We start from the raw sequence: 72,089 nt of genomic DNA, 5'->3' as shown, positions 1-72,089 counted from the left end.
AAAGCTTAAGAGAGAGCCTCCCATACACAGTTCCAAGCTTTCACTCAAGAGAAAGGGACCGTACCTACACTTGCTTCCAAGCCTAAAGAAGAGGAGGAGTACGAACAAGGAGAAGAAACAAGTTTGGAAAAGAAAGATCCTTCCATACCTTTTTCCAAGTAAGTCCTTTTGAAGTTGTTCTTGCTTGTTCTTTCCAGTTTTGTACTTTCTCGCATCCACGAAACGCAAGATCTAGGTATGAGCGACACATTCTTTTGTCGGGTGCAACGTCCTTTTCGACTTTTTAGTATTCTCGCCTGTCGGAGCCCATCTATAGGCGCGTCTGAGGGCACATCTACAGGCGCATCTATCCGTGCATCTGGCTTGTTACAGACACACACATATGCGTCTGTAGACGCTCACACAGATGCCTTGTTAAACAGACTTTTAAACGCACTGTTAGATGCGCTTTTAAATGCACTGTTAGATGGATTGTTAGACGGACTATTAGATGGACTGTTAGACACGCTTTTAAACGCACTGTTAGATGGACTGTTAGACGCGCTTTTACTTGAATTGTTAAACGCTCTGTTAGACGTGTCTATAGACGCACAGATCAGATGGGTCTATAGACGCGCTCAGACAGGGCCTCTTTTTTTTTCCCTTTCTTCTCAGCTCCCAAAGTAATAGATTTGTTTCCTATTTTCCAGTTCAACATGTGGCCAGGAAGTGCTTCTAGCTCACTTGATCCGCGGGAATCGATTTGGAAGGATTTATATAATCTTTTAGGGCACCCTCCTAGTCCTGCGGAGTTATACGGGTATATGACGGGTACCCTTAACACTCCCTAGGAGTCGGCACTACAGACTTCGAGCCACCCCACACCGCCTGAGATCACCCCAGTGGAGTCCGCACAGCCGTCTTATGCCCCTTCTTATGCCCCTTCCCCCGTACCATCTTATGCCCCTTCCCCCATGCCGTCTTATGTCCCTTCTGCCATCCAGTCTTATGCCCCTTCCCCCATGCCGTCAGGAGGTCCTTCTATCTCGGCGAGCCGTCGACATACTCCCCAGCTGTCAAGACTCGGTTCTCTAGCTACGAGTGGTCAGCGTAGTCCCGTGCAGTCCCCAGCTACGAGTGGCCAGCTTACGAGCTCGACACGACAGGGTAGCAGGCGTAGTAGCAGGGAGAGCGGTGGCGGATGCATGGCACAGTGCTTTGGGCCATGTGGGGTGAGGAGGAGGATGATTCAGATGATTTAGACGTGCCTCTGGGTGATGGTACGATTTATTATGACATCACTCAGACAGGAGGCATCTTGATGGATGCGCGGGGGAAGGACATCATGGCCTTCATGCACTCTGTAATTGCTAACAATTACAAAGATTGCTTTATCCACTATAAAGACCACCCAAAGAGGTTGGCTGATGAGACCCTCGCTATTGTTCGCTCCAGGTATCCTAACCCCCCTAATCGCCAGTTCACAGATAAATGGGGGAAGTCAAAGATTGTTACGATACTTAGCAATAAAAGATCTTCCCTTAAGAGGCAGGCACTAGCGGAGCTTGCTAGGCTTGAGGCAGGTCAACCTCCAAGGGGCCCGCCCCACACTGCTCACAAGCGTGAGTGGAAGAAGGCAATGAAGTCAGCGAGGGAGGAGCCCAGTCTGCAGCACATGGAGGCACGGAGGATCCAGATGGAGGAATATGGAAGCTTGCATTTTGGAGGAGGGGGTGTTGAATCATGGGAGGCCCAATTTATAAGTATCGATCTCAAATTATATTGCTTATGTAGTTTATTAGGAGGTTGGTTGTTTCTTTGTACTAATCCCTCCACAAAGTGTATCGCGGTCATGCAGCTTGAGATCATGGGCAGATACCCTACTCCAGTGGAGATAGCCTACCACCGCCACCATTGCAGAGGAGATACATGGAGACACTTCTATGATGACGGGTTGATTACTGAGGAGCAGTATACCCGAGCTACTGGACAGGCCCCCTAGGTATTTGAAAGTAATTAAATAATGCCAAAATTATAAGTAAAGATTTGATTTTTCATACATTGATATATGTTGTCCCTTGTTTACAGGTGCATGCACAAGACGACGAGGAAGACGAGGAAGGAGGTGCAAAAGGGAGCGCAGAAGGGAGCGTAGAAGGCAGCGAGGATTAGTCGTAGAAGTAGTGCTACTATTATTTTTTGTACTTAAAGCCACTGGCTTGGCTTCGTGCCTCTTGTATATAAACTCCTCTTATTTTTTGTACTTGAAGCCACATGACATGGCTTAGCTTCCTTATTTTTTGTACTTGAAGCCACATGACGTGGCTTAGCTTCGTGCTATATGTATATACAAGCACTTTTTGAGCTTTCAATTTTATTGCATTTTGGAGTTGTAATATTTTATTTGGAATTGTAATTAAAATGCAGTTGGCTGTAAGAGTTGAATGACAGAATGTGGATATGGGATTCTTGTAACTATATAGCATACACAACATACACACTATTCTGTAAAATTAAAAAAAAAAAAAAGGGCGCGTCTATCAGTGCGTATAAAAATGCGTTTATATTCGCGTCTGTCTGTTCGACTTGTGTCTATACGTGTGTTTATAAAAGCGTTTATAAGCGCGTCTATTTATGCGTCTTTGTGCGTGTTTATATGCGCATAAGTCTGATATATAGACACGCAATTAGACGCGGGTCTCTAGATGCGCAAATAGACGCGCCCGTAAGTTTTTTATTTAGTTCATGAAACGCGTCTGTGTGCACGTCTATGGGTGCTTTGTCTTGTTGTGTTGTCTCTCAATCTTGAATCTACAAGTACAGTATGGGTGGGGGGGGTGGGGGTGGTCGGATACAAGTGTCTCGGCCTTAATGAGGTTAGCCCTTGCATTAATTTGACTCATTATTTGGATATTGTTTGTTTTGAGAATCATCATTTGGATAGTGTCTTTGTCATAGGTTGCTCCAGAAGATGTTGCCTGCACCAAATACCATGCCCCCATCAAGAGATGAAGCGAAAAAGATGCTAACAATGGTGGGTATGGATTATGATACCATCCATGCTTGCCGTAATGATTGTATTCTCTTTCGTCGTGCACATGGAGATTTGACTAGTTGTCCAAAGTGTGGGGAACAATGATATAGAGATGACTTTCAGGGTGAGCAGATATCGGTAAAGGTCTTAAGACACTTTCCCATCATTGCAAGAATACAACACATGTTTCAATGCAAATCCATAACGGAGTTGATGACATGGCATGCATCTCATCGGTCCATTGATCACACATTGAGGATTCCCGCAGATTGTGCAGCTTGGAAGCACATAGATAATTAGTGGCCGGACTTTGCAAGGGAGCCACGCAACTTACATCTTGGGCTAGCCATGGACGGCGTGAATCCTTTCGAGTTACGCTCGACATCTTGGTCGACATGGCCCATAGTCGTGGTGAATTACAATATCCCACCATGGCTAACAATAAAAAAGGGACACCTCATGCTTGCACTACTTGTGCCAGGAAAGTACAAGGCCAAAAACATGGACATGTACATGGCACCTTTGATAGAGGAGTTACAGATATTATGGAGAGGAGTGCAGGTCTTTGATATTTCCAGAGCTCCTAGACATACCAATGATATTTTGGTCAAGGGTATCTTGATGTGGACCATGCATGACTACCCAGGATATGGAGAGTGCATAGGTACGTGGTTATGTCTTTACATGTACAATGAGGGATTATGCTTTTTTTACTCTCTTTTGCACGCATGTCTTGTACTAACATATTCATGCACGTGTGCAGGACTTGTTACAAGTGGGTACCATGCTTGTCCTGTTTGTGGACCGGCTCTGAAATTGCTTGCATGCTACTCCAAACATATGAGGAAAAATGTTTATGAAGGTCATGCTCGATACCTTCTGCTCAACCATCTCGCACGTGGAGGTCAGCTTGATCCACCACCATCATATTTGAAGGCAAGTGATTGGATTCAAGCTTGGAGCGCGAATGGAGAGGAACCTCCTCTTGGTATGAAGAGGCTATCGATCTTTCACGAGCTTCCTTATTGGGGTTAGTTACAAATCAATCATCTCTTGGATCCCATGCATATCTTCAAGAATGTGGGGGCTACTATTTGGGCACACTTGGTTGGTTCCAAGGACTCGAGAGGAGTGCGAGAAGACTTGCGTGCTATGAATAGGATGTCTCGTTTGTGGCCCCAAGTGCATGCTTCAAAAAAAGTTGTCCTCCCGAAAGCAACGCGGATCCTCTCTACGAGGGAGGAGGTAGCGGTCAAGGCAGACATTGCCTCTTTTCAAACACCGATAGGGTACATGCGTTGCTTGAAAGGAGCATTTTCAAAGGACAATGAGCTTAGTGGCCTCAAGTCCCATGATTGGCACAAGGTCTTACAGGTATTCTAAGTAGAATTAGTGTACCGATAATAGTGATGCATTTGTGTAATTATTATTATGTTATATTGTTGACATGACTTCATTGTTGCTTTAATAGTTCATCCTCCCAATTACAATAAAAGGGTGCTTACAAGAAGATGTTAGAAATGCTATATTCAAGATCTGTGGTATTGTGAGGTATGCTTACTATCAAATCGCATTATGTATTTTCTTAATGGACATGTGAAATAGGTGGATATCTCAAATATCTTACATATGCATGGACATGTGAAATAGGTGGATATCTCAAAAAGAGATCTCTATATCGAGCATCGAGAAGGCTAGGGTGGAATCCATCGAAGCTGTATGCTTGCTTGAGAAGCACTTTCCCTCAAGCATTATGACAACTCAAGTCCACTTGCTTGTGCACATAGTTGATGAGGTGGCTATAGCAGGTACCGTTCATAATCGATGGATGTTTTTTCTCGAGCGGTTTATGAAAACTTTAAAGGGGTTTGTGTGGGGGTTAAAGGTCAATGTGCCTTTACCCCGGTTATGTACAATACTCAAACACATATATAAATGAATGAAAAAGAAGATTAGGGTGGTTCTGCACCCACCAAAACTTGTGTGGCTCTCTGTCTCTCTCTCTCCTTCTTCCATTCTTGCTTCCATTGAGAGCACTCTCAACTGGTATCAGAGCCCGGGTGATCTAGCTGAGCGTGCGTGAATGCTTGGAAGCTCAGCAGCTCTGTGGGAGGAAGGAGAAGCTCTGTGGGAATCTTTGTAGGCGACTTTACTTGCATCTGAGTGTGCAGAGACCTTGGAGGAACCTTTGGAAAAGTCACTTTGGCTTTGCGAAGTGGTTTTGAGAGCCTATTAAGAGCTTTCAAAGAAAAAGTCGTTTTTTGAGCTTTTCCCTATTCCGTTCGATGACAGAGACTCCGTATTGACTTGTAGAGGCAACTATTGCTTGCTTTTGGTGTCCACATTACTTCAGGAGCTTGGAAACACCTTCATTCTTGAATCTGGGATCATTTCATTGGATTTGTGACTCACTGTGTCAGTTCCTGCGTTTTTTGCCCGGGTGTTGGAACTTAAGTTTGGAGCAACCATTTGCAGATCTGTCAGTTCCGATGGACTCAGGAGGTCCTAAAACTTCTATGTTGCTCATCATTCGCACTCCGGTGGAGTTTACAAATAGCTCTGTTTCCAAAAACGTTTTTCAGTCCGTGTGTTGGACCTAGTGATTGAGACCATGGTTTCCAAAACCGTCTATCCCATTGCGTTTCGGACGCCTAAAAACCCCTACCTATCAGTTCTTGTGCGATTCGGTGAAGGATTTTCAGAGTTATAAATCTCTGTGTATTCGATTTCGTCTCTCTGTTATGCATTTTTCATTCTAAGGTTTTGAAACCTTAGATTTATGCCACATGGCAGTGGATAAGTATTGACTCCCGTTTGTCACTCATCGGTTGGGATTTTGGAGTTCTGGCAGAAGAGAGATATTTGCATATTTTCTTGCTGAGTCCGATTATGCAATGGCGCCCATGTTTTGAGGCATCTCAGGTTCTATTTTCAGTAGCGCTCATTACCGTGGGACTATGATTTCTTGAGCATACCTTATGCAGATCACTCTGGTTGCAGTTTGAGCAGTGTGCGCTCATTCGTGGTATGCATTGGGTTGCAATGGATGATCTATAGGCCATTTGGATGCATTGCGGTCCTTGTTGGATGCGCTGATAGGCCCAAATTGCCTTGTGGGATGCTATTTTTTATGGACGCTTTGCACATGGATGCTATTTTATGCTGAGGGACAGCTTTGACACATTGTTGGTGATGCACTGATAGTGCTATGCTCTCTTGGATGAGATATAATTGATACATATTCCAGTGGACGGTGTTTGTGCTTGAGTCATTTGGCACTTATTGGCATTTTCTTTTGGGCCAGATTTGCTCATATGGATGCATAGTATATGCACATGAGTCAGATGCTTTGAGCTTTGAGTTTTGGTGATATTTCACTCTATTGTGGCATACACATTTGGGTGCACCTGGTATTTGGTGTGATTCTCTCTTGTATGCACTAGCATTTGGGATTTTGTTTCATTTGCATCATGGCATCCTCTTCCATGTCTGAAAAGGAGTTTTTCAGCATTAAAAAGTTTGATGGGACAAACTTTTCTTTGTGGAAAGAACAAATAAGGGATGTGCTTATTCAAAAGAAGCAGATTAAACCCTTGGCAGGGATTGAAGCTAAGCCTGCGGATATGTCTGAGGATGATTGGAATGAGTTGGATGCATTAGCAAAGTCTACTATTAGACTTCATCTTGCAGAGTCAGTTTATTTCACAGTAGTAAATGAGCAGACTACGGAAGATTTGTGGAAGAAACTGTGTGCCACTTATGAGAAGGAAACTGCCTCTAATAAAGTTTACCTCATGAAGAGGTTGTTTGAGCTGCAGATGAAGGAAGGGGTCTCCATTGCTTCTCACTTGAATGAATTCAATATTATTTTCAGCCAGCTTCAAGCTCAGAAAATGAATTTTGATGCGGAAACTAAGGCAGTATTTCTCTTATGTTCATTGCCATCCTCATGGGATACCTTCCGTACAGCTGTCAGTAACTTTGCACCTGGTGGAGTACTGAAATTTGATGATGTTGTGGGTAGCTTGTTGGCCGAGGAGATTAGACGGAAGTCTATGGATGGCAACAAGCAGGATGCAGCCTTAAATGTGCAAAGGGGTAGATCACAGTTCAGGGGGAAGTCCCAAGAAAGAGGGAAGTCTCGTAGCAAATCCAGGGCACGAAACATTGAGTGTTACCATTGTGGCAAGAAGGGCCATATGAAAAAGGATTGCTACAAGCTGAAAAGAGAGCAAAAGGATAAGAAAAAGAATGCAAATTGGGGTGCAAATCAAAAGGAAGAGAGTCCAAGGGAGGACAAAGGAAAAGTGAAGATCGAGGAGATCAATGCAGTCACACATGATAGTGACAATGATGTTCTCTTCATGTCTACTTTATCTGCAGAGTTGCTTACCACTTCAGATGATGCATATTCCCAGGATTGGATTTTAGATTCTGGTGCTTCATTCCATGTTACTCCCCATAGGGAATGGTTCTCCACTTATGATAGTGGAAAGATAGGTTGTGTGCATCTTGGAAATGACTATGCATGTGACATAGTGGGAGCAGGTGACATAAAGTTTTCTTTTGCAAATGGGTCTGCATTTGTTTTGAAACATGTGAGACATGTGCCTAAGCTGACCAAGAGTCTTATTTCAGTGGGTCAGCTAGATGATGCTGGTTTTCACACCACTTTTGGCTTTCAGAGTTGGAAAATTCAAAAGGGCTCTATGCTTTTGGCCAGGGGTGCCAAGTGTGGGACTTTGTATCCCTTACATGTATCAGGGGTATTTGATCATGTTGTTGCAATAACCGAGCAGCCAAGCACTTCTTTGTGGCATTGCAGGTTGGGGCACATGAGCCAGAATGGAATGAAACTCTTATGCCGTTTGGGTTATGTACCGCATTTGAGTTTCTCTGATTTTGAATTTTGTGAGCATTGTCTCTATGGGAAGCAAACTAAATCAGCCCATAAAAGAAGGGGAAAGAAAGAGTTTGAAATGCTTGATTTGGTGCATTCAGACGTATGTGGTCCCATGCCTACACGATCATTAGGCGGGGCTGAATACTATGTGACATTCATTGATGATGCAACTAGGAAAGTGTGGGCTTATGCTATAGCTCGGAATAGTGATGTGTTCCAGGTATTTCAGAAATGGCTGGCCTTGGTTGAGAATCAGTCAGGTAGAACGCTTAAATGCCTACGGACTGACAATGGTGGAAAGTATCTCTCTCATGACTTTCAGTATTTTTGTGATACACGTGGGATGAAGAGGGAGCTCACATCCCCTCGTACTCCAGAGCAAAATCCAGTTGCAGAAAAGATGAACCGTACCATTCAAGAAAGGTTGCAATGCATGCTTTCCAATGCAAGTCTTTCTGGTGGTTTTTGGGCTGAGGCAATGAAGACTGCAGTGCATGTGATCAATAGATCACCTAGTAAGAGTTTGGATGGTGGTATTCCTGAAGAGGCATGGAGTGGAAAGAAGCCCTCTTACTCTCATTTGCGTATATTTGGGTGTGAGGCATATGCACATGTGCCAAAAGAGCTTCGAAAGAAGCTAGATCCTAAGTCTAGGAAATGCATCTTTCTGGGTTATGGTGAAAGTGGAGAGATGGGCTATCGTCTCTGGGATCCAGAAGCAAAGAAGATCATACGCAGCCATGATGTGGTCTTCAATGAAAAGAAGATCCATAAGGCACCCATGAGGGATGTGGAAATGAGGAGAATCACTTTCCAGGATGTGAATCCACCTACATATGTTGATAGACAGCAAGCTGTCCATGCACCAAATGTGCAAGAAATGGTGCCACCAAGTACTACTACAGGTATACAATCAAGGGTAGATGATGGATCATCTATTGGTGGAAATGATGACCCAAATGTGGCTGATATGCAAATTGGACAGCAAGTTGAAATGCCCTTGAGAAGATCATCTAGAGTGTCTAGACTGCCTGATAGGTTTGTTCCAGGGGTAGATTATGTGATGCTTACTGATTGCGGGGAGCCTTCTTGCTACAGAGAGGCTATGATGCGTGAGGATCAACGCAAGTGGGAGTATGCTATGCAATCAGAGATGAGTTCACTTATGAAGAATAAGACTTGGGACTTGGTTTCTTTGCCACATGGAAAGAAAGCATTGCCATGTAAATGGGTCTACAAAATGAAGGTCACAGGTGATGATGTGCCCAGGTATAAGGCCCGTTTGGTTGCTAAAGGGTTCAAGCAAGAGAAGGGTGTGGACTTTGATGAGATATTCTCTCCAGTTGTGAAGATGACCACACTTAGATGCATGCTTGGACTAGTGGCATCAGAGGATATGGAGCTTATGCAAATGGATGTCAAGACAGCTTTCCTGCATGGGGATTTGCATGAGGAAATTTACATGGTGCAGCCGGAAGGCTTTGAAGAAAAGGGCAAAGAGCATTTAGTTTGCAAACTGAAGAAGAGTCTCTATGGTCTTAAGCAAGCACCTAGAGAATGGTATCATAAGTTTGATGCTTTCATTCGGTCCCAGGGTTTTAGAAGGAGTGAAATTGATCACTGCCTCTACACTAAAAGGGCTAAGGATAGTAGCCTGATAATCCTGGCACTATATGTGGATGATATGCTATTGGCTAGCAAGAATACTTATGAGCTAGATGCATTTAAGGCCAAGTTGCATGAGGCCTTTGATATGAAGGATTTGGGATTTGCAGGTCATATTCTTGGTATGCGCATCACGCGTGATCGGAGTAGGAAACTCCTTTGGCTTTCACAAAAAGAGTATGTTACAAAAGTATTGCAACGTTTCAATATGGAGGGGGGGAAGGCAGTGAGTACTCCATTGCCTCCATATGTGAAACTGAGTCATACAGATAGTCCCAAATCAGATGAGGAAAAGGCCATGATGGCCAAGGTTCCTTATGCATTAGCAGTTGGGAGTCTTATGTATGCTATGATAGCTACTAGACCAGACATTGCATTTGCAATGGGAGTTGTTAGCCGGTATATGGCTAATCCAGGAAAGAGGCATTGGGAGGCAGTTAAGTGCATCATGAGGTACATGAAGGGTACCAAGGAGATGTGCATTTGCTTTGGTAAAGGAGACATGCATGTACTTGGGTACACAGATTCCGACTATGCAGGGCATGTGGATAGTAGGAGATCCACTTCTGGTTATGTGTTCACCTTTGCAGGTGGTGCAGTGTCGTGGATGTCTCGTGCACAGAAGTGCGTGGCTTTGTCTACCACAGAGGCTGAGTATGTTGCAGCCACAGAGGGTTGCAAGGAGGCTATATGGCTTGATCGGCTAGTGGGAGATTTGGGGATTCATACAGGTGTACCGACATTGCATAGTGATTCCATGAGTGCTATTCAACTAGCACGGAATCCGGTCTTTCATGCAAAGACCAAACACATTGAGGTCAGGTACCATTTCATCAGGGAGGTACTTGAGGACAAGCGCATAGATCTTGTCAAGGTTCATACAGATGATAACCCTGTAGATATGCTAACGAAGAGTCTACCTAGTCAGCGGTTTAAGTATTGTCGTGTATTGATGGGCATTGGATAGTATGCTCACTAGTTGTTCTCCCTTAAAGGCACATTGTCCTTTAAGTGGGAGGTTGTGGGGGTTAAAGGTCAATGTGCCTTTACCCCGGTTATGTACAATACTCAAACACATATATAAATGAATGAAAAAGAAGATTAGGGTGGTTCTGCACCCACCAAAACTTGTGTGGCTCTCTGTCTCTCTCTCTCCTTCTTCCATTCTTGCTTCCGTTGAGAGCACTCTCAGTTTGTAAGACAAAGAGCAAGACCGGAAGCAAGCATGGCAGAGGGATGGCTTGTGCAAGAGTCATTAGTATATATCACAGAGTTTCTTGCATCCACGGATCCTGATATGCCGCAAGCTTGGCACAACAAGGATGATGATCACATCATTGGCGAGGTTCCCCAAGGAAAAGGGATTGAAAGAAAGATGAGCGAAGAGCAAATGGAGAAATTCAATAAGTTTTGTATCCTCAATAGCCCTGAGATGCAGAAGTGGATTGAGAGATATGAAGTGGCCAAAGCAGAAAGAATAAATGCAAGGACGAGATTCAGAGTAATGTATAGGCGATCACAACCATATCCATGAGATCTGGCTCTTCTCCCTACTCACATGTCACTTGATTGGCTACAACTGGCTCTACGTAAAGCCGAACATGATGGAGAGACAATAAACGAGCGCGAGTAGGAGTTATCATCTGGATGTATGGTGCATGTAAGTTTCTTATCTCTTGACGTAATTAAGTAATTATTTGTGGCAATATATGCTATAAAATAGGTGCATCTTCATTGTTTTAATGATGCTCTTTTACAGTACAAAAAGTACAGTGCATTATGGTCATATGGATGACATTTTCGCGTGGAACGCATCGATTCAAAGAGAGTCACGTATGATTGTGGAGTCATGGCTAACTTCACACAAGATAGTCGAGCAAGTGCTTCGGATACCAATCTTCTCTCCTCACAGTTGGATTATTGTGGAACCATATGCGACATCTATGAAATTGATTTCAGATGATTTACTATTTTCATTCTTGATGTAAAATGGTTTAGAACTACTTACAACGGTCCCCATGCGACAGTGAGAAAAGATAGCAACGGTCTCTTTGCAATAGACTCCACCAAACATTGGACCGATGAAAGTGATACTTTTGTTCTTCCTGAGCATTGTGAGCAGGTGCATACTAATGATTTAATTAGTCGAAGCTTTCGTTTTTAAAGTCCATTGATATATATATAATTGATGACTTTTGGCACCCATCTTCAATATAGGTGGTTTTTCATCCGGATCGTTCTGATCCAAGATGGTGGTACGTGATCCAAGTTGCACCACGAAGTAAGCAAATTTTTGAAGATCGAGATGTGGATATGGAGATGCTACTACCAATGCCAGATCCAATTGATGAATCTAGTGAAGAAGATGTAGATCACCATATGATCCAAGAGGAAGATGCGCATAATGACATCGCACGGGAGGAGGATGGAGATCACGATATTGACGAAGAAGACAACAATCATCAAGATCAATCACCACACTTAAGCTTTATTGAAGAAGATGATCAAATACTTTTAGGTGAACGTACGATGCTAGAGTACGATGATGATATAGGAGATCAACTCGGTATAGAGTTGGAGATAGACTTGCTTGGCACCTTAGACTTGGCTCAAGATGAAACAGTTGATGTAAATGCTCATTTGATTTTTCTCATCTCAAACTTGGACATGAATATATGAGCTTCAAAGGCTTGATGCACATGCTCTCATTTTTTTATTCTCTATGAGCTCAAACATGTATGAAAATTTAAAAAAATTTGTCATTGGAAAAAACTAACTTTTAAGGCCTATTAAAAAAAAAAAACCTCTCTGTAAAAACGTCGCTATAATATTTTGTATCAGTGTCGCTATATAGCGACTTTTAGCAGCAGTCGCTATATAGCGACAATTTACGAAACCCGCTTTTCATACCGACGATTAACTCTAAGCGGGCGCTAAACATCGATACGTAAATGTCACAATAGGATCCGTGTATAGTAGTGGTGGTTACCCCATGCCAAAATCATTTCTCAAACCAGCACGGTGGTCAGTGTAACAAAAGATTGTGTTGCGCAGTGATAGATGGAGAAGCTACGTGATGACAGGTGGCAAGGCAAAAGTGTGTGATGTAGTCAGGCTAGAGACTACGTTGTGTGAAGGAGGGTAGACCAACAGTCTCTGTGCTCATGAGTAAATGCATGTAGTGCCATGTGTCGAGCTATGCATTGTTGACAATGATAAGATTGTGTCTCATTATTACGCCAGCGTGACAATGATGATGCATTGAGTCACGGACCAAAAAATAGTTCCGTGATTGGCTACACCCAAGCAAACGTTGACCCTTGTGCTTTGTTCAAATGGCATAGAATGTGTGGATAATGGTCATATCAAGATTCCTATGTTGGCACCACAAAGAAGATTTGCATTGCCATGCCAAGGGATCCAAAAGTACAAGTAAAATGTCAAAGAGAAGCTTGCCAAGAGATTCCCTCACACCTTCTAGCACTCTCATTGGTATACCTCAAATTACTCTCTAATCTCTTAAAATTAGGAAACACTAATTGGAGGCCCTTTTGAGACCCCAATTCTCCCCTAATGTGTAGCATGCTGATGATATAAAGATCATGTATACAAATTCTATAAGCATGCAAGGGTATCAATGTACATGGTATATACCGGGGTATATAAAAGATGGTACTAAAGCCTCTCTCACATCCTGTTAGCCCTTTTGAGGAGAGAGAGTTAACGTGGCTAGGAGGGAGTGGGAGTGGGACCTCACTCTACTCGGTTAGATTTTTAGGTTTTGGGCCACGTGTGAGTGGCCAACATTAAGGCCCATGGTTGAAAATCCAAAAGGAAAAAAACAAGATGAATAATATTCACTAGGCTTGCCCTAAAACGCTCTGATGGTAGGGACTGATGGATGACTCTTGGAACACTGTGCCAAGTCCTCATAGGCACTTCTGTCGACTGAAGCATGCCTACATAAGTGTGAGGCACCCATGAAGACGAATAGAGACCATCATGGCGATGGTTAGAATCAAGTATCTAAATATAAGATTAAATGTGGACGATTACCGCGAGTCCGATTAGGAGAGAGAAGCAAGTGCAAAAAGTAGAACGAATTGAAGATGTCCTTTTGTCATCTACTGTCGAGCCATCCAACTGATCTTCACCGAGCACGTACGTAGAAGAACGTAGACCCCTTGAACTGCGATCATAGATAGCTACGTCGAGAATATAATTTTTTTTGTGGGATTGGAACGTTGAACCAAGGCAAGCTAAGAACCACGAGGACTGACTTGGGCGCCTCACAAAGGCACTAAGACAATCGGTGCAACAGTCCTACAACCATGGAATGTGCTAGAGAACCCCGTGAAGCTAAAACCTGATAATGAAAATGCAAATTTTTAAAAGAGGAAGATGCGAATGGATTCTCACTGCACACAATGCCCATCACAAGCACCGCCATAGCACATATTTTGCTCCACCAAAAAAACTTCACGTGCTAATCACGTTCAACCAAGAAATTGAATAGTCATAATGCCAAAATGTTTAATTCCTCAAATCTCAGAATTTTCCCTTTCAAAAAAAATTTGATGTCCTCACTATAGCCTGTTCCCTAGGGACCCATGGGGCAGGCCAAAAAGGCATTTTCACCCATAGGGGACTGAACATTTAGGAAAGTTCCTCCTCTCTTAAATGTCACGTGAGCATAGTCCGTGTCACACTAATGTGCATCCCGTGGAATGCCCCACGATGTTCCTGAGGAAAGCATGCGTGACATGCTTAGACTATAACATTAAATCAAGTCCACAGAACTGCCTATGCGAAGCGCAAATGTTTCATCGATGGTTTAGATCGTACTTCCATGTAGCGAGACGATAGACTTTGCCATGTTACATCTTGAACTACAAATTCAAACTTATACAGACCCAGGAGCTCAGATATTAGAAATCACGTTAACATAACATCAGCGATTCGAGTCTTGATATGAAGAAGACAACTGATACATTGAGAGGACCGAGAGTCGAGTGCGAGAAAATAGAGGGATCGGAGCAACAGAAGATATATTCATAGCCAAACCTCAGACTGAAATTACCAAGTTGCTATGAGGCGGTAGCAAAGAATCTTCCACCTGAGGATTATAATTTTCCAGCAGTGGGATGCTTTGAGGGTGGCGAAACACATTGTTCGGATCCACACGGCTCTTAATTTCTGCCAAACGATAGAAGTTCTGAGAAAAATAGCTTTGGCCCCAAGTAGTCTGCGCCTGTGCAAAGCTAGAATTGGTGCCCAGGTCAAGATCCAAGTAGCCAGCATACACTTGCCTTGGATCATTGCGATACATATGTAGCCATGTAGTTGTATAATCTTTTCGTCCAAGGGAGGAGGAACTGTTCTGGCGATCCCGTATCGTTTGTCCAATCTGCATGATATTGTATGACGAACAAGTTCCCAGCTCTGTGTGGGAAAGCGATGCTATCTGCAGGTATTCTCGCCATCATCCCTAGCATGTCTAACATGAGTTAAAATGATGGAGATGTATCTCGAGTAACTAATGCAGTCACAAACTGCCCATAGTATGGTCCTAAGCCATTGATTGTGCAATCTAGACTAGTATCGCTTCTTTGACCTCTTGTCTAAATGATGTGAGTTGACCTCCAAGGTTCTTTAATCTGAGCAAGAAGTCAGGACGTGATTCATTTGAAAGCATTGGGTTGTTGTTCAACTAATTCTCCAAGAAGAGAATGTTGTTGGCATTGTACCATCCTTTTAAAGTCTTCCATGTAGTTATAGCTGAGGTCTGCTGACCATGAAGAAGAGGGGTCATCATATCCTTCACATTGAAATTGATGTTATTTAAGGCAAGTTGGGCCTTTGTATCCCAATCTTTTTGCTACTTTATGAGGTCTAGTTGTTGATTTGTGGTAAGAGAAGTTGTCAAGGTAGGCTCAAATGTCTTTTCATCATCCGTGAGTGTGACAATACCCCACAAGTTCTCAATTGAATAATTTCAACATGTTAAACTTCCAATTGCCATAGTTTTTATTATCAAGCTTGCTACTTTGATCAAGAAATATGAAATCATTATGTGATTCACCATAGCAAGTTGTATGAACCAAGAATCAAAACCTATATATGAATAGCAACTAATTGCCAGTGATAGCGAGAGCCTTTAAAAGACTTAAGGAGATAGTGCAAGAACCAATGCAAAATAGTCAACTAGTGACTTTACAAGGTGGCATGCAAGTCGAATATGTGCAATTGTCCTTAATCAGTAACCCAAAATGCAAAATGGCTCAACAAGAGTGACCCTACCCTCTGTCAATGGATGAAATAGGTATGGATATGTATGAGATGAATACCGATGATAGGTTTTGGAGAGGCTAATTCCATTTGGGAGCTAATTTTAGAGCATGGTTTCAATTAGCTTGTTTGGCATTGTATCCTATAAGGTATCTAGTCGTATAACTAGTCTACACATTGATTGAGCTGAAAAGTAGTAAACTAGATTTTATCTTAATTCATTTTATGTGCTAGGTTTGGAGCGGCTACATATGACTAGGAGGGGTTTTAATGAAGAGGTTTCAGCAAATACTAATGTATGGAAATCCCAAATATGAAATATGAGGTCATAAGAATGTAGAGCTTGAGCAGTTGAGCGGTTTTTCTTTTTGGAGATCCCTCACATTCCTCCTAGATCAAAAGGTATGGCTCCCTGAAGGATAGCCAATCTTTGATCACAAGAGGGCCCAAAAAAGATGATGTGGATGCATTGATGATGTGGATAGTGTGTGCATGTGCTAGAAGCATAGTGTGCTTGTGAAGCAAAGATGCTAATGTGGCACTATGACATGGCACTACCACATGGATAGGTGATGTGGAAGTTGATACATGTTTTGCTAATGTGGTGGCCTAGTGATGTAGGACTATAGATAAGGTCTACCAAGTGGCCAACTACTGACCAAACCTTACTAACCTAGCCATAGCTTGTCTTCAAATGAATGATCTAGTCACTTTTAATTAGCCACATGTCAGTGAGAGAGAGTAACTTAGTGGAAGGAGATTCCATCGATGGAGATGCTATGATTTCATCGAGGGAGCTTGATTGCATTGTTGAAATAGTGCATTGTATTGCTATCTTCTTTGCTATAGCCTTTTGTTTTATGCTAAAGCATTCATTTGTGTAGTGTGTTGTAGGAGTCATCCCATTGTGTTGGCTTGTTTTTGCTTATGCATCTTGTTATTTGCCACTTTGGCACTACTGCCCACCTCTTGTGCTTGGCTTGCCATCTTCTTATCTCCATCTTGCTTGCTAGTTGGTTATTTTGCTTGGATTCTAGTATAAATGTCGTGTGTTGGTTGTTTGGCAAACATTGACAGTGGCTCTATTGCAGTGCTGCACTGTTACAATCAGTTGAAGGGCTTCCGCTTGTATGTTGCTCTAGCATTGGTATTGTGGCACTATGATTGTGGGAAGTTGTTGGTCTATCAACTAGAATCCCATTGCTAAAGAGGTTGTTGGTGATATGTGTTGTTGTTGCCGCTCATTTGCTTACAATAATATTGCCAAAGCCGAAGAAGTTACCAAAGGCATGTCACTACTTGCAAGTTATAGATAGTGCTGCTTATGTTGATGCACTGCTATAGTGTTATTGTGCTATTGTGTTGAGTCACTTCTTGGTAGTAGCCATCATAGATGTTGTAGTTTTGTTGCTTGAAGTTGTCTACATGATTCAAATTCTCTGATTGATGGCATTTGAGGATTGTATGTCATGTGACTTGCCAGCCATGTGTTGTTGGATCTTTCCTTGAGTCCACCAAGATTGGATGTGTAGAGAGCGTGCAACTTAGGAGTCATGTGGAAGCACAAGAGCCAAAGAATTGATTGACCAATGTTGAACAAGAAGAGGTTGGACCAAAACTATTTTGAGGAGATTGGAGGCTCTCAAAAAACCTTATAGGGAACCTTATGTTGAAATATGCAATGCTAGAGAAGGTAGAACATGCAATAGAATGGTATTAAGGAGAAACCTATGATTGTGTAAAAGAGGTGAGAAGAGTTTAGAAGATAAGATATGAGGTGGAGAGAGAAGGATGAATGCCACATGGCAATATGATGTGTAAAGGTGTGCTCGAGGCTATCTACATATACAACCTTTCATTGTATGGTTGAGGTACATTGGAATAGATTGATTGTGTGCATCTTCTCTCTCTTTCTCTCTCTCTCTCTCTCTCTCTTTCTCTCTCTATCTCTCTCATGTAATTTCTTGTGCACTTTGAGCCCCCATAGAGTATGCACTCTTTTTTCACATTACACTAGGCTGATCCACTTTTTGACACATTACACTACTTAAAACACTCTCAAAATCTATAAATCTCTCAAGGAATCAACTTCAATACTAAAATGGACATGTATCACTCTCCATAGCTTGGAATGATGAGATTTTTGGAGCGAATTGGAGAGATGAAAGAGCTTTATACGATGAAGCACTATAATAGAGATGAAAATGCCTCCCAAAGGAGGGCTTGTTTCCTTGATAGAGCAAGAGCTTGTGTTCTCTCTCACTAAAACTCTCTCACAGTCTCATGAAGACTAAGATGGAGAATATGGAGAATGCATCAAAGGAGGGCTTATTGCCTTGATAGGATGCAAGGGCTTATGAGAACCATAGGCTCTGATACTATGATAAAACAAAGATGATAATGGGATAGACAGGAGTGTACAAAATATAGACTAATCGTACACTAATTGTGCTCCAAAGGAACTGGGAATATATACATAGACCCATTTGGGCTAGGATTAAGGATTTGTCCCATGAACCTTATCTACATGGTGCAATTAGGGTGTAGGCAAGCCAGCTTGGGCTCATAATGACTTGAGGAAAGACAAAATGGATGTGAACGACGAGCCCAAAAAGTTTGACCAACAATGGGGGAGAGTTATATCTAGGAAGGCTAAAGTGGGCCAATCCCACTTAGGCTTGAGAGGAAGGGATACCTTCCTGGAAGCTTTGATTTCTATTAGTATATCTATGGTAGCATCTAAATCATTTGATCTAACATGTATTCTTGTAAATTTTAGTCTATTAAAATGGTAAGGTCATATTCAGATGAGAATACATGTATGCACACCAATATGGTAAGGAAATTCATGAGGATTGAGAAGATGGGGGGAATTCACCCCCTTTGTTGATGTAAGCTCTTCAAAATAGACATTTTTGTTTTCATTAAATGCTTCAATCAAATTGGTCCATGATGTAATAACCTCTAATATGTGTGCTTCTTAAATAGCCCAGAGATGTGGATAAAGCATTGAATGAGACATAGCCGATTGGGGGGGCAAGTGGAGGGACACAAGGAGGGGATGATGATGATGAAGAGGATGGTGGTAACTATGGAGACAATGAGGACTTGGATGACGATGTGAGGATGATGAGCAGAGAGCTAGGAAATAGCTAGGGCTAGGAAATAGCTCTGGGGATATCTTTGTATAGGTATGACCAATTTTCTACTCATAAAATATGTTTTACAAACAATGCAGCACAGACACAAAATTGGGTTCTAGCAATGTAATCCAAATATAGATAGATCAAGGCAAAGGAAGCCCCGATTTGGCCCAAAGATATTTTTGAAGAAAAACCAACATTGATATTTCCATTGAAATGCTCTCTAGAAGTTTTGCTAGCATAAAAAATACCATCCAAATTCTTTTTGAAATGCTCGTAGGAATTTTTACCAATGTCCAAAAAATCAAGATCCCTAGTGTCTACAAGATTATACCATGAATATGTGGTGTGTTCCACTTTGAGGCTTTGTGTTTTTCAACTGTAAAGTTGCCAAGTGGTGTGTTGAAGGATTTCTTAGTTTTTAGTTGGGTTCCCTTGATCCTAGAACTCTCTAGTTTTTGGTTGTGTTATAGCTCCTTTAAGAGGAATTAAAGGATGCATTGGCTATTCAACTAAGTCATTTGATGGGCAATTAAACCAAAGCTTGCCTTTTTCCCTCGCATAAGGGTACTTATATTCCATATTTTTGAAAAAAGGGGGGGTGGGTTAGATCCCATAGCAAAGACCCTAATTGGCCAACCAATTGTAGCAGGCATCCTTGGCCTATGCTATGCATGGGAGCTGGGGAAACATGCTCATAAGAGTAGGCTAATCTCAAGGAGACCCCTACTAATAATTAGGGGCCCCCTCAAACCTAGAATCGAGGAGAAATGATGCATGAGGTGATGTTTCATAGTTGCTAGGATGGAAGAATATTCCATGAGTGCTAGTTGAAGGTCTTTTTAGAACACACGCTTTCAAATAATGAGTAGCATTGCTTCTTGGATGTAGTGCTATTTTATGTTGAAATATATGTAATAGAGTGGTCTCTCCAATAAGCAAAAGACAATCGGAATGTTTGTCCATATGTGTCCCAATGTACTTCCGTATATTGTTGTTGTGTCTTGTATAGTCATTGTGAAATTGTATTGTTGCATCATGTTATTTAGTTTTGTGGAGTGTGAGGTTGTACTCTTCATATTGATGTTAAAGTCACTGACTATTATTTTATCTAGTGTATTGTATTTGTAACGGTGAAAGGTTGTACTCTTCATATCGATGTTAAAGTCACTGACTATTATTTTATCTAGTGTATTGTATTTGTAACGGTGAAGTATATCTTCCAACATGCTAAAAAATGTGTTTATTGTTGAGTTTGGTGGTCTGTAAATTGCTACAATTAAGTATTCTTGTTTTGATTTGTTAATAATAGCTTCTATGATTTCTATTCCATCGTTTTGTTGTATTAGTTGGTGTTTCAAATGAATAGTTTTGTTTGATAGTATGCATAATGCACATGATGACAATATGTGTAATGCTTTGAATGTGTTGAATGTTGGTTTGCAAATTGTGTAGTTCTAGTTTCTTCTAAGCATACGATATCAGATTTCATAAGTTGCTCTGTGTTTTGTATGTCAAGTTTGTATTTTTGGAGTGATCTCGTGTTTAAGGATTGGATGTTTATGTTGAAATCACATTTCTTCTTTTAAATAATGTGTGCCATCTCTTTGATGCATGAAGTCTTTCCATTTCTTGTTAAACATCTTTGTCCACGTGAAAATTTTCATGTTTAATTGGTTCTAGCAAGTAAAGGTTTTTAATTTTTTTGATTCTGGATATAGCCGTGTAAGCTAATCCGTGGCCTCTTACTTTTTGAGGTGAGAATGCCAAACGTTCCATTGTGAGACCTTGCGATCTATGTATAGTGTGACCTGTGGTCGATTGAATTGAAAATTGCTCTCGTGTTAAAATACTTATTTTTGATGGACCTAATTGCACTTCCTTTGCAATTCGATGTATTGGTGTCCAAGTGGGGTCTATATCCTTTGTGTAAGCTTCTTTGTTCTTGGTTCTTGCTTTTTTGCCTATTTTGTTACATTCAACTTAATCCAAACTATGTCTTTATTATTGAATGTAGTCATTCCTTGGAAGACTCCATCTGCTCCATTAACAAGGCCATCGTGTTGAGCTAGGTTTCCTGAACATAACTCTACAAGCATTCCTTTTTTATTCTGAGGCCGTTAGTTGCCCTAGGATCCTCAAGAATTTTTTTGCTTTTGCATGCTGACTCACTAAAATGATCGATTGATGTTAGGTTGTATAATGTTCCTTGTGCTATGTGGAGTATTGAATCATTGTGTGCAGTCATTTGTAGGTTTGTGTAGAATAAGTGTGGGAATGTGTGGTCTTATGGTGCTTGTCAAAAACATTTTTCATTTATATAGTCTATTTGATTCTGATTGTGTGTGCAATTATGAAATGTCAAAGTATTGATGAAGTTGTTGTTGTTTTGCCTCATTGTTTTTTTCAATTCATAGCATTTTATTGTGGTTGTCCAGTATAAAGCCTTCAAGGGTATCCTTATTGTCCTTGAAAACCCAAGCATCTTTCACATGTTTGGCTTGATAAAAATCTCGACATGTAATGATGTCTACATCCCCAAAATAGTCCTCGTAATTGTGCTTTAAGGCTCTCATTCCTAGATCTACAAAATTCAATGTACATCTTCCCATGAGAGAAATTTCATCAAATACAAGGAGTTGAACTTGCTTGTAAAGGTTTGATAATATGTCTAGTTTTTTCCTAGAGAGAGATGTTAGATCTTTGCTATGGACTGGAAGGTGTAATGCGGAGTGTATTGTTATACCATTGACGTGTTGCGCCACCTTGCCAGTGTATGCAAGTAAAAGTGCCTTGGGTAAATTGATGTCATTTGATATAATGATTTTGATTGTAGTGCCTAAGCAATCCTTGAACGATCAAAAGTAGAAGATATGTTTTGCCAGTACCAAACAAATGTATTTTTTCATGAGGTTTTATTCTTTTTCGTAAAAGGATGTCATCAAATATTTCACGTTGCTCTTTGTTAAGACTTCTAATAAATATGTGGTATTCCTCATTTGGTAGAAGAATGATTTGTTTTGTGGGTATTATGAAATTATCCACGCATTGTTTTTTCCTCAGTGGTGGCATATCTAAGTTAATATCATAATTGTTGTATATTTCGTTGACTACCTCATTGCTTGGTGTTATATCTAAGTTTTGAACTTGTCTTAGATCCTCCATAGTAAGTCCCTCTTCTAGTATATTGTTGTAGTTAGAGTTAAAGATGTTGCAATTTTTTGTATAATGTCTTCATTTACTTTATATGCATCTTGCCATAAACCAAATGTTTTGAGTGGGTTTAGCTCATCTATCTTAAAAGGAATAAAGTAGTACATGCTCTCTATAATAGTTAATTGGATCTTTTACTTTGTTTTTGACATAACTTATGATTTTAGGGTTTCTCCTCATTTTAGAACCAGTTGTAGAGTGGTTGTATCCTGAAGCAAAGGATCCTAGGCAAGTATTTCCCATACACTCACGTTTGGTGTATTTTTCTATGATGGACAAACAAGCTATGCTTTTAGAGTTATCATCCAGCTTTTCAAGTTGATGCTTTCTTTTCAATATTAAAGCTCTATTGTTGGGCTCATTTGTATTAATAAATTGGAATTCATGTGAAGATTTGTATAATGGTAAGGACAAGGATATGAAAGAAGCTAGTTGTGCGCTCATTTGTTGAGCATGTAAGAAAGCATTTCCTAATTTTTTGTGTATTTGTACCTTCTTGCAAACATTCCTTCATTGTATCTTGCAAGTTCTTTGTTATTGTATTGTCCATTTTTGTGATGTAAGATGTGCAATACGATGCAGCATCATAAGGATCCATTGTATATTGTATGTTGATGTTTGAATGCCACAAATATGGTATCTTTTTGTTAAAAGCATTTGTAAAGATGTCTTTTGGATGTCTTTTTAAGAAAAATGTTGGCTTTTTCAATTGAGATCTAATTGATAATATGGATGTGTCTATATCCAACCCTTGTTCTTGTATCCATTCCTCAGTTGATGTTGTGATTCTTGAGAAAATGTTGTTTAAACTACCTTGCACCTTTTGATAATTTTCTTTGTGTATTGTAGTATTATGGATTTCCAATGGTAAAAGTAACATAGTTTTATGCAAGGGTGGTTTTGGGTAGTTGAAACTGCATTTTGAGTTGTTTTTTTTAGAGCATGTGGATGTTTGTTTATGTGTTTGAATATCTCTCATGTTGTTGTTGAGAAGCTCTTTATCACAACATATGTACTCGTCAATGAAGGTACAAACACTTTCCTCATTAGTTTTGTTAAATATTAGAGCATCTTCAACCCAAATTAACCCATGCTCATGTTGAATCCCCTTGCTTTGGAACTCAATTACAAAGAAATAATCTTTAATATTTCCTATTATTCCATTATCTTCTTTCATTGTGTTGATTATTTGATCAAGCTTGTGATTGTAATACCTTGCACAAACTGTTGGGTTCTCTCTAATCAAACATCGCAATTTGATGCCTCTGTTTCATTATTGAGAAGTTGTATGTTTGTGTTGTAGCTTGATTTTAGGCAACTCACAAGGGGGTCCAATAGGCGTTCCACGTAAGAGAATGTAATAAAAAAAGTTGGTGGTCCCAATTGGCACATCATTGCGAATGCCTCTTTTTGAAGTTTCTCTTTGTAATCTAGAGATGTTCTTAATGTTTTAAAATCTCGGTATCCTATCTTAGATTTAAGAATTCTTTCAATGTTAGTGTTTCCTCTAACATCCCTTGCAGTGAGATGTTTTCTTTGAAAAGTACCTTTGCGTAGTCGAACCCAAATGGACTGCATCACTTGTTTGATAAGTACTTTGATTCACTTAAAAAAGAGATTGGGGATGTTTTCACTAAACTTTAAAGACTTGTGTAAGTTCCCATTTTACAATCTCCATGTATGTCAATTTTTTGTTACCGATTTCCCTTGGAGATCCAAAGAATAGTGTTGGGAAGTTGAGTTCCTCACTATGCTTATCATGGAATAGTCCTAGTGGTTTTTGATTCTCACATGGTGCAACAAAGTGAATTGTGTCTTGGTGATCTATTACTTGCTCAAAGGAGATAACATTGTGAATTAATGTACCTGTTTTTATGTCATTTTCTTCTAGATTATCTCCTTCTTGGCATTCACTTTCATTTTCATTCTCTTTTGTTGTTTTAACATGTTCATGTGGTTGTACCATTCTCTATATAAGACAACGTTGTTGGTTTTATATAAGGAAGTGTCAATTAATTTGTACATTGCACCCATTAAAATATTGGGGCATACATGTCCAATCATATATAAAGACTTGTATTCCATTTTCTTTTTTATTCCAATTAGCATGTTTGCCTCCTCATCAATGAAACGCGGCAAAATTTTTTGTATTTTTGTGGTGTTTGCCATTGTTAGATATGCTCAATGCCCCAATCTCCTGGTAACCACTAGTGATCCAATGTGCTCAAGCTATAAGGCCCCCATATGAGGAGAAGCCATGTGTGAGACCGGGAACCTGGATGGATCCTAACTTGCATGTCAGATGAGATCTATCAATGAGACCGTTGATGGTAGAAAGGTGATTGTGTGGGAGCCGCTTGCTCTCGCTGGGGTTTGGGGCCCAGCTGGGGGGTCCCAAGGGGGCCAGCGGCCCCCTAGTGGGGGTTCGAGGGTGAGAGCCCTCGAGGCGACGGTATAGGAAATATTCCCTGAATATTCCATGGACGACTAGTCGGTTCCATCGACTAGGTTGACTGGTCGGCTCCACCAACTCTATTGACTGGTCAGCTCCACCGACTATGTTAATCCAACTGCCGCCCTCATAGCTATAAAGAGGCAACCTCCCCAGTCCATTGTACTAGATCAGATCTTCCAGCAGAGATCTTCCAACTAGTAGCTCTTCACCTAGTATCTGTCTAGATTGCCATCTAAGCTCCACTGTGGGAGCACACGGGTGGACGGAGCCATCACCTGTACTACATCACTATTGAAGGAAAATATTGTTCATCTCCAATTTGCTGTGTACTCTCTATTCTTTGTTCAGTTTTTGTTCCGCTGTGCCGTATAATTTAGCAGCCATAACATTTACTACACTATCTTTTACTCCTAATTGACCATCAAAAGATAGTTCCCTAATTTACGTGAATGCTATACGTAGGGAAACAAGCCTTTCCTCAACATCACTCAAAATAAACACCTCTACTATTTCTTTGTTAACTTTAATGTGGTTAGGTGTGAAATATATTGGAAGTTTGTTGCTTAAAATTGCTTTATGACACTCCTTACAAATTCGATAAAACTTTGTTTGAAATTGTATGTCATTTTCTTCTCGATTGTGTTGTATCCAATTGAGCATGTCCTTTTTCATAAAGATAGTTTGTTTTGTTGAAAAGCATATGTTCACAAGAGTAACATTGGAAAGAAGGAGTATCCTTTATTGAGTTTAGATACTTAAGAATGAATTTTGAAGGGTTACCAAACAGAGCACTATATTCATCCAAGTTTATATTTTCATCAACAATTATGTTTCTTTTTCTTTTAGAAGAGATTCTTTTTTATTTTTGCCCATTTGTTTGTTCATTTACTGTAGAATTTGACACAAGTTTAATTTTTTGTGCTTCTTTGTTTTGATATCCCACACTTGGTTGATCAACATTTCTTCTCAAGTCTCTCACTTTAGCTATAATTGTATGCAAAGACATCTTAGTTGTTGGGTACATATTTTGGAAAGATTTGCCTATCTCCCTTAAACCACGCTTTGGAACCTTCACGATTGTATTGGTTAATGAAGACACCAAATTAGTTGTCCAAAATTTCTTTTTGTTAAATGCCTTGCTGGAAATACGAACATTTGTGGATAGTGAATAACAAGTTGAAGTACATTTAGATTAGCATTAGAATTATTCATGTACTTTTGATAACTTGTCTTGTTGTTGTTGTTATGATAAATCTCAATTTGAAAGTTGAAATTTTCTACAATAGATTTGTAAAGCATGCTATCCAAAGGAGATAGATACATTGATTCATCCATAAGTAATTTCAAGTAATCTTGCAAGCTTTTAGTGCTTGGGTACCATTTTTCAAACAATGTACTTTCATTTCTTGTCTTTTGGCAACCTACTAGTTTGTTTATTTCAGCTAGGATCTTTGTTGTCATTCTTTTAATGACAACATCTCTAATTATATCATTTGTTACATGATAATTTAGAGAATGACTTAATCACTTGAAAATGCACTTGTTTTTAGGATGAACTTCAAAGAAAGGGTAATTCAATTCAAAATCATCACATGATGTAGGAATAGCCATAATCAGATTCAAATCTATATTTACAACTCAGTTAAATAATGTAATTATATGCATTCTTTGGTAATCTGAAATGTAAGCAAGACGACTAATAAATTTGGATCTTCAATCTATGAGATTTTTGTAACTTTCTAAATGAGAATTAATCATTTGATATGCTATATAATTAACACACTTTACAGACCATACAAATATTTAGACTATGGTGAGTATTGAACAATTTTATTGAATGCTCCAATCTACTTTAAGCACAGTGAAGATTAGCTGAAATAGTGAGATCCAAAGGCATTTATAATATGATGATATAGGCCAAGATAAAATTATAAGATGCTTGAGGAATGAAAAGCCTTTACTCAAGATCATTTTTGGAAGGAATAAAACCAGTCACCATCCCGAACATGTTGGTTAGGAAGCGTCCTTCCACCTTCTTAGCAAAAAGTTGTGACATTAAATACTGAGTGTTTTTTTCAAGTAGTTGGATGAATGGAGAAGGAAGCTGAAGGACTTTATCCACTATATCATCTTTCAAGGTAACTTCTATTTCTTCTCCTTCAATGGTAGTAATCACTCCTTTAATTTTGGGAATCTTCAAAAGGGTAGTTAATGACATGCAAAACACCTTGTCCAATTGGCGGGAAATCTTTCCTTCTTTACAAGCACCACAAATAGATTCATAAAGAGTGGAATTTACACCATGAACTATTAAAGCTCCTATTACCTACAGATAATTGAGAAAATTTCAGAACAGCTGTCACAAACATATTGTTATGCTATTATACTTGCTGTGTGCAAAATTTTGTTGTAATAGCATAGTACACATTGCTCTTTTATTCTCAACTATCTACTTGACAAAAATTAAAAGGCAAAGATTGAACAGTATTTAACTACATTAAACAGACCTGGTTTCCATAACCAATTTTTTGTATATGGGTAAGAAAAACCCTTGATAGTTTCGTAGCAAGAGAAGGATCTTTAATTGGAGCCATAATTGTAACATCCAACATATTGAGTGCAATAGGCTATGTATTCCTCTTAAACCCAACATTTATTAACACAAACTGGCATTCTCCAAATGTTTTAAAACGATCTGCGACCTTCAAATAGTCTGACCTTCTATTACTCCAAAAAATAAGCTATAAAAGGAATAAGTGATAGGTTATTTCAGAAGAAGTGTGAATGTAAACAATTCAAAAATGAACATAAGGAGAGTACACTTATAGTAATAAGATCATCAGCCAATGCACCATCGGCTATAATGAGCTCATCTCTTTGCTTGAAAGAGGTCCCCAACTTGATAATGGTGATAGCCCAAGGTAGCTAATGGAAATTGATTGCTCTCACCTTTATTTATCAAGTCCTTGCATGTTTCTTTATGTTTAGAGATGGAATGCTCAAGAAGAAAGTATGCCTCTATCACAAAATTTGAAATTCTTTGAAGGCGAGTAGAGGGATCAAAAGTCAAGGTATAATATGAGGTTCCTCCATCATTTCTTACATTCTTCACACAGTCAGAAAAGTTGACAACACGGACACAATCTCCGACATTCAAAGTCTTGATAAAGTAAACAAAGTATACCTGATCTATATGCAAAGTTATGCATCCAATGACCTTTCTATCTACTAGGTCGACTTTGAGAGCTTTTGGGTAAGTGACATTTTGCAACATATAAGTTCTATACTTATTCAATACCTTGCCCTCAAATACCCGATTCTTAATACACAAATCTATCTCTTGAACAAACAATGGCCTATTATTACAAGGCAATAATGGGATTGGTTTCTCTTCTTCATCCCAATCTAGAGGAGATCCAATAGGTGGCAAAGGGTCTACAAGGAAAACTGGTTTGGATGTTTCACCCACAAAATTAAGGGTCCTTGTCTTCTTATCTTCATTACATGACTTTTCAGAAGAGGACCTTTTCATAGACTTTTGCCTATAGTTCGGGGAACCTGTAAGAGGAGGAGGAGGAGATGCAACCAAAAAAGAAGTGACACCATGGAGAACAGATGGGCTAGTGTTATGATTTGCAATAGGTGAGGAATCATAGGTCAAATAAAGAGTTGGTTTCTCCTCAATAGAAATCTGATTTGCTAGAAAAATAGTAAAAAATTTTCAGATTCGAATTTTATATTTGAATATTATTTATAATTTTTAAACTAACCACATAATCTTGAATAATTACTAACAACATAAATTGCAATTTTGATTCACAGTTATCTCCATTATCATAAACAAAAAGTACATAAGACCATATCATTGAAGTATTTTCAGATTATAGATTGAGAAATTAAAACAACTAATAAATCTGTTTAAAATTTTTCAAGGTGTTAGTAATGCCAGACAGATCTGTCAATAGACTTTAAACAAATGAAATAAAATTCAATTAATGCCAGTACTACCAGTTTTCACTGTCTGCTAACTTATTACATAGAAATGCCATTTGTGCTAGTTCACACTGTCCACTTACTAGCATCTACTTACAAGTAAGAATAGTTGGTTGACTAACAAATGTCACATAATAAAACTTCCAGTTTGTTAATGAAACATAGAATTCTTAGATTTATGTTCTAGAATCTATATCTATTACAGTTAAAGCGAAGGAAAGATCTCAAAGAAAATAAAAATTACAATGTATGTTTTAACTTCACATTGAAGTTTTAAAAAGGTCTTTTGAATCGCTAAAAAGCACTTTTCACAAACTGTATAACCCTCAGTCTACAATGTATACCTAGCTTGAGGACTTACAACTGCAAAGACATAGAGAAATGAAGACTTTCAACTGCAAAGTAAGAACTTATACATTGCATGAACAGAAAGGAAAGACACTCAGCATCTCGTAATAGCATATAAGCAATACCGTCAAGCTAACATGGACACCTACCTAAACAACTCGTACTACTATCAATATCTTAGAGGAACGCGAGTAAATTGGAAATAAAAGAAATGCAAGACGTCTCGTTAAGAAGACATGTTCTAAAAATGCCTCTATGGACACCTACCTAAACAGCTCGTACTGCTGTCAATATCTTAGAGGAACGCAAGTAAATAGGAAACAAAAAAAACGCAAAGAAAAGACAGCTTCTAATGCATACCTTTAGAATGGCCATATCAAAGTCAATATCTTCAAAAGACAACGAATCGAAGGCAAACATAGATTGCATTTCAAAAAACACCGGCCTTTTACACAGAAGGTGTAAGTATGAAGGCATCTAGATTTAAAGCTACAATTGCTAAAAAGAAAGTTTAAAAACAGAACGGAAAAGGAAAATTATTCGTTTCTCAGAGGTCACAAGAAGAAGAAGAACAACAATAGTGTAATAAACCATGCATGGCAGCGAAAACCTCAAATACACCAGCAGAGAAGATCCGTTTGAGGATCTCTTCACTGACTGCTGATGCCCGTTTTCCAAGCCTATCCAAAAATATAGATAACCGAATATCCTACAATCATCACATCTAACAAAAAGCAGAACGAAAGTTCATCTACATGATCTCAAGGAAGATTTGTTTACAGCATTGGCACTAGGGGGGGCTACCTAGTGAGTAGCCATAGCCTTGCAATGTGAGTGTTCCCTTGTGTCAATTCCTACCATGACATGATCCACTGGCTGAACCGACTGCACGATCTGTGCTGTACAAGAAACCACTATATCCAATTTCTTCCAAAGGTCCAAATTGCATTTAATGAAGCCTTGAACCCATTTCTTCCCTCGCGAATTGCTACTCGACATGCTTCCTAGAAAAAGGTCTTTTTCTATTACACTACATCTCTGAAGCCTTTCGGGAGGATTTGATGGGTAGGTCCTTTGTCTTCACTGGAGCCTCATTATTGGTTATGCCTTGGAGTCCCGTATTTAGCATTGATGAATTCATTTTTCATGAGTGGTGTGTGTGGATCAAATTCCTGAACATATCATCCTAGCTGGTAGAAGCACTAGAGGAGTTGGCCTCTTTTCTCTGGAGGGTGTTGCTCATACCTGCCTCATCAAGGATGCTAGCAAGAAGAAAGTGGGTCTGGATCTTTTAGGATCGGGGCCAAATAATACCTCATTTCGTGAAAGTCAACTTCCCTGATGCACTCCTAATGCATTTCGATGGTACAGGGTCAAGTTTGGCCCATTCCCCCATATGATTGTTTTGTGTGCAGGAAACTCGGTCACTTTGCAAGAGAGTATCTAAAAAGGGTGACTAATACCAAGCTTACCGTGAGGAGGGTCAAACGAGGACGAGGAACTGATGAAGGAACAACCCAACGAGTACATCACCCTTTCAAGTGCCATGCAAAGCCCAACAGGACTCGAGATGAAAAGAAAGGAGGACAAAGCCATGGAAGGGCCATAGGAGGACTAGTGAGGCAGTTGATCAAGCGAGCGCTGTCGAGTGAGTAGGACCAAATAACCGAGCGAGAAAAAGCGAGCAAAGAAGAAATGGTCAGGCTACCAACACATAATCTCATTGTATGTATGTACTCATCTCATTAATAAAGATTTATAGTGCTTCCTCAACGTTGAACATGATTATAACATAATACTGCAAGTGCGCATTAGTAATAGTGTTCTATATTCTATGAGATGAGCTTAAATAGAAATACTTTGGCTATCAACAAGTACTATTTAGTTGAAGTGCATCACTTAAGAAAAACATAACCTCACTATATGTATGTACTGATCATTAATAAAGCTTTATAGTATCACCATAATTTTTAAGATGATTATAACCTAAGTTTGTAAGTCTACATTAGTGATAGTGTTATTTTATTCTCATGAAAAGATGAGCTTGCATAGAAATGCTTTGACTACCAACAAGTAGTATATAGTTGAAGTGCATCAATTAATAAAAACTTCAACATCGAACATGACCTTAACATGTTATTGAAAGTCTACCTTGGTAAAAGTCTTGGTAAAGTGTTCTATAATATATTTTCATCAGAAGAACTTGCATAGAAAACATTCGATTGTCTTTTTCCCAATATATAGATAGAGTTCTAACATGCTCCTATTACGAGTGGCCTTTCTCTAAATCTAGCAAAAACTCCATTAAATTCACATTTTGATGCATGAAGTTTTACTAAATGGTGCTCCCTCTTTTGGCCCAAAAGATGAGAATTTCGATGTCCTATATCTTTTAATTTACAAATCCAAATTGGGTCATGCTACATATCAAAATGAATGGCAAGGCATGATCTAGATGATTATCATGATCTTTTGCACCATTTATCCATCACAATGTGAATTTAATAAACAATTAGCCGATTTCTTGCATTAGATCTAGACGAAAGTTCACCTAATAGGGACTATGTCAATATGTTGTCTATTTTGGCTTCTACCATTGATTTGTATAAGCAAAGATTGATTTGGTTTGGAATTTAATTCATTTTAAAGAAAGGGATGTACTTACTCTTTAGATTTTGTTGGATTGGTGGGATGTAAGACTGATTCATTAGGGAGGGTTTTTTTGTAAATAGAAAAACATGGGTTTTGCTCCAAGAGTGAATAGATTTTCAAAAGCCAAGCATTTGCACATGCATGTAATGTGGACTATTCCATTCAAGAACTTTTGACTTGTGTGGAAGATTTCATTGGTGAACTCACTTATGTTGGTGGAGAGAGAGAACTTGATTATGGAGGATTACAAAAAATTAAGTGACTAAAAGTGAGCGAAGAAAGGGTGCATCTTTACTAATGATGCCTTGGCAATGACGGAGGTCCAACTCTCTCATGAACTTTTAAAGAACTTAGACAGTTTGCTAAAATAAGGATTTGTCAATCTATTATTGTTTTGTTTTGATTATTTTTTTTGGCTCGCTCACTTTTTCTTTCTCGCTTTTTTTGGTTCGCTCACTTTTCCTCACTCGATTTTGGTAATCCTCAGGAATAGTGGACGGTGGTGGGCAAAAAAGAAAAAGAAGGCAAAGACCAACCACCATCGGCAAGAAGATCCCTCTGAAGCCTCCTACATAGGAGAGGTACCCAAACAATTAAACTCTAAGGTGGACGAGAATGGGCCAAAGATTAGCAATGCGGACCGTTCTCAACAAAGGGCACCCCAAGATGAAACAGAGGCGGAAAAAGTGGTTGCATCAGGAAATGGAGCTTCCGACTCCCTACTTGTGCTAGATGGTATGGACCAGGAAATGCTTGAAGACAATCACAAAAAACAAAAACACGAGGAAAGAGGGAAGGATAAGTCCCAACAACAAGATGCGGAATCCTTGGAGAAGAAGGCACAAGCAAATCAAATTATCTCAAAGAAGTGGCAAGGGGGTCAGCCACAGGGAAGGAGAAGCAGTGTAGTTTTGTTTGAGATGCATATAGGGTCATTACCCACCAACAACCTAAGGGTGAAGGGGTGCAAGGGAGAAAATTTGAAGAAGGTTGAGGTAGCATGTGGAATCTCAGAGGTTGTTGCAAAAAGATCAAACAACGAGGAACGTTGGAGTTTCTTTGTAAGTGAAAACTACAAGTCATGTTGCTTTAGGAAATCAGGTGTGGAGACGAGGATAGTTTTTTCTTTGCATGCAGTAAATTGGAATATCATGTGGTCATTAAAACTGTCCAATACATGGTAAGGGGGATGCAGCAATATTGGTTCAAAATTTGCTACCAGTGAAGGAACAATTTAAGCTTTTACTGAAGGATGGGTGCTAGCATCAAGAATCACAGTCTAAGGGTTTAGTTTCAAGGTAGCAAGTATATACGCTCCCAACACGATCAACGAGAGGATCGCTTGCTGGCTACTCTCAAATCCAAGATGGAGGATGATTACTGGCTCATCGGTAGTGACTGGAACTACATAAAGAATGAAGAGGATCGATATATTATGGCCAGTGCTCAAACAAGAGGCCTGGGATAAATTTTCACTAAAGTTCGGGTTGATCGATTGCACATAAATGGTAGTAGGAGGACTAGATGGCTTCACGTGGACTAATAGGAGAAAAGGGGCCCAATTTTAAGTAGGGCGGTTGGATCATTTCTACGCCTCAGGCGACAGGCGGTGGGGGCCCATCAAGGGCGAATGTGTGCTGAACACTTGTATCTATGACCACCTTCCGATAGCGTTGAGCTTTTGCATCCACACATAGACTGCCAAATCACTCAACATGACTTTCAAGTTCAACAAAGCTAACCTACTCTCTCATAGCTTCTGTGCCTAGATCAGGCGGATGTGGCACTCTTTTGGCATGAATCTATGCTTGAGATTGACAACCCCTGCATTAAATGGGACATGGCAGTCAAAATAACCATTCACTTCATCAAGGATTTCAACCACCAAAAAAGATCGAAGACAACAAATGTACTCGATGGGTTTTCAACGATTAGAGATGCCCTATAGTGTGCCCAGGAGCTAGCACTGAACCCTTCCTTTTAGCCCTGATTGTGGAAGCCAACATAGGAGCTCAAGCGATCGCATAAGTGGAGGCTGAGGTAGCTAGGGTGAAGAGTCAGATGCACAGGTTGGCAGCTTGTCCGTCTAAACCTTTCTTCCAATCATTGAAGTGAAAGCATTTGAGAGAAGCCATCGATCAAAGGACGAGTAGGGGAATTTGTTTGAGGACTATTAGAAAATTGCATGTCTTTCGACTGGAGCTAGGCCATATTATGGGCAAAGAGGCCAAGAATGATGATGATGATGAGCCAAAGAGCCTTGAAGAGCTAATAGAGGGCATGCAGCCGCTCGACTTTGAGAGTACCAAGGTGTAGTTCTAGCTAGGCCATTCTCTAAGGCCGAGTTGGAGAAAGCCTTAATGACAAATCGCCAGGCCCGGATCAGCTGATAGCTAAATTCTTCCAAAATTCTAGCCCCTAATTGGAGAATATCTTATCGAGATGGCCAATCAAGCAATGAGTAGAGGTAGCCTCTCAGAAGATGTAAGCATGGGGTTGATGAAACTCTTCCCCATACTCCAAAGTAGGTTGAAGGTCAACGACTGGAGGTAAAGGTTTGGAAGGGTCTGTGGGATTCTAGTAAAGCTGACTGGAAGACATTAGAGTTCTTGCAGGTGGAGTTCAAGCTTAAAAAAGGGGAGACGGACTTGTTGTGTGCTATCTTAGAGACAATCCTAGACAACTAGCCTTCTAATACAGTGGTCTCTGTGAACTAGAGAGGGAGAAGCTGGATGATTACAAAAATGACTTTGCCAAAGATCATGGCAAGGGAAGTATATAGATGATTGGCCGAACAGTAGGTGCCTTATGGGAGCTTGAATAGAAAATGCTCGCTCAGCCAAAGCCAAGGGTGGTGGTAGAAAAGATTCCAAGAGATTTGGCAAAATTGTAAAGGTGAGGAGGGTTCTTCCTCTGGAAGATTGGTCGCCACTATGGCTACCCGTGAGAGAGAAACTAGTGAAGCGTTTACAAGTGAGCCCCAACTGTGCGATCTATGCCAAGGATAGAGAGACGATCCACCACTTCTTCTAGAGCTGTGTCACCATGAAATAGGTTGGAGAAAGGTAGAGTCTGCCATCCATAAACTTGGCCTAAATTAAATGGCCAAGTTCACCTTGGGTGCCAACTGGAGGAGAGTTCTACTAGGCGAGACACTTGGTCTCCAAAAGTTTCTCCGGATATGATCGCGTGTGGAGGGGAAGCCTGCAGTGTGGGTGTGGCACCGTCATCACCACCTCCCCTTTCTCTTGGTTCATTTGTAAGGGCTCTGCATCCTGAAAGTGGCAGTCGGCACCCCTCGTCCCTCTCTATATCCTGTGCACAAGGTTCTTCCTCACCGTCTCTTTGCAACGTGTTGGGCTTGCTAGAACTCACACGCACTGGTGCTAGCATGAAAAGCAGCAAGCATCAACCTCAGCTCAGAGCTGAGGTCGGCCCTGTTTCGGTACCGCTATAAAACCAACCCCCCTCGGTGCTCTCAAGCCTGCCTCCTATTCTTTACAGGCCTCAAACGGCTCCTTCACTGTACTATTGAGTTTTGTCTTTCAGTATTCTGTAGCGTCCGTCCAAACCATTTCACGAGAAGCTCCAGTCATGTGCTTCTAACCTGATTTTTGTCAGGCCCGCGGACATCAGGTGTACCCGGGCAAAGATTCGATCAAGATTCATTCACGAGCTATTAGCAGAATGTGCATAACTAGTGTGAGCCAATGCATGGGAATTTGGAAACAAGATAGTTTGGAACGTATATTGACAGTTCATGTAACAAGCTTTGCATTTAATCATGCATTTCATATGACTCTTTCCTTTGAGTCTCCTTGACCCATCTTAAGCCTAAGCTCATGATTGTACAATGCATGTAAAGTTCTCTATTGAGGGTCTCCTTGGTGATTGAGACAGGACGTGCATGAATGTGAGAATGATATTAGGTCCAAGTTCTAAGTATCCAACATGTGTACATACGATATACACTTCATGCATATTTTTTGTCACTCATGCATGACTTTTGGTGAGAAACAAAATAAAAACGTGTGACCAACTATGCAAATGAGAAATGATGGGCATGATACTTTGCATAAGACTTAAACTGGATGAGATTAGCACCCATCCAAAGTATTTTTTCCATAAAAACATGCACAATATATGCACCTTGATGCATATTGTTTGTTATTCATGCACAACCTCTAACAAGAAATAAAGAAAAATGTGTGCTCAACCATCAAAATGAGTTTGATAGTCATAATATTTTGCACAAGACATAAAGTAGACTAGATTAGGTCCCATGCAAAGTATCATACCCATCAAAATTATGCCCATACGGTCTATGCACTCCCATGCATATTTTTTATCACTCATGCATGACTTAATGGCACAATACAAGGAAAAATGCATGCTCGATTATACAGATCGCACCTGATGGCAATGATACTTTGCATTGGATTTAAAGAAGATGAGGTTAAGACACTTGAAAAGTATCATGGCCATCAGAGACCTACACATATGATATATACACCTTGTTGCATATTTTTGGTAACTCATGCATGACTTTTGGCGAGAAACAAGGAAAAATGCATCCCTAACCATGCAAATGAGATTTGATGAAAATGATAATTTGTAGAATATTTAAAGTGGATGGTATTATGGCCCATGTAAAGTATGGTTTATATCAGAGACATGCTCACACAATATATGCACCCGATACATATTTTTTGTCACACATAAATGATTAATCATGTGGGGAGAAACGATGAAATTTATGCATGCCAAACTAAGAAAATGATATTTATAGGCATGGCACTTTTTTTAAGGCTTTGAGAGGATGACATTAGGGCTCTTACAAAGTATCTTGCCTATCAAATACCACCACATACGATATACACACACCAATGCATGTTTTTTGTCGCTCATGCATGAGTTCTAGTGAGAAACAAGGAAAAATGTTTTCCCAAATATACAAGTCCGATATTATGGGCATCATATTTTGCACAAATCTTCATGTGGATGATATTAGGGCCCATTCAATGCATACGATATACACACACCAATGCATGTTTTTTGTCGCTCATGCATGAGTTCTAGTGAGAAACAAGGAAAAATGTTTTCCCAAATATACAAGTCTAATATTATGGGCATCATATTTTGCACAAATCTTCATGTGGATGATATTAGGGCCCATTCAATGTATCATGCCTAGCGGGAACATTCACATATAATATATGCACTTTGATGCATGCTTTTTTCACTTATGCATGACCTCATGCGAGAAACAAGGAAAAATGTGTGCCCAAACATGCAAATCAGATTCGATGGTCAAGGTAATTTACATAGAATTTAGACTAGATGAGACTAGGTCTTGTGAAACGTTGGCATGTCCATTGTAGGAAATGTTTTGCCCTTGCCTGCCTACTCATTCTAAAATCTTTTGTAGCCCTGCCCCTCCTCCTCTTTGTGCAACCATAAGACCACGCAAAGAAGAGGGGAGAATAATTTTTTGCTTGTCTCTCCACTCACTCCCCCTCCCCTCCAAAGATTTTTCTCTGCCTCTCCACTCATCCATGCTCTCTCGACCCTCTCTCCACTTGAACCCTTTCAATTTTCCTCTCTCCACTCATTTCTCTCTCTACCCTCTCTTTGCTCAAACTTATTTATTCAAAATCAAATAAACAAAGGAAACTGAGATTTAGAAGGAATTGAAATCTAAGAAAAATACCTTTGGATGCAAGGGGACAATGAAAGGAAGGTGCACTTGATGTGCATGCTTGCATGTTTGAGGCTTGTCAGCAAAGTCCACGGGATAACCCAGCATGAATGTTGTATATAGTATCTTCGCAAAGTATTGTGAAATACAGCCACTATGCGGTGATTTTAAATGCACCATCTCATAATGAAAATTTGCATTCTATTCCATACTTGGTGTTGTAGTGTTTAATGGGCCATCTCATGTGGCTCCTTTCAGAGAGTCTCCACACCAATGTAACTGCTTAATGGTGACAACCTCATGAATGCGGCTTAACTTCCAACCATTCAGGTCATGGTAGGGGTTTTCTTATGCAATTGCAACTGCCTCTGCCCTCCTACTCTCATGCAAGTAGCATCATCAACGTCCATTAAGTACTTTATTGCACTTTTCGAGCGAGATTCTTGCTCTTGGGCCTCAAAGGTAGCTTGTGTAGATGGTGCGTGCGAGGATGATGCAATATTTATTAGAATTGAAGAAGCATAGCAGTAGCATAACATTTACAAAGAATAACATGAAAAATATGAATACCATGCAATTGGTGTGTAGAATGAGGAGTTGCTATATTTGAGCAGGCTTGAATGAAATAATGCAACATAATTAGCTACACATGATCAAGTTGAATGAAATGTAATTAAAAACATGTGAAGAATCTACACATGATCAAGTTGAATGAAATGTAATAAAAAGCACATGAAGCATCCATTCTTGGCTCTTGAATGCGTATGATGGAATTTTGAGTGGGCTTGAATCAAATATGGAGATTTGATTGCTACTCGTGCACATTGTTATTGAAGGTGGAGTTTTGATTGATGTTCATACACTTTGCGATGTCTTAACAATTCAACAAAAAGAACATGCATATACAAAAAGAGCATGTAGAGCTCAACATTTGCAAAATAGTGGAGTTACATTGTGAAAGAACATGTCATTTACGATGAAGTAAAATTTTGTACAACCGAAAGAGTTTGATTTTAAAATACATAGTGTAATAAAATCTTCATCTCTTCTGTGGGTCATAAAGCCTCTTCTTCATTGGCCTTATGCGCATGGAGTTTATTCAAAAAAATTTCCATGGAGGCACGTGCCTTGGGGATGTCATGCATAAGGCTATTTTAAAAATCAAGCAAAAGCCTCGCTACTGCAATGTTATTCTTGGCAATATTTTGACCATACAGAGCAGCATCATAAATGAATTCATATTTTTCTCCAAATAACCAACCCACAACACAATAGTCAGTACAAGGTGACCACTCGCCTTTTGTTCTTGGGGTTGCCTCTTCCCTTCAATAAAGCTATGGAGCAAACCAAGGAAATCTTGCATGCAGAGCAGATCTGGGATCTTGTGGCTCACGACTCTCTGTCCAATGCAATGACCTTCACCAATCAATTATCCCCACATGCACTGATTTCTCATTGATAGCAGTAAAGTCAAGCATATAGTTACATGCATTCAATTTGTATGTGTATACCTTCTAGCATGCATTGCCTTCAACACACTAGCAATTGTAGTAGTGAGACAATAGGGAAGGACTGATCTACAAACAATAGCGCCCGCATTTTTGTCATTAGGTGTTCCCAATCATGATGATGAGACTCCTCTCTCAGGTACGAATTTTCCATTTGCTATCTATAGCTTCCCATTGTTGTAGGCAAACACATAAAGATATCATGGATCAAGACACCATTAAAGAATGGACTAATAATCCATAAGTCCTCATCATGGGAATGGCCCATGGCAAATGCCTAGACTATACATCATTGACATGGCTAGCTCCATCTTCAACATGGCATATGCATCATAACTATCATGTTTATTACTCTTTCTTGCATATGAACCTGTTGGTTTAAGACCTAGAACAAATTAAGTTGATAAAATTTTGCGAAGATTTAATATTGATATAAAAGCATAGATTTGATAAAAACATCCATGGCATTTGTGTCTTGGGTCCTCTAGTAGCCCAATCAGATCGCTTGACTTCAATAAACTAGCTGGGGTGTATGAACAATCAATATCATCTCGTCCATTCTTCCCATCACATCTTCCATGAAGTTCCTAAAGAAGAACACAAGCAAAACTTAGTCACAAACAGTGTAGCACAAAAGAGTATAATTTCATTGGAACATTGGATAACCAACCTTGTAGCCAGATTCTTCTCTTTTTAGCACCTCCAGGGGGTGCCAATGCATCCATGTTATGTAAGTACCTTCTTTTCCTATCCTTCAATCTCAAAGGTCTTTCTTTTATCTTATGTACTTATTCTTCTTCCTTCTCTCATTCCTTCTCTATGGCCTATGGAGCTTGGTTGTATATATATATTTCCAAGCCTTTTTTGTTTCAGCTAGCTTATCTTGCAATTTATGTCACTCCAAGTCCAATGCTTTGGCTTTATCATGAAGATCCTTGTTTTGGTTTTGATGCTCCTGCATAGAGTTATGCATTGCAACAATGGTGCTATTTCCTAAATGTGGTAGCTACTCTGCTTGGGCTCTACGCACTTGGCTCGCTTGCATAGCCATTGTCTTAGCATTGTTCAATTGATTGCAATAATTAAGCATTGTTTAACCAATTGCATAGCCATTTTCTGAGCACTGTTCAACCGATTGCAATAACCAAGCAACCCAGCATGTCCATTTCCAAAAACCAAACTAGCCCATGCGCTCTTGGTTGGTACGATCTAAAGGATACAAGGATCCTTCTACCCAAAGGTCAAGATGCTTCTTTCCTTGCAAACGAAGGCTATGGATCTTGGAACCTCCCCTCAATCCCAGACTATGTGTGCTTGCATATTCAGGCTCCAAATCCAAGTGAACCTGGTACTTGTTGGAGATGTCCTCAAATGGTGCCATGAGTAAAGGAGTGTAGAGGAGGCATAGAGAAGGACCAGGTGTGTCCAATTGAGCATGTCCTTTTTCATAAAGATAGTTTGTTTCTTGAAAAGCATATGTTCACAAGAGTAACATTGGAAAGAAGGAGTATCCTTTATTGAGTTTAGATACTTAAGAATGAATTTTGAAGGGTTACCAAATAGAGCACTATATTCATCCAAGTTTATATTTTCATCAACAATTATGTTTCTTTTTCTTTTAGAAGAGATTCTTTTTTATTTTTGCCCATTTGTTTGTTCATTTACTGTAGAATTTGACACAAGTTTAATTTTTTGTGCTTCTTTGTTTTGATATCCCACACTTGGTTGATCAACATTTCTTCTCAAGTCTCTCACTTTAGCTATAATTGTATGCAAAGACATCTTAGTTGTTGGGTACATATTTTGGAAAGATTTGCCTATCTCCCTTAAACTACGCTTTGGAACCTTCATGATTGTATTGGTTAATGAAGACACCAAATCAGTTGTCCAAAATTTCTTTTTGTTAAATGCCTTGCTGGAAATATGAACATTTGTGGATAGTGAATAACAAGTTGAAGTACATTTAGATTAGCATTAGAATTATTCATGTACTTTTGATAACTTGTCTTGTTGTTGTTGTTATGATAAATCTCAATTTGAAAGTTGAAATTTTGTACAATAGATTTGTAAAGCATGCTATCCAAAGGAGATAGATAGATTGATTCATCCTGAAGTAATTTCAAGTAATCTTGCAAGCTTTTAGTGCTTGGGTACCATTTTTCAAACAATGTACTTTCATTTCTTGTCTTTTGGCAATCTACTAGTTTGTTTATTTCAGCTAGGATCTTTGTTGTCATTCTTTTAATGACAACATCTCTAATTATATCATTTGTTACATGATAATTTAGAGAATGACTTAATCACTTGAAAATGCACTTCTTTTTAGGATGAACTTCAAAGAAAGGGTAATTCAATTCAAAATCATCACATGATGTAGGAATAGCCATAATCAGATTCAAATCTATATTTACAACTCAGTTAAATAGTGTAATTATATGCATTCTACAGTGTTAGAGTCCCCGCTAGAGACAATCGCCTCTGTTCTAGCAGATGATGGAGTCCCTAGGATCAGACTAGTGGTGGAGAGCCCATAGTCCCTCCTAGAGTTGATCCTTCTCCAGGCCCTAGAAGGGGGCACACTTCGCTAGAGAGTGGAGGTCTTCGGGTTACTAGGCCAGTGTCTTCGATGCAGACAGATGGGCCGCCTCGCCAGAAATTGCCCCCGTGGCCTCCCTCGCGTGCCTCCTTCCCCTCCTCCACAGAGTAGGCAGAGTCAGTAGGCTCGAGTTCAGCGCCCTCTCAGGCAGGAGCAACAGGATTCTTAGACCCCATGGGTTACCTTCTCGGAAGGGAATCGGACATAGGTTACCTTCTCAGAAGGGAATTGAAAAGAAAAAGAAAACAAGCAAGCAGGCCCGCAAACGCCGTAGACAGAGGGCCAACTGCAAGGAGAGGGACAAGGTTGACCGAGAGGCCTGGCAAGAGGAACATCAGGAGCCCTCCCCCGAAGCGGGAGCCTCTGCCCATCCAGTCGATCCCCCAGCTTCGGAAGTCCAGCCTCTACACCCACCCTTACAGCAGCAGAGAGCCCCAGGAGCTCTAGATGCGACGATGGTGGAAGCCGCAGTTGCTAGCCCAATGAGAGCCGTGGAGGAGCCGATCCAGAGCCCCGGCGAGTCTGATTAGCAGGGGTGGCATGAGGTCGTCCTTTTCCCTCCTCCTCCCCCCCCCTCCTGCTCCCCCTTCTCTTCACTTCCCCCTCCCCCTCCAAGGTTCCCCCCGCCCCCTCTCCCCCCTCAGTCCCCCCTCTGATGGTCATGTAAGAAAATAATACAACGTCTGTGCTCAACAGATAACAGGATCTCGGGATGGAGGACAAACATATGAAGAGGAGGGATTGAGGGGGAGGACTAGCAGGCATGAATGAGGAGGGAGGACTAGAAGGTGTGGAGGGGGAGGAGGAGCAAGAGTGGAGGAGGAGGAAGTGCAGATGGAGGAGGAGGGAGTGCAGATGCAAGAGTGGAGGAGGAGGGAGTGTGGATGGAGGAGTAGGAGGAGAGTAGGAGGGAGGGGGTCAATAAAGCTGTCATCCCAAAGCATGCATCTATCTCCCATTGCACCCAGCTGGCAAGGTCATCATGACCTTCAAACTACAAACTGCTCTCAGGATCATGAAGAATCCTCCTCTTCATAGTGCTGACTCATTCTAGACTAGACATGGTTCCTTCCACCTCACTCTCCTCCATGTTGCACACCCTAACAAAAAAGGCATCTCGAATACTTCTCATCAATCTCTTTTGCTCACTCTTACTGAGCTCTTCCCCTACTTTTTGCTTAGTGTCGATGGTTGAGGTGTGTAGTCTCAATGATGACACATGTCGAGGGGATCTTGAAGGAATGCCGTCAGAGCCTCCACTCCAAGCTACTCCTTGTGAGAGCAATGCAAAGCATGAGCCATCTGCATGTGTCACTCAAGCAGCTCTTAGATTGTTGTAATGTGTTTCCACGAAAGAAAGAGGGAAGGGGGAGAAGGGAGAAGAGAGGGGAGAAGGGAGGGAGAAGGGAGAAGAGAGGGGAGAAGGGAGGGAGAAGGAGAAGGTGTTGAGAAATCACGCTCAACATCATGTGATCATATGTGCATAGCACTAACACAATAGAGTGCTATAAAGTAGCACCAATGCTCCTAGCTTACAACAAGGCACCTCCAAAGTCTATGCTCCAGCTCGCTTCACCGACCACAATGAAGCTCTATAGCTCGAGACTCCACAAAGCTACTAAACGCTTGATGGACCAAAGCTCATAGCAAATGGTGACCGATGGCTTCCCAACAACCTCTCCGTGCTTGAAAAGCCAAAAGCTCCAACGACCCTCGGCTGAAAGATTTTTGAAGCAGTGTCTTAGAGTCCTAATGATTAGCTGCTTCGTCAGTGTAAGTAGGACCTCACGAGCTCAAGACAGCAATGCTCCATCGACATCCAACCCAAAGCTCCACCGGATTGCGGCTCCAACAATAAGGTACCCGAGCTACGTAATGATCTCCAGGTTCATAACAACCCGCAACAATAGCAGATAGCCTGCTTCTTGAAGTTCCAACTTCAAACTTCACCGAAGATTCCGTCAAGAATATTTAGATTTCGTCTAATCCATGCTATGACACGTGGCGCGAGCCTTATCCCAAGGTTACCACAGGAAGGATTGGCTTAGAAGTCGACACATGACAGAAGTTAAGGATAGGATTGGTAAGGTTAACATTGGGTCAGATTAACTCGATAAGGTTGGGTTCTTCTAATTATGGTTAGGTCATGTTGACTCGAGTTAAGTGGGTTGGTTAGATTTTTGCCACATGGCATGTGGTTAGGTCAAATGAACCATTGGTTAGCCACATCATCAGCATTAGCCCACCATGTCAATAGAACTAGCTCAATTGCCACATCATCTGTGACATGTCATTTGCCACATCACTAGGTCCACGTGGATTGCCACATCATCAATCCAATCATCAATGCCATGTGGCACATTGACCCCTGCAAACACAATTAGCTCTCCACAGGCACAGTCTTCCCACAGCATGTACACCTGATTGCCACATCATCACTACTTCACAAGCACACCTCTTGCTAAGCACAATGCCACATCATCACTACATGTGACTCATAGTGACACATCATCATTTTGCACATTTCACTCTTTTTTGGCCCTCCACCTAGAAATAGCCGTATCTCTTGATCTAGGAGGAATTTGAGGGTACTACAAAAAAGTGAAACGATCGCTTTTTTGTTCTCTACGCTCTCGTTACATCATGCACACATTTCAGCACAAGTATCACTCTTTTTTGAGACTCGCCAACAAATCCACTTCCTACATGCACATCAGCCTCTACATTGACGCATCTCACCCAGCACATAAAAAGAACCAAATAAAAGAAATTATTTGTTGTTCTTTCATCAATCGACGGTTGGTGTAGATCTAGATCAGAGTAGACTAGATCACCATAGAGGGGATGCTTTGAATTTTCCCAAATTGCCAATCTAAGTCCTACCCAAAATTCCCGACTAGTTCCTACTCAGAGTCTCCCTACGCTCACATACAGTTTCACATCATCACATTACCTAACACTTGGCATTCATCAGTTCAGTGAGCAGACTTCAGAGTGTTCAGAGGCATTGCTAATTGATTAGTAGGCAGATGGCACATGATTTGATTTCACACACACACACACCATCATTGTAAAGCCTATTTGGCTATTTCACAGCATTGTGCACATCATTTTAGCCTTGGAAAGCCTCTTGGCTATTCTTGGCATCATTTGCCACAAGCCTTGTAATTCAGATTGGATTATATATATTGCAGGTCTACCTTCACTGATAATTTCGATATTCACTTACCACAGTTAGTGTTTCGCAGTTGATTCATACAGTGATTTTCACGACACTTTCAGTACAATTCTTGCACCCTGTCTATGACTAGCAACCTTAATCTAGAGGCATCTGCTAAGCTAGACAACTCCAATTACGGCACATGGAAATGCTGAATGGAGACCATCTTGTACTTCAGGACAAATGGGAGTACGCCAATGGATCTACACCTAGACCATTGGATGATCCAACCAGTAGTAGCTGTACTCCACATGTTGTCACATCACCAGCAATGGGATCTACATCGGGATCTCCAACTACACAATTAGTTTCCACACCTATAGTAGATCTTGCCATTGCTCGAGCTCAGGCCAAATGGGACAAGAAAGATAAGTACGCATATCCTCTAATCAAGCAGAATGTGCAAGATGTCATGCTAGGACAACTCAACACTGTCAAGACATCAAAAGAAGCATGGGATATGTTCGCAGCACTATGAGTCTAAGAACACTTCCAGGATTCTCACACTGAGAAACCAAATTAGCTTATGTACTCACACTGAGTTTCCGTAACAGTAGTGAAACTGGTCATGCTTATGTACTCAGGATCAAAGACTACAACAATCAACTTGTAGCAGCACGATAGACCATGAACCCTACAGAAATGGTTCAAGTCATCCTAAATGGACTAGGAGAGGGATACAAGAATCTAGTCCAGAGTATTGCCATTCAACGGCCAATTCCAACACTGGAAGAACTTCAGTCAGTCTTAGTTGGTGAAGAACTCAAGACTCAAGCCATACATGCATGCAAAGGTCATTCTGATGATCAAGCATTCATAGCTTCAGACAGAAGAAGAGGCAAAGGTAGAGGCAGAGGCAGAGGCAGATTATTCTCTGAGGTCAAAGATGATGCATATATCTGAGAGTAGATAATACTCTTGACCTTGAATAGTGAAGGAAGGAAGGATAGGTGTAGCTAGACTACATGGCCCAAAATCCATTCCTTCAGTAAACATAACTCCATTTAATGTTTGTGACTTTAAGGCTACAAGATCCAAGGATGCAGCCTCGTTGCTCTCTTCCTCAAGATTACCTCCTCTTCTAGCTCTTGTGTCTCTTCTATATATCTTCCTTTGTCTTCAATATCAGGTTCTTCCCCAGGATCTTCCATAGCTTCCTCTGGCATGTCCTCCGTACCTTCATGACAAAGATTTAAAAACACAACAAAAGCAAGGCTTACCTCCAATAGCTAGCATCCTTCACTATGGATATTACAAACTACTTTGTATTTCTCTGGAAAGCTATCAAGCCTCCTATTGATGGGAATTTGAAGCTTTTTGTCTGTAATCAAATCCTTGGCAAAGACATACGACTTCCTAGATATGGTTACTTTCTTTTTCTCTGAAATCTTTTGAAATTTTGCTAGCTCGTTTACTGCTAGATTTTTTTTGTGTGTCTCCAAAATGGTAGCATAATGAGCTCTTTATTCCACATCTCATAAAACAGATGGTAGTCCTATTTAGCATCACATTTCTCAAGAAAATAGAAAAGTGACAAATCTGTAGGCTTTTGCGCTTCTTTTAATATCTTCCCCTTGAATGGGACTATCTCTTTTACAAAAGGCATGCCTTGAACACTTGCTAGCTTGATTTTATCATTTCTCTCCTTCTTGCTTGAGCTTCCCTCTTCCTAAAAAGGAAAAGATTGTCCCTACAACCTCCTTTTCATCTATAGAACTGGCGATTGTTCTAGTAGATCTTGCACCAAAAATTGAACTACCCCTTTAAACTTACTATCTTCAATCAAAAAAGCAATTTCAATAAAGTTATACAATCCAAGTTATAAAAAGCAATTTACTCTCTCTCTCTCTCTCTCTCTCTCTCTCTCTCTCTCTCTCTCTCTCTCTCTCTCTCTTTCTCTCTCTCTCTCTCTCTCTCCATTTTTACATTCCATGAACAAGAGGCTTTGGATGAACCATGTATGAAAATAAGTGGGCCTAGATGAAGCACAAACAATAAAATTATCCCACAATCTAAATTCTAAAATTATGATTTCCATATCTTTGATTTATTATTGGCTTAACGAGAAGAAAAGCTAAGTCGATGCATATTACACAAAATGTCATAATGCATAGTCCATTAAAATATCATAATGCATAGTCCATTAAAATATTTACATCATTGTTGGAAGTTATCTTCAAATATAGTCAAAAGTGCTACTTTTTAGAGCTCTTTTTGACTCTCTTGCTTGACTCTGCTTTGTCTTTCTTCTTTTTTCCTCTCTTTTTTGCCTCCACTTTATCTTTTCCATTGTTTTTTTCCTCGTCCTCTTCTTGCTTCATTTCCAGAGCTATGTGTCCTTCTCGTGTGATCCAAAGTTTCATCTCATCAACATTGAATCCTCTACAATTTCTCGATCAGACTTATCAGAATCTGAGACATAGTAGTCAATGCCGTCTTGTGTGCTAGGGATAAGAAATGTTCCAGGAAGAGTTTCCATTTCAATAGGGGGTCTGACAATGTCTCTGTATTGGAGATATAGCTGTTCTAAATATGTTTTTAAATCCTGTTCGGTTGGAGCCATCGGAACCTATGAAAATACATCGTATTGTTAAAAAACACATTGATAAATGAAGGGGATGGAAAGGGAGTGAGAGAAAGAAAGAGGAACCTTCCAAACCTTTGATAATAGGCCAAAGTTGATCACACCCGAATGAGATGGATTGGACCAAATGAACCGAATTCCTCCTCTACCTCTTTCTTCCTACTTCATGAACCGGATTCCTCCTCTTTTCCTCTCTCCCTCTACCTCTTTCTCTTTGCTTCCCCCCCCCCTTCTCTCTCTCTCTCAAAAAAAAAAAAGGGAGGTGGATCTATAGATGTTGGACAAGATTGATGTCCATATCTTGAAAAAATCGAGTGTTAGAGTTGAAGGAAAGTGATCCAGGACATAAATTACACAAAAAGTGAAATAAAGAATTGACAAAAGTGATCCCATCGAGGATAAGACTGCCTCAAAGAGGGTGCTTCCCTCACTTTCCATCAGTGTCATTCCCTCACTTTCCATCACTCCCGAAGCAGGGGCAGCTCACTGTCCCTCACTATCGCTCCCTCACTTTCCTTCCCAGAGATGGCCAATTACTACGTGACTACATTTATCAAACTAAAATTATGTCTTAGATCCCTTTTATATGGACCCATGAGCAGAAAGTCATTCAAGGAGGATATGTTACAGATGTGGCTACTTGAATTGAACTCAGCAAAAGAGGTGAATATTTCTAGCTTGCTTTTTAGTTTCATTGAATCAGGTAAATCTTATGCTTACGAGCTAAGTATTTGTACAGGATATGGCGGTGGTGGCTAGAAGCTATATTGAATGAAAAGGTGAAGATGAGGAAAGCCAGGAGTAAAAAGAGGAGTTGTTGTATGCTTACAAGTCGGCGGAAGCCTTGAAGCAGCTTGTGAGGAGAATCTATGATGCCGTGATTGTAGATGCCAGTCCTGGTGACTAATGGCCTCTGGATTTAAAGTCCACTTGTTTTCATGAAGCCAATGCCATAGTAGGCACTTTCAAGGACATATGGTCTCTCTAATGGTGTAATAGACAAGTGATGGAAATATACTTCCACAGAGACTTATGTGTTTTCTAAAGTTGTAGTAGACAAGGGATGGAAATATACTTTCATGAAGACTTTTCAGTTCTCTAATGTAATAGAGAAGGGATCAAAATATATTTCCCTCCCTCTCTCTCTCTCTCACACACACACACTCTCTCTCTATCCTCTCTAGTCTACTGCTCTCTCTCTCTCTCTATATATATATATATATATATATATAAACACATTTTCTTATGTCTCTGTGTGTGTGTGTGTGCACAGAACGTAGTGTGTACAAAAGAAAGCGATATGGAGGGTTGGAAAAATTTCCAACCCACCATATCACTTTCTTTTGTACAATCTCTCCTTCTCCCTCCCTCTCTCTCTCTCTCTCCCTCTCTCTCTCTCTATCCTTCACACCTCTCTCTCTCTCTCTCTCTCTGTGTAGGTGTGTGGGTACACAATAGAGCGTGTACAAAAGAAATCAATATGGAGGGTTGGGAAATTCCCAACCCTCCATATCGCTTTCTTTTATACAATCTCAATCTCTCCCTCTCCCTCTCCTTCACCTCTCTCTCTCTCTCTCTCTCTCTCTCTCTCTCTCCAACTCGATCCCCCCCTCTCTCTACCTCTCTCCCTCCCTCTCTCCATCTCGGTCATGACCCCTCCCCCCCCCCCTCTCTCTCTCTCTCTCTCTCTCTCTCTCTCTCTCTCTCTCCCTCTTCCTCTCTCTAGTTTGATCCCCCCCTCTCTCTCCAGCTCGATTCCCCCCCCTCTCTCTCTCCCTCTCCAACTCCATCGCACTGCCTCTTTCTCTCTCTCCAGCTCCATCCCCCCCTCTTTCTCTCTCTCTCTCTCTCTCTCTCTCTAGCTTGATCCCCCCCTCTCTCTCCCTCTCCCTCCCCCTCTCCTTCATCTCTCTCTCTCTCTCTCTCAACTAATTGTTTTAAGCAAGGGCAAGGATTGGAAAACTACTTGTCCTTAATAAAAGTAGTTAGTTTGGTTGTAACAAAATCTCTAGTTCATAGTGTATCACCTCGTTCAGGAGAACAATTCTTGTGCTTACATTATTGAGGCATACACCTCCCTATGTGTGTGTGTCTCCCTCCCTGTCTCTCTCTCTCCCTCTCTTTCACCTCTCTGTCTCTGTCTGTCTCTCTCTCTCTCTCTCCGTCTATCTATCTCTCTCTCTCTCTCTCTCTCTCTCTCTCTCTCTCTCTCTCTCTCTCTCTCTCTTCATCTCCCCATCTCCTTTTCCCACCCTCCCTCTATGTGTGTGTGTACACAGAGTGTGTACAAAAGAAAGCGATATGGAGGGTTGGGAATTTACCAACCCTCCATATCGCTTTCTTTTGTACACTCTGTCCCTCTCCATCTCCCTCACCCTATTCCTCCCCCTCCCCCTCTCCCTCCACATCTAGCTCTCCCTTTCGTTCATGACTGTCTTAGATTGTATGAAACTTGTACACAAGAATGTGTGTGTGTGCATGTGTGTGTGTGTGTGTGTGTGTGAGAGAGAGAGAGAGAGAGAGTAGCAACACACATAGACACATTGATTGTGCTTAAAAATTTCTCTCATTTTTACACACACACACACACACACACACATTCTAATACACAATAATTTAATTTCCCCCCCCTTCCTTTCGCACTGCCTAATAATTTTGGTTTACCCCCCTCCCTTTTGCACTGCCTAATAAACTATTAAGTATTTTTTCTTTCCCCCCCTTCCCTCTTTTATTTTTTACATTTATTTTATTTTCTTTGTCCCACTTTTTATAATGTATTCTTCTTTTAATTGGTTAATTTTTTTTAATGGTTTGCACGCGCACGCGCACACACACACGTCCCCCCCTTTTTTTAAATTCCATGTAATACTTTCCCCCATACTTGTACGCTCCTTATACTCATTCACACACACTTAGTCTCCTTAAATTTTCACTTACTCACACACCTAACCTCCCTTCTCCCTACACCAAAGTTTTTACTCATTTCTTCTAGTTTTTATGCTCAACGTACGCTTAACTTAGGCTTTAATGTAACACACTTTCACTTATATGCTTGCACACAACCCCTCCCTAACCCCCTCCTCTCTTTTCGTGTCCTATGGGATTTATTAGCACTCAAACGGATCCATTGAGAGGACTAACAACCCTACCACCTAACCTCTCACCAACCGCTTTCCACTTAACTCCCACCGCCTTACTTTGTTATAACGTTTCAAGCAGTTACGATCTTACCCCCTAACCCCCCGTCCATCATGTTTGTTGGATTCTCTTGCTCTCTCACCTCTTATTGCATTGTCGCGTCTTGCTTGCTCTATCTCCTGTTTTCCTTCTTGCACTCTGCCGTTTCATGGGTCTCTTCTCTCCCGGCCCAAGCCACCTTTCCTTCTCCTTTTTTACGCACTCCATCGAGCAGGTGCTTCGATGCCATCTTACCTTAGCCTCTAATTTGTCTCTTTGTACCCACCATACTTGGCTGTGCACTCCTTTTCTCTACCATCTACGTACTTCTTCTTTACCATTTCCTCGATTCTTTTCCTTATCTCTTTTGCTATTATCTCAGACTCCGCTTCTACTTACAACCGGATGGTATACAATCTAGCTCCTTGTTTCGTGCTCTCGCAATTGAGTCACAAGGTCTCTCTCATTGTTTTGATTTACGGGCGCTCTCTGAGTGTTTTGCAAACTCTCTCTTGCAATCAACCCATTACGGTTGCGGTTGTTTTTAACATTCAAAATTGAAGTGGCTAATTCCACTCCTTACATGTGCTTCGACGTTTCTTTCTTGTAGGGAAGCTCTTCTTACGTCTTGACGTACTCTTTTGTACACGCCACCCCCGCTTATTTCCTGCAATGAAGCTTGGCAGTTTACGAGCCCGATTTCATCTATATGTGTTTCTTCTTGCTTATTGCTTCCTAACGTGTTCTCAACTGGTTGTTCTCCTTGCTCCACTCCACCTCGCTTATTGGCTTGTAGCATGATCTCAACTGGTTGTTGGCTGCTCCAACCTTGGCCACAACGTACTGTGACATTTTAATGCACTGAGAGTTCTTACGGTTGTCGCTTGCAGCTTCAGCTTATTTTCTCTGTAGACCACTTAGCCCTTCTTGGCACAGCCAATGCCTGGTGTCTACGTTTATGGCATTTCTGGCACTTGTGTGTGCGTGTGCCTTCATTAGTTGTTTTATTGTGCACTTGGTTTCTGGCCAGTTTGGGAACTGGTCTTCGCGGTTTCTTTTGGCTTTATGTCTGCCGGACTGCTTACTCGCTGCTCACCGCATGTCAATGTGTGGCAACTGGGTCACCTTAACTTATTAATTCAGATTACACTTGACCTACTTGATGATAGCTCTGGTGCTTATTGATCGTAGCTTTTCCAAGACACTCATTTTAACTTACCACTCGTCTAGTCTCCTCACTATAGTGTTTAGCTCATTTCTAGGCGAGCTTCACTGTTATTTAGTTAATTTGACTTTGTTTCTCTTTCTCTTTACTGCAGTTTGTTGGGTCGATTCATTTTATTTTTATTATATATACTTATATCCTTATGTTTTAACAGCTGCACTCATATATTTATTTTAATTTCTTTTACCTAAATCTTATAAATTTAGTTATTGTAATTCCTTCTCTTTAATTATGTTAAGATGTATAGTAGACTAATGTTCTCTTTTTTTAGTTTCACTTAACTTCTAATTTATAGCTTCAAGATTAGTCTTTGCTTTATTACCTCAACCTTTCTTTTATCCTTTTCCTTTGATGTTTCGTAAGTTTAAAATGATTATAATTTGCTTTGCCTTACATGCTTAGTTAGATAGAGAAGTTGTTTCCTTAAATTAATGTGCATTTTTCATCTCCTCCCTTGATCCTAACCCATTTTTGGTTTGATTTTTTCATTTTATTGCTTATTTTTACCTTTATTTATTCTTTTGCCTTGTTTAAACCAATTTATTAAATTTACCTTGTTAGGTTCTCCCCTATTTTTCCTTCAAGAAAATGCCTTAATTTTCTCTAAATTGGTTATTTTAAATGATGTTTCTTCTAATGGTTGCATACTAACCCCCCTTTTTTTTTGCAAATCACACGTTATGTATGGATTCTCTCCCTTTATTTTTGCTCCTTACATGCATTAGAATCTAGAAGGTTGTGGATCTTCCTAGGTAAAGCAATAACAAGCTAGGGAGGACAAGCATTACCTGTCTACCCAATTCCTGCTATATTGTTCTAACATATAATTATTTGGATGGTGGCAGGTAAGTGGACCCTGACATCAGAGCTTGGACTACCTGATGGATTCAACATGTTTGTACTATTTCTTTGCTTAAATTTGCAACCTCAATATAAAAAATTATATTGCCGATCCTATTACTCATGTCAAATTTATGTCAATTTTGGTTTTCATAAAAATTTCAATCCATTTATTATTTGCAACTTCTTATTATCCAAATGAGTGAATTAATTGTATGGTTCATTTATTGATGGGATTATTAAATCTAAACACACACTTATAGAGAGAGAGAGAGAGAGAGAGAGAGAGAGAGTAGCATTACACACACACACACACACACACACACACACACACACAGTAGCATGAAACACACACAATGAGAGAGAGGGGGAGAGAGAGTCCTTTCTCTTCCATTGTGGCATTGGCATGGAAACTCGTGAAGGTTGTGAAGGGCTTGAAAGCGATGTTGGCATGATGCTCTAATAACCAGCATAGTGGTTGCAAGGAACTTCAAAATAGGAGTACATTTTCCTTGGTTTAGATCTATAATAACTCTAATAACCAACGTGGTGGTTTAGAACTATAATAACTCCAATAACCAGCATGGTGGTTGCAAGGAAACTATCATAAATTGCAAAGGTCTACATTTTCCTAAGCTTGGAACTAAAATAGCTCCAAGAACATGTGCAGTGGTTGAGAAATTGTTGCACAAGGAGTAATACGACTAAAATATCTCCAAAGAAAGACTATTTTCCTTGGTTTAGAACTAAAATAGCTCCAACATCTAGCACAGTAGTTGCGGATATGGACCTTGAGGGGTTCCCTTTAGATATTGACATGCCACGGTGGTATTCATGCCAATGTGGTGGTCTCTCCATGCCAACATCATTGCTCAAACCAACATGGTGGTCAGCGCAACAAAAGCTATTGCACAGTAATAAATGGCGAAAATGTGCAATGGCAAGTGGCAAGGAAAATGTTTTGTGCTGTAGTCAGGCCAACGTGGTTGTGTTCAAAGCAACACGGTGGTTAGCATAACAAAAGATTGTGTTGTGTAGTGATAGATGGCGAAGCTATGCAATGACAGATGGCAAGGCAAAAGCTGTGTGAAGTAGTCAGGCCAGAGGCAGAGCTGCAATCTTTGTGCTCATGAGTAAATGCATATAGTGCCATGTGTTGAGCTCTGCACTATGGACAATGATAAGATTGTGTCTCATTATTACGCCAGTGTGGCAATCATGATGCTACAAAAACTTCTAACGAGAGCGCGTTTTCGAGCAAAATTCAAAATCTCACCCACCAATGTGTCACATCATGGCCTCAAAATGGCCCCCAAAATAGTTTCGCGATTAGCTACACCCAAGCAAACGTTAACCCATAAACAATTGTTTGGGAAATTGGAGGGAAGCGGTTGCATGGTATATGGTTGTGTAGATGGGTGCCAACAAACAGCTAACCACACCTCCATGCTCACATCTTTGATCAATATTACATCATGGGACTCTTGTCACAACTATGTGTTCAGGTCCTCGAGGCTGTTCAACTGGGTGCATGGAGCAACAATATCATTCTACAACTTTGCCTTGATTTGCGGTATTTCAGTTTCCAAGCATTTAACTTGCTCGAACCGGGCTACGTTCTCTTCATGGAGCTGTGCCACTTGTTGCTCTAGTGGCCCACGTGCACCTTCCAATGCCCTGGACAATTATGATTGGTGATCATCACTTCAATATGACCACGTGTATGCTTGTCCTGTTAAGATGAGAAATCCACATGGATTTCTTTTATGAAGTGCATGTACAAGAATTTGGCAGAGTATATTGCGACTTCATTACGGTGCAGTGCCTTCCCATATACCTCGATTCATATTTGCCAAGTGGCATTTTGCTGAAACTGCTCATCTTGGCAATTTGTGATCTTCCATCTGCCAGAGCTTGGGTTGGGGTGCTTCCACCTTCCTCCATTGCCTAAGGCTTCACCTTCATCGGCCTCTATGCACTAGATTCCCAATAACTCTTGTTTTAAGATGAGATTGTTGAATTCTTTCCATTGCATGCCTACAAAACTAGTGCCCATGATGTTGGTTGCTACTTCGTATGTGATAATTAGTGACAAAAGACCTAAGAAATGATAAATCTAATATTAGAAGTGTGCAAAAATTACAATACTAAATATACAGACCTCCAAGCTGAGCATATATGGATGTGCGTGCAATAGTGTCAGGCATGTGCTCGAGCACTGCAATCGCAACCTTACGTAGCCGCTCAAACTACAAGCATTGATGCTTGGCACATCAAGAATCCTCTTTAGTCTCCTCTTGCATCAATGGACGCTTGCCTGCTCTTTTGAAACCTTCTAGTTCCCTAGCCATGGCAGAAGCTTCCTTAGCCTTCTTTGATCAACACTTCAAACCATCACATTAGGGGAGAAATGGTGTCTCAAAAGGGCCTCGAGTTAATGTTTCCTAATTTCAAGGGATTAGGGAGGGATTTGAGGTGTATAAATGAGAGTGCTCCAAGGTGTGGGACAATGGTCTGTTGAGGTGGATGGTGGGCAGAGAGCCCCTATTGGTAGTTCCCCTTATAGTAGGGACCACCCAAACCATCCCCCCTTGCCCTTAACCCATGCCTAATGCTCCTTCCATGTGTACCTTAAAAAAAGAAGCCCCAAATGACATTCAAGAGGTGGTGGGCACACTTGGGGCAAGTTTTGATTCCCCCCTCTCTCTTAGGTGGTCTACCCTCTTTCTTTGGTCCACTATTCCGGTCCCAACCTGTTTCTCCTTCCATTTTTTGAATATGGGATTTCCCTCTATTGTAGCTACCCTCTTCCGCCTATTTCTCTATCCCCTCTTGATCTAGGCCCTCCTCCTCTACTCATTTTGGCTATAGTAGCTCCTCTGTCTCCCTCTCTCTACAATAGATCCTCTTTCCTACCTGCCCCCCCCTCTCTCTCTCTCTCACTCACACTATCTCTCCCCCCTTTCCCTCTCCTTTGCCTCATTGGAGCTACTCTCTTCCTCCAAGCTACACTACTGGCTATAGTAGGAGTCCCATTCTTGTTGTTCTGATCTATGTTGGATCTTCCCTCTCCCTCCAAGCTACACCACCCTCTATAGGAGTCCCATTTTTGCTTTTTATACCTTTACAAGTATGGTAAGGAACATGGCTACAAGACCATGTAATGCTGTGACATCTTGTCTTTCGCAATACTGAAAATTCTTTGAATGAGTGGATGCCTTGCACCTGTAGCTTGAATGACTAGAGATTCATGAAAGTATCGGCCAAAGGTCCACATAAGCTTCCCAAGAGTAAGAGAGGTGATATCTTGCATGAGTGTAAGGGCTGCATCTTGAAGTTCAAGTTTGGGAAAAAAGGATGGCTCACAAAGGTGGAACATGTCTATCAAATGTGCATTTCATCTCAAATCTAAGAGTCATCACACCTCAGAGTTTGACATGAATGGTATGGGAGAACTCCATGATTTTATCAAGATCACAAGCATTACACTTTCTTAGGTCAATTATACTCAAATAGTACTTAAGCAATTTCATTTACATGATTGTAAGCCCCTCCCTACTCCTATGGAATGAAACATGAAATTGTCCAGCACTTGACAATTCTCCAAATTTAGATCCTCCTCAATACAAGTAGCTCATTGGCAACTTTATCTACTTGACTATGACCATGTCTAACGTTTCTTATTTGGTCAGTGTGGTCATTCAATTCATACAAAATCTCAAGAAGACTCGCCTCCTTGCAGCAAAGAGAGTAGTCATATACCTTCATGGTATATGGGATCATGAACTACATTATGCCAAGTCATTTAACTTACACTTCCATGGATATACAGATGCTGATTGGGCATGAAGTTTAAATGACAAAACATCCACCAGTGGATCTCCCAGTCTCATCTCCATTTTATCACCACTGATAATTGGACTCCCACTAATTGAGCATAGGATATTTTGCTCCTATAAGGAGTTTATAACCCTTTCTTTTTGTTATCTAGATGGTGTAAAAAGACCAACATGAGTTTCTTGAATACCAAATCACATAGCTGGTACATCCATCATCGTTGATTCACCTCTATGATCCATGATTATATGTTTTTTGTCTATCAATGGTCTAGGTTAGAGTTGGTGAATCTTAGGATGAAGCTTCTACACCATAGCTTCCACCTCCTATGGAAGAGCATCTACAATGTGCACTCTCCCTCAATATTTGGGACCTAGAACTTTAGAAATTTTATGCAACGTATGCCTACATGTGGGATCACTATTATGGTACTCTTTCGAGGTGTAGTTAGACAATGACATGCTTTTCCAAAAGTAATCACATTTCAATAGACAAAATAATAATAGACTCAATGCCTACAATCCAAAAATTGCTAAGTTTTACTTCACATATTATTTACCACTTCAAAACCTATCAAATTTATTCAGTCAAAGTATAAATGGCAAAGAAAAATAGCTTTGGCCCCAAGTAGTCTGCGCCTGTGCAAAGCTAGAATTGGTGCCCAGGTCAAGATCCAAGTAGCCAGCATACGCTTGCCTTGGATTCTGCGATACATATGTAGCCATGTAGTTGTATAATCTTTTCGTCCAAGGGAGGAGGAACTGTTCTGGCGATCCTGTATCGTTTGTCCAATCTGCATGATATTGTATGACGAACAAGTTCCCAGCTCTGTGTGGGAAAGCGATGCTATCTGCAGGTATTCTCGCCATCATCCCTCCATACGGTTCCAAAAGCAAGCTTCCCAAGCTTGGATTTGCCTCTAGGAAGTCAAAGGCTCCTGCCCATCCTTCTCGAGTCCTTCTCTCGGAATGGGAAGTTGCACGTAATCAGATTTGGCTTTGAAAAAATTCTTCGCCGTGTTGAATCTATCTGCCAGTCTGCTCGGGCTGTTTACACGTCCTACGTTGGCCACTGCTTCTATCCAGGTCCCTTCCACGCAGTCCCCAGCCGTGAGCTCAAGCTCAGGAAATATATCGTTCATTAGTGCAAGAGTCTCATTTAGAGGCCCCAAATGATACCCATAGAACAGAGCACCGAGGTTTCCTTCGACGGTGCCACCCCCGTACAGATACACTACAATCTGGATGTTCTCAGGTGCGGTTAGAGGAGCCACTGTCTGCCATCTGAAGATCAGTTCATTGAGCTGCTCCCTATCGGTTCTCCACATATTAAATGCCGTCACTCTTGGAGTAACTGGAACGAGACAGATTCTCCAGGCAACGACAATTCCCCAGGTTCCTCCTCCGCCACCACGGATAGCCCAGAAATGGTCCTCCCCCATGCTCTGCCGGTCTAGGAGGTCACCGTTGGCATCCACAAGGAATGCATCAATCACGTTATCTGCAGCAAGGCCATACATTCGAGAGAGGAAACTGTATCCCCCTGCGCTTATGTGTCCACCGGCTCCGACAGTGGGACAGACACCGGCGGGAAATCCTAAGTCGGAGGTCCTTTGTGATATCGCATAGTAGAGCTGCCCCAGCGTAATTCCAGCTTCAGTCCATGCTGTCCTGGACTCTAAATCAATCTCAACGGATTGCAGGTTCATCAGGTCGATGACCACAAAGGGGCGATCGGCAATGAAGGAAAGGCCTTCGTAGTCGTGTCCTCCGCTGCGCACACGAAGTTCCCATCCGTTGTCGAGGGAGCAGGAGAGAGCTTTTTGCACTTGCTGGGGAGAGTTTGGAAGTATGAGAACAGAGGGAGAGGGCACTCCGGGCTCTTGGAAGCGGAGGTTTTGTATGGAGAAGTCAAGGAGGCGGTAAAAAGTGACAGGGTCGGAGGCGAGGGTGGTGAAGTTGTGAAGGCCACCATCGTCCTGGAGGCAGCTGAGCAAGCCTATGAGGTCACCAGAAGAGTGGACGAGGGTAAGGATGAAGGCCAAGCAGAAGATGAAGAGTAAGAAGAACATGTTGGAGGCCATAGCTAGGACCATAGACTACAAACTCCCACAAATATCGAACTCCTCTAGTTCTTCGTATATATAATACCGTCAACCGTTTATTAGAGAGCAGTCACGCGATGATGCCCTTGATTTGCACAGCAGACAATTAATTGGGGGCAGTTGGCAAAGCAGTTCTGCATAGTGAGAACAGCTACCTACCCATTCCCTCACGAAATATACCTTATTGACGAGCGTTCAGCCGTGATCGAACCCATTCGCTGGCGTGACTAAGCAAGTTGTTCACTAGTTGGCTCTCTATGAACATATGAACGATTACATTCTTTCCAATCTATTTTAAGAACATCTCGAGGATGGTATTCTTTACTTGGCCAGCACTAGGACGTTTTTTCAAATTCTGAAATCATGTGCTTCCACATGGCACAATATACACCCTTAGATTTTTTAAATTCTGAAGGCTTTGAAAGCTTTTGAAAAGCTGCGTAAAAAGCCAAGGCAAAACCTTTAAATATAGGTGAAACGGACGAACGTAAGCCAAAAACAACGTAGATTGCTTTATGAAGGCTATTGGTTCTGAAATCCTGTGCTTCCACATGGCACAATATACACCCTTAGATTTTTTAAATTCTGAAAGCCCAAAAGCTTTGAAAGCTTTTGAAAAGCTGCGTAAAAAGCCAACTGCGTAAAAAGCCAAGGCAAAACCTTTAAATATAGGTGAAACAGACGAATGTAAGCCAAAAACAACGTAGATTGCTTTATGAAGGCTATTGGTTTGTGAAGAGACCCTCACATGTTGGCTTTCGAATGTTCACATGCCGTCACCATCAGGTTTGCTCCTGCTTATACTGAAGCTTGTATCGAGCCACTGCCCATGAATCTCCTTCGTTATGCTTTATGTGTCTTTGAGAGGTTCAACGAAGCTTATGGCTATAGATCGGTCTGTTTAAACTGTTGCCATTGGCCGTTGTAGCAAATCGATGAAACCCAGTGTGACTTCTCGTTCTCCCTCCAGTTTACCCACTACGGTCCCAGCGTGGATATGATCCCCGCCGGACATATGCAATGCTTTGGCTAGGACACGAAAATGGATACCGTGATTTCTCTGTCTATCGATAATAGCATGCATTGCGCGGTGGATATGAAGTAGTAGCCCATTATCTCGACAATAAAAGGCCAAGCTAGTATTTGCAGTGAAGCCTCCCGTCAAATAATCATGCATGACGATGGGTACTCCCGATTCTCTAGCAAAGATTGCTCTTTTCATCATTTCCTCACACGTACCCACAGTGGCATTTAGATAATGTCCTTTTATTTCGCCCGTTTCGGCCTCAGCCTTGAAAAGAGCTTCTGCCACAAACAGGAACCGGTCCCTCCAACGCATGAATGGTTGAGAATTTACGTTCTCATCATCCTTCGTAAAATCAAGTCCACCACGGAGACATTCGTAAACAGCCTTGCCATAGTTTTTAGCAGATAAGCCCAATTTTGGCTTGATTGTACATCCCAGCAAGGGACGACCATATTTGTTCAGTTTATCCCTTTCGACTTGGATACCGTGAGGCGGCCCAATGAAAGTCTTAGAATAAGCAGGAGGAATTCTCAGATCCTCCAAACGTAGAGCTCGTGGGGCTTTAAATCCAAATACGTTACCTGCAATGGAAGTGAACATATTGGTGACGGAACCCTCTTCAAATAGATCCAAAGGATAAGCGACATATGCGATATATTGATTCTCTTCCCCAGCAACGGGTTCAATTTTGTTGTCTGCTACTATGAGGCAATTGACACTATCACTTCATGTTAGCATTTTGAGATTATCCATGACTTAGCAGCACTCCTTGTGGCTTACGTAACATGGACACTTTGAGTTGCTACCATTGGTAGACTACACAATAAAATAGTTTGGAGGTGGATGGGATGCAAACATCAATAATTGTTGCGATCTGATCAAAGTTTGCAAAAGTGTCAATGATAACTATTGCCAACTCATAAGATCATGGACATAGTGAATCATTTTAGATATAATAAGATGTTATTTATATGCACTTTTATATTTCCATAGTCGTAATTTTTTGGAATCTTGCAAAGGCAAAAATTGTAACTACAACTGCTCAAAGATGTGTGAAGATGATTACCTTGATGGTTTGAACATCTTTGATCGTTGGATTGTGTACAGCTTTTGTGCTTGAATTTATCATCTTTAGGAAATTGCACATATGCTAACCAACATATCCAAACATGCAGAACATGAGGAATGCATATTGACTAATCATGATTGTTTTTCAGATTCCAACATTCCAGCAAAGAAATGGGCAACTTCTTGTCGAGCTGTGGACGTCACAAAGGATACTCCACATAAGTAGAATGTACGGTCATTTCAATTCTGAAATGTTTCTGCACCGTCTGTTGCTCTGGTCCGCATTAATGCGCTACACCTCCAACACTGGAGGTGACTATTCAAAACGGGGGGATGGCACGTTCCCCTATGATATATAATTTTTGGAGAGACATGTGCCGGCTCTCCACCATACATTACGTATGGTTTTTTTTTTTTTACACCTCATCTTGAGCACGCACACTTCTTCGCACATTTTGTTTCCGCAAGGGAACATTACATTTGCTTGGTTCGACCAACATACTAATCATGTCTGCAACACTTCTGTTTTCGAGATGTTTGCACCCTCCAAACGAGTGTCTTCTCCTAAAGGTACGCACAACAAAATGTATTTGCTTGATTCAAGTTATTTTATCAATTCTTTCACCTTCTAAAGATAGAGGTTCAGTCCATTTTGCTTTTCCTGTTGCGTTTAGACAAAACCACGTGAGTGAAATTGTAGCAAAGTTTCGGATGGTTTTTATTATTAATCCCTATAGGTGTTTAAACCCGAACATAAGACATCGATTCATGTCACGATGTAGAAATGACCACCAGAAACTCCTTCGAACATGACCATTCATCAATGCTCAGAGCAGCCAAAGGTCGAGCTATTCAACTTGATATAACATCAAGAAAGATGTCCTTGAGGCCAGCTACGTCATCGTGGTTGACCATCGTAGATAGATACAAGCAATGGGTTAGTAATTGCACGGCTATTTTCTCTAGCCTTCAAATCTGTGGTGTCTGTCGCATAACCATGCTATTGTCTGCAAACCAAAGGATCGTTTCTTCGCAAGGCATAGGCATCTCGAGCCACAGCGCCACACTCGAAAACATGATACTTTTGGATGCCTGCGAGAATATGGGCATGCAAGTGACTTACTGGAAATGCCAAAGCTGCACACGAGATGCCCAGCGGAGCAGATACATTGTGCGGTTGATGCCACAGTACTCTCGACAGTTGCTTAAAACAAACCACCTCCACACGCAATTGCTAAGCATCATAGATATATCCATTTCAGTTACCACGACTGCAAATGCGATTGCTCGTGGCACACTCGATCGAAGGTCACTTCTAGACAATCCTCTGATATCTTGGCGAAACATTCCACTAAGCTTGGCTCAAGAAATCATGACGAACGAGCTGTCAGGTGTGCTCGCATACAACATCGAGAACAATCCAATATTGTGCAAGTACAATTCTTTAGCAGAGCGTGCGGACAACAAGATGGGTATGTGCATCTTGAGTCCTCAAACCATTGCAGGTATCTTGGAACTACACGATGAGACAGCTCCCTTTGAGTTAATGTCAATAGCGGAATCTCAGCCTGAGCTCCTGCTTTTGCAAAACATGGTGGAACCCACGAACCGTCACGCCTTTGATGCAAGGGACAAGCATGAGTTTGCCTCCATACAGCTACGGGGTACAGAAATGCTTTCAGAGAGGGTCGTTTCATTCCACGTCGATGGAGTAGCAGCAGTTGGCAGTGCATGCGTTGACATAACCATGGAGTCAGCAGTGTTCCCCTTCCTATTCCCTTTCGGACGGGGCTACTATGATGGCTGCATACAGTTCAGCAACTATGTGAAAATGAGAATATGCACCTTATTCTCTATCTACACGCTCTAGTGTTCCCCTTCCTATTCCCTTTCGGACGGGGCTACTATGATGGCTGCATACAATTCAGCAACTATGTGAAAATGAGAATATGCACCTTATTCTCTATCTACACGCTCTACAAGCCGTACTTGTTGATCATGTTTCAGTTAAAATAGGCAGTGATGATTGCCAATTCAAGCAACTCTACATGCTTGCAACGAGACATCGACCAATATAGGAAAGCCAACCCTGCCATGACCGATGAAGACGCAATGAGACACGTGCTTCGCTACAGCATGCCATCAACAATGCCGGGGTCCCCATCGTGGCATCGACGGCAACTAAAGGACTCATAACGATGGTCGATGCTTGGGGCCTCCCAGATTTCTTTCTGACATTCACTACAGACGAGGTCACCGATACACGGTGGCAAGAAATTAATGTGATCGAGAGCATCGCAACACATTATAATGCGCAATTCACTTGGAAGGACTGTCCTGTTGAATGCGTGGCACTTTTCCACACACGCTTCCACATGTTCATGCGCAAGCATTTGCTTTCATCCAACGGTCTACTTGGTTGAATACAACACCTTGTCGTTCGTTATGAGATACAAAACAGGGGCTCCCTACACACCGAACTAGTTCTTAGGAAGCAGTTGCACGTATGCAGAAAAGCGTGCTACGTCCGACCGTCACACCACAGTTGCAAGCACAGCTTCCCTTTCGCAACACAGCCAGAATATGAACCCATCCTCGACCCTCTGACGCAACATTGGTTGTATTACCGGCCGGGACATGAGCACTAAAACGTCGTTCCTTACCACCCTTCCGTGTTACTATTGTGGGGTGCACACATGAACATACAGTGGGTGACAAACTCTTCAATCTCTCACTACCTCCTCAAGTACGCGATGAAATCTGAACCAATGGGCAAACTGAACATCCGTTCAGAAGACGCCTCGCGTTTGGGGTTGCAACATCTCGACGAAGTAAAGCTGAAACTCATCGCCGCAAGCCTCCTATCAAAACCAACCTCTCCAACAGAGGCCGCACTAAACTGCATGCAGATACCAACAATCACAAGGAGCGAGACCGTTCACTATGTCGACTCCTCGCCACCATCTCTAAGACAATGCATCATCTCGTGAAACAACAACGTCACCTTGCACCCGGTCAACATATACTGCGGGAGACCGAGGGTCATCAAGGATAGCACGTTCTACAATTACCATAGGCAATATGTGATCCGAAAGCCCAAGGAAACGCAACATGGAACGGTTGGTCTTGACCTCTTAGGCAACAGGATCGCAAAATGTGAGTGAGTAGTCAGATTCACTGGCTACCACCCTGGACATCAACCAGAGGGGTACTTCTACAATGTGCTCTTGCGAAAACTTAGCTTCAGGAATGAAACGGAGCTCATATCACCTGCCAACACAGCTGGATCCTACTTTGTCGAATGCCAAATGCGCGGCCTCATATTGAGCAACGAGGACCTCGAAATGTATGTGACCGAATACACGCAAAGGAACTTGCTAGCGACTGACCACACAGACCAGTTGATCAATATGATATTGCAAAAGGTTGCGATCATCCGAGACTGCCCACTGGAAGCACCTAACATCGACCAGCAAACCATCGCAGGGCCAACACGCACGAGGATGTTGGAAAAAATGGCCGAGTTTTGCATCGTCGCCAATGCCGCATTGACAGTAGAACAAAAAAGAGTCTTCGAAAGCCTAGCTTCAACAAGCTCGGGGCTGCACGTTGTCTGTGGAACACCAGGTAGCGGCAAAAGCTTCTTGATATGGTACTATGTTTTGCATCTGGTAGTGCAAAACAAAACGGCAATACTCTATGCATCAACAGGGGCGGCTGCGACGCGGCTGAGCGGGATTGCAACCACTGTACACTACCAATTCAAGATCCCTGTGCGCAGTAGTCAGTACCCACTGAACATCCATGAGACGGATGAGCGACACCTCGCAATCAAGGAAGCCAGCGCGATCATCATTGACGAGATGTCCATGCTAACAAGGATGACTTTCGATCTCGTGGTAATTATAAGACAAATCGTCAATGTCACTAATGGCACATTGCATGAGCCATTCAGACACAAAATGCTCATAATTTTTGGTGACCTGGCGCAATTACCGCCAGTCTGCAAACACCGCGAGGATCTCTGTGAGCCGTGCCACATCACGTCCTCCGCGCACTGGGCTCAAGCGAGAATGTACCACATGCAATTCTCGATGCGACATGCCGTTCCTGGCATTCTTGCATGCCATAAGACTCAGGACACCCACAACTGACGAGATTTCCGACTGTTTGGGGCATGCATTGTCGACAAGGAAGGTGCATGCCACTTCATCGATGCCGAAACAACCATCATTTGCATGCATAGACTCGATGTCGCTACCTTCAACGATGAGCTTGTGGAGAAATTCAACACTCCCGAGATGATTGTGCATGTTCAAATACACAGTAACACCGCGAGCGAACCAGCTCTCAAAATATGGTTGGAGGACAAAAGCTTCAACGAGATAGGAAAAATTTGCGTGGGGGCGAAGGCAATGATAACGGAAAACATCGACCTCGCAATAGGTGCCACAAATGGAGCAATGTGCAAAATCAAGAGCATCAATGCAACTAGCAGGGGAGAAATCAACGGTATCACTGTCGTCGTGGACACAACAGCGGCCGTGCTCACATTACGACGCTTGAAGCATCAGCGAAAGGCAATAAATGGAAAATGGTTCCACAAGTCCACATTTCCACTAACCTTAGCATACGCTATCACGGGACACAAATCCCAAGGCGCAACCGTATCCAACAAAGCGCTGCTCATATTTCGAGGAGTGTTTGCCCCTGGCCTAGCATACGTGATGTTGTCCAAAGTGACTAAGAGAACGAGGCTGCGCATACTACATTGCCCACATCCAGACATATTCTGACCAATTCCACGAGAGTTCTCACAGCCGACAACACAACCACGCGCATAAAGGTATTCACTACCAGAGATTGAAAAAGGCAGAGACAAGTCATGAATATGTTACGTCAAACATGCGTGCAAGGAAAATGGTTTTAATATCTTGTCTGTTGTCGAGAACAGGTGCAGAGAATCAGAAAGATCGGGACATTGCAACATAAGACATGGATGCAGACAAGGTAAATTCCACCAGCATGAAACAATCTTTTTTTCTTGAAGATTTAAAAAGACAGCTCATTTGAAAAGACGGTGTAATAAGTCGTGCCTGCAAGTAGCTATTTGAGCTATACAAAAGCAACGCGAAGGCAACAAAACCTCCACCAGCAAAGAGGAGGTTCTTCCTAACCACAAAGCAATTCCGGCTAGCAAACAATGTAGGAGAACGTCCGGGAGCTTACATCAACGGCTTCAACACGTATGCGGAACTACATGACTTCATTGATAACTGCAATAGGCGTTTGCCAACTAAAAGAGAGCCGGGAGGCTTGAGATTCGCAAATGGTACGTAATGCTTCTGAAAATTAAAAAAAACCACAACAATTGAGAAAAAGAATTAACGAGTTGCAAGAACAACAAACTCATCATGGATTGCACTTCTCCTGCAGGACTCCTCAAAGAGATCCTTGTCGAGCTTGACATTGAGTTCGATGAGACCGATAGGATGATGGAAAGTTTGCAGGGGCAGAAGCTACTAGACACGAAGATGAAAGGGATCACAGTGTATGCGTGTGAGCTGCTGCATTACGGGTACAACGTATCCTTGGAGTTGCTGAGGGACACGACGTGCGATCAAGGAACGGCTATACTCGAACAATTCATGGAACAATTTGGAGGGACACACGACGCGACGCACCCGGTGATGACAATGGAGAAGCTTACATATATTTTCGACAGGGACTTATACGAGGAGCGCTTCGGTATTGGAAACGATCCTTTAACACCAACAGAGAAAAACCAGGGCAAGTAAATAAATGCATTCTATTATGGACGTCAAACGAAAAAAAGAAGACCGAAAACCTCGATGACTAACGTAATTGTCAATGTTTACGTAGGTACGACATTGAAAGACGCAAGCCTCCAGATGACGTGAGCTTTAGTGTCTTCTTGGATTTATCTATGGGCACTACCACTAGAATTTGAGCATTGAAATGACTATTTAGTAGCCCTTTGATCCCTTTGACCCCTTAGATAAAATATTAAATAAAAAATATATGGGCACTACTACTAGAATTTGAGCATTGAAATGAGTATTTACTAGCGCTTTGATCCCTTAAATAAAATATTTAAGTCATTGCAAACAATTTGGTGCTACGTGTAGCATCTATTGAATGAGCTTCTTCAAGGTTTTGTGATCCCTTCACCATATAATTAATATGATTATTAAAGGTTTAGTGATTGCTCAGAGCATTCTTTAAACATATAGCAGAGAAAAGGACTTGTTGCCCCTTTGTTGTTTTATAAATTTGTTGTAATGTGAAAATGGAAAAAACACATCGACACTTCAAGTACTTGCACTTACTATATTATATTGCATAAAATAGACCTACCAGAATACATAAAAGCTTGCATATAAGACAAAGCCTACATAGAAACACTATGGGCTTGCTTTGCACACCCTTTGTTTGAGTATTTGTTGGGCCTCAAGGGCTGTAAGACCCATTCTCTTGAAATCAACGTTGAGAGAGAGGTAGTTCAAGGTAAAGCTCTTATGATTTGGGGTCATGTCTTGTCCCTTGTATCAACTTTGAATGGACATAGCTTTAGTTCAAAAGAAAAAAAGTTCCTAAACTCTCTCCATTGGGCACTAGAGATCACCTCTCTAGACATTATCTTTCTCCTCCAAATTAATAATTCTAAATATCTCTATCAAGTCCCCCAAATAGGCTTTAATAATTTTCTAGGTTTAGTATTTCTCTCTATAACATCAAAATACAATTGGTGTTGAAATCCAAGATCTTGATATATAATGGGTCCTCCATGAAACAATGGTGAAAATGGTGTTCCATTAGAGAGTTGTTATCCTTATTTTTTAGAGCGATGTTATCTTACTAGAAGTATTCTTGATCTCTTTAGACCATGATTTTGCAAGTATATCTAGATTTTTTCTAGATAATATTTTGTTAATGAACATGCAATTAGATCTATCATAAATTCTCTTGAACATAGTTTATTACAAGTAGAGCTTTGCCACTCCTCAACACTTAGGTAGTTCTATTGATTATAGTTCTCATTGCATTTGACTCATCAACCATTTAGTGCTTGGATAAACAAATGCCTTAAATAATTTAGTTACCCATTTTTCAATATAAAGTATATTTGTTATCTGTGCCTTGTACAAGTTTCACTAGTTGCAAGAATGGATCTTTACAAGTGTATGATAGAGAAGGCAATGTATGGGAGATTTGTAGAGAGTTGATTTTCAAATTCCCCTTTTTAAACATTTGTTTCATATGAGGTTGACTCTTGTTAAAATATTATTGTCAAATGCCTTAAGGGTTACTTCTCTAAAGTTTTTAGGCAATCAATGTAGTCTTCCTAATATGGTACTACTTCCTTGTCACCGTTGTCTTCTTGTACTATTGGTTGTGCCTATCCATCTATCCTTGTGGCTTCTTGGACCTAAAATTTCTCTTGTCACATGATTAGATGAGTGATGCAATCTTGTAATTGCTCACTTTGAGCACTTCTCTACATTTTAAGAGATGGTGGATCTTCCTTTTTGTCTTGTTAATGCTTTGGCAAACATACAATGGTTAGCACTTTTGAATTCCAAAGAGGCTATCTTGGGTCAATTTTTGAAAGATGATGGTGTATTTTATGTTCTTGACCCAACAATATAGAGTCATTACCTAGTTTAAATTCACATGTAGTCAAACCCTCTATTTATTAATTTTTGACTTCATGTTTAAAACCATGATCTTATGGTTGGTTAGATCCGTGATCTTATTCTTGGCACATGTAGTCAAACCCTCTATTTACTATTTTTTGGATTCATGGTTAGAACCATGATCTTATTCTTGTCTCATCGCACAAATAAAGTTTTATTAATTGCCATTGTCTTTTTTTTTCTTTTATTGTATCATTTTCTTTTTCTTTCCTTCCCCCACCCTTTTTTTCTTGTACTCATTTATTTATTTTTATTTTCCTTTATTCCTTTTGTTTTTATTTTTTATTTTCTTTCTCTTAAAGGAATATGAGGCTTGCATCAAAATCCTTGTCAAAATACCAATGATTCACTTCACACTTAACATGACTTTGATGGTGCATTGTCGGGCATTTTTCCAAGATGTGCTGCAACTGTATTGAATTGATTCCTTGCCTCAACTTGCATGCTTATTTTTCTTTTTTCCTATAGTTTGAGGTAAGAATTGTTCTTACCCAAGCTTCATCTATTCCTTGATTTGTGTCACTCTATCCAATTATTTTTTATTTCATTCATCAGTCCTAATGGATTTGAGAAATTATGGTTTGGCCAAGTGTTGTTATTGGGGGTAATGTCCCTTATTGCACATATGTCTTTAGATTTATGCCTGTCTATTTTTGTGATATTCTCTACCACCTTTTGGTAATATAGCCATAGCCTTTTGACTACTTCTCAATTCTCTATGAAATTTATATCAATAGCAAGCTCATTCAAAGATGCATGTAGCTATAGCCCAACATTTTTGTATGAGTTCTTTATCAAAATTTGGAGGTCTTTATGTTTAGTCAAAGATTTGACAATAGTTTTGAGCTTCCTTATGAAGTGCTAGCATAAAGTACTAATGTTATCTTGAAATGGGCCTATCCAACAAAATCAACCTCTTGAACTTCCTTGATACACCTTAGATCCTATCACATTAGGCCACAAATATTTTTTAAGACAATGCATTTCTCTTCTCTTCTGTAGCTCGTCAAGATGAAATCAAAGCCTTTCCTAATCATTTACTTATTCCCATGCTAGGACTATAATAGGAATTAGCGTGTGAACATGTTTATCATTATTTAAGAGAAGAAAGGAAATTAGATCTCTTGTTCTCCCTCTTGCATAAATGTTGTAGTTTTTCCTACATGAGATGTGTGAGGATGTTGTGGTGCTGATGTGAAAATTGGATTAGAGATATCTTTTACCCTATTTTCCAAGAAGAGAAATGTTGTGCCCTTGTCTTGTGGCATCATATGAGAGGGGACCTTATTCCTAAGTGAAAGAATTTGCATACTAAAAAGTCTACGCAAACTCCTTTCAAACATTGTGGAGTTAAGATTCTTAGAATGCTAGGGTCCTATCTCCTTACCAAAGTCTATTATTTATTTCTAATATGCATGCTACCTACAAGTACCTCAAAGAAAAGGTGCATATGGAGGCCTCTGTTTAGTTCCTCTTCCTAACTCTACTAGTCTAGAATGTCCTCTTACTTATAATCCATTCACTATAGATGCATTTAGGATGAAGGCGAGTTTAGATATTCAATCATCACTAAATTTTACTTTTGATTCAAAATATGTGTGCATGAGTTGGTTCGTAGCCTCCACTACAAGTGTTTATCCATTACTTGAAACCAGCCTTCATTCAAAAAACAAAGACCATTGTAAAGAGTTGCTAGAGAAATTCTTGATATCTCCTATGCCCAACGTGGGATGTTAGAGAAGGTTTCTAGAAGGGAGACAATTTTAGATGCATGGTTAATAAGGATATCTTACATACAAGCTGTACACTGACTTTGTTATTTGAGATAGGCTTATTAGTGTTGGAAAAATAATCATGGCACATGGATCCCTATGTACTAATATATAATGGACGCAACAAGGATAGAGATACATTTTCAAAAAGGTGAATTCCAATTTCTTAGGTTACAGATAGTTGGATCTTGAAGTACATTTGAGAATATGTTGCTCTCACCTTTGATGACTTAGACTTTTTCTTTACATTGAATTGAAAGGAGGCGATTGTGAGCAAAAGACTCCTTTGCCATTTATACTTCGACTGAATAAATTTGATAGGTTTTGAAGTGGTAAATAATATGTGAAGTAAAACTTAGCAATTTTTGGATTGTAGGCATTGAGTCTATTATTATTTTGTCTATTGAAATGTGATTACTTTTGGAAAAGCATGTCATTGTCTCACTACACCTCGAAAGAGTACCATAGTAGTGATCCCACATGTAGGCATAGGTTGTATAAAATTTCTAAAGTTCTAGGTCTCAAATATTGAGGGAGAGTGCACATTGTAGATGCTCTTCCATAGGAGGTGGAAGCTATGGTGTAGAAGCTTCATCCTAAGATTCACCAACTCTAACCTAGACCATTGATAGAAAAAAAACATATAATCATGGACCATAGAGGTGAATCAATGATGATGGATGTACCAGCTTTGTGATTTGGTATTCAAGAAACTCATGTTGGTCTTTTTACACCATCTACATAACAAAAAGAAAGGGTTATAAACTCCTTATAGGAGCAAAATATCCTATGCTCGATTAGCAGGAGTCTAATTATCAGTGGTGATAAAATGGAGATGAGAGTGGGAGATCCACTGGTGAATGTTTTGTCATTTAAACTTCATGCCCAATCAGCATCTGTATATCCATGGAAGTGTAAGTTAAATGACTTGGCATAATGTAGTTCATGATCCCATGTACCATGACCTTCTTGGTAATAGGATTATAGAGACCGTAAGCCTTCGCCTCTTTACTGTAGCCTAAGAAAATACACTTCCGGCTCTTCAGTTCCCATTTGGTCCTGTTAGCATCGGGGACACGCGCAAAACAGTCACATCCAAAGACTTTGAAATGTGCAGCTGAAGGTTTTTTACCAGAAAAGGCTTGTAGTGGAGTCATCCCATTCACAGCCTTCGTGTAGCTACGATTCAGAATGTAAACTGCTGTGTTACATGCTTCAGCCTAGAAAGTCTTTGGCAAATCTTTCCCTTTCATCGTACTCGTACCCATTTTGCGGATGACGTGCATCTTGCACTTTGCTACTCCATTTTGCTGTGATGTATGTGGCGGGGGTTTCTGCCTCTTGATCCCGTGACTTTTACAGTAACTTTTGAATTCACTTGATGTGAACTCACCACCTTTGTTTGATCTTAACTTCTTCCTTCCTCTCCGTTTCTTTCTCGACCATTACATGCCATTCTTTGAACTTACTAAAAGCCTCATCTTTAGTCTTCAGGAAGTTCCGTAGAGGTCCGTGTGAACGAGCTCTAGAGAAGCCTCTGCCCCACTGGCCTCTTTAGGAAAGGGCTGCCAATGTTGCTTGCCCATCATGCAAGCTTCACATACATCGGGCAGATCTGTAATTTTTGGTAAGTCTGCAATCATTCCAATTTTATGCATCTCCTTTAAAGAACTAAGGTTTAGATGACCAAACCTCTCATGCCACAGCTTAGTGTTTCTCACATCGGTTCGAGCACTGAAAGCTGAGAGTTCTATGTACCTTTACCAATGACCTTCCCTTGAAGATCGAAAATCTATGTGCCATTCTTATCGAAGTGCACTTTGAGGTCTCGATCCATGATCGCAGAAATGGACAACAAGTTCCTCTTCATATCTGACACATAAAGAACATCGAACAACTATTTTACAACTCCATCTGACTTGAGAGCAATCGTATCTTTTCCTTTTGCTAGACATTTTACATCATTGCTGACTATTACCAAGATGTCATTCCCTACCGGATATAGAGAGGTATACCAATCCTTACGACTGGTCATGTGGCAC

General features: G+C 40.8%; 1 pseudogene; it reads right to left on the bottom strand.

Annotated features, from left to right (window-relative positions):
- Positions 1–14,646: 14,646 nt before the first annotated feature.
- Positions 14,647–58,441, bottom strand: LOC147892784 (berberine bridge enzyme-like D-2; annotated as a pseudogene).
- Positions 58,442–72,089: the final 13,648 nt, after the last annotated feature.

This window comes from Dipteris shenzhenensis, chromosome 16 (assembly GCF_047967505.1).
Source record: "Dipteris shenzhenensis isolate YYH24624 ecotype China chromosome 16, Dip_SZ_1.0, whole genome shotgun sequence".
NCBI lineage: Eukaryota > Viridiplantae > Streptophyta > Polypodiopsida > Gleicheniales > Dipteridaceae > Dipteris > Dipteris shenzhenensis.
Note: the sequence above shows the minus strand (reverse complement) of the source record. Positions and strands in the feature narration are given on the sequence as shown.